Source organism: Nuphar pumila, chromosome 2, assembly GCF_984573655.1.
Source record: "Nuphar pumila chromosome 2, dmNupPumi1.hap1.1, whole genome shotgun sequence".
Classification (NCBI taxonomy): Eukaryota; Viridiplantae; Streptophyta; class Magnoliopsida; order Nymphaeales; family Nymphaeaceae; genus Nuphar; species Nuphar pumila.
The window spans coordinates 29,099,727-29,171,815 of NC_143250.1; the positions used below are offsets into that span (position 1 = coordinate 29,099,727).

At 35.8% G+C, this 72,089-nt stretch overlaps 1 protein-coding gene across 3 annotated transcripts; it reads right to left on the reverse strand.

Moving 5' to 3' along the window:
- Positions 1–15,648: 15,648 nt before the first annotated feature.
- Positions 15,649–53,998, reverse strand: LOC149845121 (signal peptide peptidase-like 1). 3 transcript variants are annotated; one of them, XM_089995525.1, is made up of 6 exons: positions 53,774–53,960; positions 52,751–52,820; positions 51,838–52,659; positions 49,927–50,124; positions 45,598–45,708; positions 44,446–44,656 (listed from the first exon to the last, which is right to left on the reverse strand). In XM_089995525.1, the coding sequence occupies exons 3-6, from the start codon at positions 52,633–52,635 to the stop codon at positions 44,630–44,632; spliced, it is 1,134 nt and encodes a 377-aa protein (XP_089851651.1). In that variant the 5' UTR covers positions 52,636–52,659; positions 52,751–52,820; positions 53,774–53,960; the 3' UTR covers positions 44,446–44,629. The 3 variants fall into 3 exon arrangements, with proteins under 3 accessions (XP_089851653.1, XP_089851651.1, XP_089851652.1); XM_089995527.1 differs by lacking the exon at positions 44,446–44,656 and adding an exon at positions 15,649–15,669 and having other exon boundaries at positions 51,838–52,820; positions 53,774–53,997; XM_089995526.1 differs by lacking the exon at positions 44,446–44,656 and having other exon boundaries at positions 45,477–45,708; positions 51,838–52,820; positions 53,774–53,998.
- Positions 53,999–72,089: the final 18,091 nt, after the last annotated feature.

Here is a 72,089-nt window from a genome sequence, read left to right on the forward strand (position 1 = left end):
ATGCTGAAAATCACACACGACACCCACATCACATACTTGACACATGATATATCTGCAAGAAAAATCACAGTATTTACCTACTTAGACATTTGTAGTCTAATTCCAATTATCTTACTATTTTTTAGGTGAAGAATAAAATGTTATGAGCGACTGCGGAATGGGGTGCTGATCAAGATATTGATTTATTGTATTCCCGAGATATCTTAGATTAAATTTCAATTTATTAAGCATTAATGTTATTTGAAACTCTGATACCATAAATCTAATTGAAATAAAATGGATGTTATTGCTTCGATTACTCCTGTAGTGTGTCTGAATGCTTAACCCAATGAAATGATTGTTTCCGCTGTCATGAAGAAAAAAAATTCCTTAAAATTTGGGTTAAAATTTTAAGGCGTTACATGTGTTTTCCTCGTGAGTTATTGTACCTTTTCTTTTACCTTTGGCACCACAACGCATGTCATATATTGCCTGACATTCTTTCTTTTTTTGAAAAGTTTCACCAACATGAGACAAAACATTATAATAAGAGGAATTAGGGGTTTGTCATATATGGTAGGGATTCACACATTGAAACTCTCTACTATATTAGATGTTAAAAAACTATACCTTTTAACTAGAAAGTGATAGTTACCCAAATGTTTTAGTTGCACATCAATGACAACATAATTATATGTAGCTTCATCTAGCTCTTAAATTTTTTGAAGAAAATAAGTGCATTATTGTATCATGGCTGCTTGAACTACACTCCACTAAAGTGCATTGAGTGCTGAACAAAATTTCTTAGAAAAGTTATGACATGTAGGTCATGTTGGGGGACAACATACTTTAGACCTTTATACTTATCAACGATAACTGTAAGCTCTAATCTCTTTTTATATTCATTATAGCATATGAGTTTTTTATTTAGATGCTTCAAAAATTACTCATGAATCCTTTGACTCCTTATAAATAAATGCAAATTCTACCGAAACATCTTACCACAAGAATCAATGTCATGGGTCGACAACAATATACTGGTATATCTTCCTTTTAAAAAAGTTTCATCTATCATAAGAACTGGAGGGCATCCTTTAAAAAACCCATTGATGCTTGGACAAAAGGATAAGAACATGTACTGAAATCGATCTTTCTAATCTGTCTTAATGTACCCTAGGGATCCTACGTTAGCCTTCATCAAATGATCCAAATATATGAGAATCATCTTGAAGGACTCTTCAAATGAACTATAAAGCACCATCTTAGTCTGTTTCCATCCACACCATGCTTGTTTGTAATTGACCTCCACTACTTCCTCGCGACTGATGTCATTCATGATTTCTTTTGAAGTTATCTTCGGGTTATCGTGCATGCATTTGTGAATAACATCTGAAATTCATTTGAAAGGTACTTCTTCCACTACAAGGTTGCCCAGTGATCTATCACATGTATGTTTGCTTTGATACTTCTTCATTTGAAAGAACCCTTCTTTGAGCACCTTTGTGCAGTGGATCTTCTAGGGGCAAACAACTATAGCTTGTGGGTTCTTTCTCGTGTATATGACAATGACTATGTTATTACAACTCTTCAAGAATTTTATTTTATAGTTATTTTTTATCACATGATCTTTCAAAAACTTGTAATAATGCTGAAGATTATTAAATATTTTGCCGATAGCAAATTCTCGATCATATGAGCTTGTTGTTAACCGCTGGATTTGTTTACAATCATTAAGTGGTTCATTACATAATTGCTCATACAAATGAGATGTCTCTACTTCAATGATTTTTAATTTCTCTTCATTATATGAGAATCCATTGAATGTGAACCGATTTAACATCTCATTAGTGTAAAAATATAAAACAATTCTTATGCCCAAAAAATGTTCATACAACTTCTACAACATATCAAGGCTTCAACTTCTCAAATGTCATTTATGCGTCACTTTCACATGCCATTATTTATCTCATGTCATCATTGTCTTCATTATCTCCCATCGACATGGTATAGTCATCATCATTGATATCATCCAATTCTCTATTGCTACCACTAATTGATTGTTCAGTTGCACAAACTATGTCAAGATTCATCGTATCTATCGCTTCCAACATATCCATGCATTCAATATTTTTGCATTTTCAACATTCAAGATTAACCATATATGCAAAAATACAATAATTACACCTATATCTCAAGCATAAATTAAACTTGTACTTAGCTTTATCATTGTCACTTGATTACCGACATGGTTCTCCATCCTTTGTAGTGATTCTTTGATCATGCACAACATCAATTTTCATTCTTTATTGTCTGCACATTGAAGATGCATGTTCTTCAAGACTGAGTTTGATAGATGGTGCTTGAGATAGATGCATGTTCTCCAAAGGATCTCCATCTTGTTCAACTCCCAAAGCAACAACTTTTTCTTCAATTTCTAGTGCAATTAAGTAAACATTGCTACTAAATAACATGCATTCTACGTCATCATCATCCAAGACGTTTATCTATAAATGTTGGGCATATAATTTGGGATCTCTCTTATACCGAAAGTTAATTGACTCTTTTGCATATCCAGTTTTATGAGTCAAAAAAGTAATAAATTTCTTATAGCTACTGTTTTTAGAAACCAGTATAGATTTTCAAGCAGGGTGATCAATGCTATAGTAGCAAATTTTAACCCTTTCAGAGGCCATCATTAGGTGCCTACACCAACTATACAACATATATCATTATCTTCAGAAACTAGCATGTGAGAAAAGGATATATATATATATATATATATATATATATATATATATATATATATATATATATATATATATATATATATATATATATATATATATATATATATATATATATATATATATGAAAAACCCATAAACATAGTAAACCCTAAATGATAAATATAGGAAAACACAAAAAAAAGATCCACAACAACAAACAAGCATGAATAAATATATACATGTAAACATCGACAACATGGAATATAAGCATACAAATCATGTTTTAGTCTTTAAATTGTGTTTTAAAAAAATTATGTTTCAAAATAAAATTAGTTCGGTTGTTAAATATATGCTTACTGAAAAAAATCACCGTCGATGATTCTGAAATACTTGAGGATGAAGTCTTGCCAAAATAGTTGACATAATGGTTGCCAAAAGTATTGCCGCAAAAGTCATTACAGAGATGCAGGTTGGGGACCACTGGTTGGGGACCACCAAGAACCGTAAAAATTTATGTGAAAAGATTCTAGGGTGCAGTGTTTCAGTTTTTATACTCACAAAGTTTTTATATAATTTTAAGCAAAATTTGTAACATATGTGCGAACTTCATGAACTTCGTCAGGTATATGCGATGTTCTAAAGTTTGAGAGTAAAACGAGGTTCCTATAAAATTATGTGCGAACTTCATGACATATGTGTGATATTCTAAAGTTCGAGATTAACATGAAGTTTACACACAAATTTTATGCAAACTTCAGGATGTCTGCAAGAAAAAACATGCGAACTCCTTTTAAGTGGGAGTTTGTGTTATGAAAGAACATAATCATATACAAACTTTGCCAGTTCTGCACCTGCAAGGGTTAAAAAGGTCACAACAAAGTTGGGTATTTGCAATTTTGGATACATGGAGTAGCAAAAATTTTGGGCATTTTGGAAAACATGTCATATTTTTTATATAGTACAGACAAATTCAAAATCCACTAAAGAAAAGGAAACAAAAGTACCCAAAAACCAAATTAGAAATCTACATATTTTAAAATTTTAAATTTCAAGAAGAAAACAATTATAACTAGCGATGTCAACGGGTCGGGTTTTACTCAGACCTCTCTTAGACCAAACCCTATAGGGTTCGGGCATGCTGACAAATAAGAAGACTCGATTAAGACCCGGGTGTGGACCTGAAGGTCCGATTAATATATAGACCCGGGTATAGTTTGTGAAATTTTATACCAGACTTGGACTTGACCCAAGTTCTGATTAAGACCCATAATATTTTAATGTAGAAATTATAAAAAATATTATTTTATCAAGTGTGGTTCATGTAGTTCTTATCAGATCTGGGTATGGTTTCTCTTATAGTAGACCCGGTTAGACTCGGATCTAGACCCGACACCATACCCAAAAAATCTGGTCCAAATATGGTTCCACCTGAGTCTGAACCAAACCTGACCCATTGACACCCCTAATTATAATCATATTGATCGATGCATGTGTCATATATTATATTACAAAATAGCACCCAATCCGTTTGTATTAGGGGACATCACTCACAAACAAGGAGCTCTAGAACACAGACATCCCTTTCCCCTATCCAAGCCTTCTTTTTTCTCTCTAAACATCCGTAGACATAACACAACACAAAATCATTCCTAGTGCAAAATTTCCCTAAAAAAACCAAACACCAAATAAATCAGTGGTGTAGAAAGAAACCCTAAATCCTAAATACCAACATTGCCTCATTTTTTCAAACCATTACTACAAAAAAATAATGAGAGAGAGAGAGAGAGAGAGAGAGAAAGACTATTGGAATGTTGTCAAGAGCAACTGTCGAAATCAGTCACTAGAGCATAAAGCTACCAGAAGGCAAGAGGGTTTAGGGAGATGGAGGAGGAGCCTAAGTGAAGAACAAGTGTGTTGATCGAGTGGGAGAGAAAGAAACTAGACAAACTAGGTTTATGGAAAAAAGGGCCGACTCATTTTTGCAAAACTGAGTTAACTATTTTTTTTTATAAAAAACTGGGTTTAAGCGATAGACATCCAAATAGGTATTTGCTGTCTTTTGTGATTTTTCTGAGTTTTGGTGGCTTTTGCCTTCAAACTTGATTTTTTTAGGTCTTTTCTATGAAGTATAAAATCCTCCAATGCTGCCACCCCAAAACAAAGATCGAGGATTCGTGGTTTGGCTGATCCCTGCTTGTTGGAGAAGAAAATGCTCTTTACCTTGAAGAATGGTCTCCACACCCTCTTGAAATTTGAATCTATTTTTGATCTATTTAAAATATATATATATATATATATATATATATATTAAGTGAAAAACCTCACTTTTTTGTATTTTTCAAAAATCTATAAGGAAGGTATCCATACTTAAATATTGTTCTCACCTTATATTCATTAAACTTGGTCAATTCTAGATTGTTTAGCCCTTAAGCTAAGTAACTCCAACCAATAGGATTTAACCTAGTAGCAAAAACCAATCAGAAATAGACCTTCAAACTTCTTACCAACAAGGTTGCATCATGTCACTAGAAGTCGAATCTAGATCTTAGATTCATAGAATTATGATTCATAACCATCTTAAAATCTATAAAATCTAGTCCAACATCTAGATCTAGCACTTAAGTAAAAAAACTCTACCAACCTAGCTTCCTTGAGGCCAACACTCAGACTCTGCCCACATGAGTTCAGCCAAATTGAGCCAACCTGAGCCTAGTATAGGTCTAGATTCTCTATCTTACCTAGCCTTCCAAAGCTCGTACTTAGTTGAAGTGCTTCTCGAGATCCACCGCACTTGTCCACACGTCAATTTGGGTTGTTGGCGATGGTTTCTACATAGGATCTTGAGTTAGAGCAGCTTGATGTGAAGACAATGTTCCTTCATAGATATTTGGATGAGGAAATCAACATGCAACGACTTGAGGGTTTCAAGGAAGTAAGCAAGGAGACTCTTGTTTGCAGGTTCAGAAAATCACTTTATGGGTTGAAGCAATTTCACTGACAATGATATAAACACTTTAATTCTTACATGATTAAGGTTGGGTATATCTTAAGTGTATGATAGTTGTATATTTTCTAATTCTTGATAATAATTTATATATTATTTTAATGTCATATGTAGATGATATGCTAATTGTTGCCAAAAGCATGATTGAAGTACAAATAAAAGTCCACCCTAAGTCAAAAGTTTGATATAAAAGATCTTGGTGCTAGAAAAAAAAAATCCTTGGAATGAAGATTCATAGAGACAAAAAGGCTGACAAGTTATGAGTTTCAAAAAAGAAGTATGTTTAAAAGGTACTTGAAAGATTGAACATGGAAAAGGTGAAACCAAGTACTCTTGCTACACATTTCAAGTTATCTAATCATGTATGTCCTAGCACAAAGAAAGAAGAATACATGTCCAAGTTGCCATATGCCAAAGCAATGGGTTGTCTTATGTATGCTATGATGTATAGTAGGCCTGATATTGCATATACTATGAGTGTAGTTAGTAAGTATATGAAGAATCTGGAAAAAAAGTATTGAAATGCAATTAAATGATTTTTTTGATATTTATGGGGCACTATAGATGTTGGCATTACATTTGAGTAGGGTATGTCTTCATGTGATGTTATGGGTTATGTTGATATTGATTTTATATGAGATTTAGATAAAATAAGATTCACATTTACTCTAGTAGGTGGGCCAGTGAGTTGGAAGTCTATGCTTCAATCAGTGAGTGTTGTCCACAACTGAGGCAGAATATGTACAACTTCAAAAGCAACAAAAGAAGGCATATGACTTAAGGACTAGTCAATGAACTGGGAGCAAAGAAATATGCAGTTATATTGTGACAACCAAAATGCGATTCACTTGGCAGAGAATCCAATAAGTCATCACTGGTCAAAACATATTGATGTGTGGCATCATAAGACTCAAAATATGATAGATGGTGAGTTGAACTTAATGAATGCTCACATAAAGGATAATAAAGCTAATATATTGACTAAACCACTTACATGTGATAAGTTAGAAGCATGAGCCCTTGGGAGAGAGGTCATTAAAGAAAAGAGGAAATTTTGACATAGGTGATGGCAAGTCAAACCCAAGGTCGAGATTTTTAGGTGTGTGGCTTTGACTTGCCACATGAGACCCACTTAGTCTTTTTTTTCCTTTGGCTACGAGGAATTCCCAATGTATTGGGGGTTTCTCTTTTGTGCTTTTAGGAAACTACCCATGTAAGGGTACTCTGGAAACCCACTTTAGTGGGTGGTAATTGGAACACATATGAGAGGGTATTTCCAACGTGGGATCAGTTATGACAGGTAAAAAAGACCAAAAAGAAAAAGAGAGGAAATAAGGAAGAGAGAGAGAGAGAGAGAGAGAGAGAGAGAGAGAGAGAGAGAGAGAGATTTTGGCATATAGGGTTTCTCTTGTGCACAAGTGGTGAATAACAAACTTGTTCATATTGAAACAAGGGAGAAGAAAGAAGGTGGTGTAGACTTTGGTTTTAACTTGTCGGGTTAAGATAATCAGTATCGTGTATTTCTTCTTGTTTTTTAAAGCCTTACAACATCTTGTACTTTTCGGTTTCAATAAAAGTTCTTTTGTGCTCTCCTCGTAAATATAAGTTCTTTTGGCTGAACCACTTAAATTAGTGTCTTTGTGTGCTTGATTGCTTTCTCATCTTTTGTTGTGTCTAGTGTTTGCAAGCTTCCTTCCCCACACTAAAGCATAGGAAGCTTCTCTCCCACTTTGTTTATATATGCTAATGTAAAGCTTGCATTGGCTTTGCTCATTTAAGAAGGGTGACTTGTGAATGCACTACAACAAATAGCAAGTGTAGCGACGGACCAAAGAAACCGGCAGCAATCATCGACAAAGGTCATGTCCGATTCAAAGCTAAATAAAAGAAAGTAGAAAGAGAAGCGATGACAAGTAGGGATGGCAGTGGGGCGGGGAGGAGGACAAGGTCTCCGTCCCTGCCCCGCCTCAAGATTAGAACCTCCATCCCCCCACGGGGATGGATCCTCCACCCCCGCCTTCATCCCCGTTTCATGTCCTCCATCCCCGGTTCAAACGGGGATGAGGCGGGGCGGGGCTATTGCGGGGAAAAGTGGCGGGGATCGGGGCGGGGCGGGGAAAAGTGTACGTCCATCCCCGCCTCCATCCCGGAATGGGGATGGATTTTAACCTTCGTCCCCGCCTCCATCCCCGTTTCATACCCTTCATCCCCGGTTCAAACGGGGCGAGGCAGGGCGGGGCCTCGCTTTCCCCCGGTCCACTGCCATCCCTAATGACAAGACTCCCACTTCTTAATTTCTTGAGAAAATTACAAATATTTGGCCAACTTTTTTGCTATATTTTTTTAAAAACGTGCGTCACTTTTGATATTTTACAAATACCAGGTTGAGTTTCTAAAATAATTCTCAAACACCGGCTTCTTTTAACTTCCATAGATTTACCATGATTAAACCCTGGTCAGGCTAACAAGTTTACCAAAATACCCTTATTCTATTTCTTTATCATTAAAAAGTGGTTTTTCAAGACTTGTTTAAAATGAGGCTAGTAAGTTGAATAACTGCTTGGTAGTATGAACAGGCCTTTGGCTTGTTGGGGTTGAGGGGCCTTAATTCTCCCAGCTTTGTTATAAAAAAAAGATGAGGGTTTCTCTTTTCAAATCTACCTGAACCTCATCGCCGGAGCTTGTCCCCGCCCCTGCCAGTCGGTTGCCGGAACCATGGACAATCGTCTCTCTCTCTCTCTCAAATTTGCATCCACCCACTGACATAAAATGGAACACAACCGCGTCCAACTAACGAGAAAACAGGACCTTATCACGAATAACACCAACAAAAACGGAAGCCAAATCCCCAATTAAACCTTCCAACCAAAACCAAACAAATAAAGAAAGAAAGAAAAGAACAAGCAAAAGCCACAAATTTTCTTCTCCACGAGAGAAAGAAGTTTTGGAGAGGAGATAGGGTGTTGGTGTTGGGGTTGGGGACCCTTTCTTGGCTCTGGACTTTGGACCCGGTAAGATTGGTTGTACCATAGTCACGGGAAGCTTCTTAAAACTTGGGCCACTTTTTTGTAAATCTTAACGATTTTATTGTGAGATTTTCAGAAACTGATGTAATAAAAAAATAAAACATTTGTTAAGGTGATATTAATGTCATTTACATTTTTTATATATTTTTAAAACTCTAATGTCTTTAAATGTTTATATATCTTTTTATGATACTTTTAAAACTTCATTATACTTTATATTTCAAGATTTTCTTGAGAAAGACATTCTCTTTTAATTTATTATGAGATTGTCCTTTGCCCCAAAGATCTTGATAACCAGATTTATGACTATGCTTTTTAAACTTGTGAAAATGATGCTTTTCAAGAATAGAAAACTTTTTGCATTGAGAATGCATTTTTCTTGATATTGAAAGGGTCTTTTTAATGTTTTTTGAATTATGCTTTCTGTTTGATTTTTTTTCCTTCTAAAAATCTTTATATATAGTTGAGTATTTTTTATAAAAATTTAAAACTCTAAAAATATTGTAGATTTTCAAAGAATTTTTATGTTGTTTCCTACTTATTTTCACTCTAGTTATTGTTGGATCTTGGTACCATATCTGGATATGGCCATAGGGTCTCACAAGAAGAACCCCAAGAACCACACTCTATCTCATTATGAATTATAATTAAGTCAATTAAGTAGGATTAATATGTATATTAATTCTGACTTATTGCCATGCTTGAATGCATAACCTAATGATGTTTATGGATGAGGTTATAGGGCATTATTTTCAAGTTTAATGGTGAGATTAATCCAGACTTCTAGATTGCCTATATAATGGCTCATGAATATATGATAAATATATAGAGCATAACAAGCCCTCTAATGAAGGACTATGAAAAAGCCCGGAGCTTAGAGAGGGCTGGAATAGATCAACGAAAGAGCGTGTTATTCATGAGGTTGGAGGTTCAATCCCTTCTTCCAGTGCACATGACCCATTTCGGATCATGTGACATCCTACAGTTATTGCTTCCTTCCTTTTGTTTTTCCTGTTTTGATAATTATGGGCTGTACACAATGTCCTATTTTTAACATTCAATTAAAAATCAAGTCTATTTACGTGTTTGGTAAAGGGCAGTCATACTGCTGCTTCTATGGCTGACGAACTCAACAAATGGAAACACGTCAAGTTCGAGAGTGCAGTCATCTAGCAAGCTTGGGTTCTTGCTTTTCAGATATATAGTGATTTGGAAAATCTGCATGTTGAGGAAACAACCAGTGTTTTTGAGAGAAGCATCCAAACAGGAAATCCCAAGAATTTGTTTTTACGCCGCGCAGGAGTAGATGCTGAAATTGGTTTAGCCGATAGCCGAAGCATGGAATCATGCACGCAGATGGGCTCCACCTCAGTAAAATTAACTAAATATTTTCAGCTTCTACCATGGTAATTGGAGGGTAGGCTTCACTCTCAAAAACTTGGAGTGGTTTCTTAAGGAGGGGTGGATGCTACAGATGGGAACTAACAGGTAATGGGGATCTTGACAAACCAATGCATCATTAGTGAGGTTTCTAGAAGGGATGTAGGTACTTCTATTCTCAAAGCTCTAGGAAGATCCAAAGCGCTCGGAAGTCCAATGTTGTGTAAGTTCACTACAAGAAAAACGTGGATTAGCCACTGACGTTATCCATCTTTAATCTGTTGCTAAACAGTTTAGCGACAGATTAACGATGAATAACGTCTGTCGCATAATCCTGGTCGTTAATTAGCGATAAAACTTATCCATCGCTACTTCCGTTGCTAAGTTGCGACAGATTAACGACGGACATGATCTGTCGCGAGCATGCCACTATTTTAAATTAGCGACGGATAATATCCGTCGCGAGTCCGTCACTATTTTAAATTAGCGATGAATATTATCCGTCGCTAAATTAAAAAAAAAAGTTAAAAAAATTAAAAAAAATTGCTCCCTGCCGGGCGGTATTCCGACAGCAATAGACCGGACTTGTACCGCACCACACACGCATTCCACCCGAGCGGCCCGGCTCGCCACTACGGGGTCTTTTGCACAGAACCGATGCGCTCTCCGGCACACTCTCTGACGCGCTCTCCAACGCCCTCCTAACCTGGTTCCCTGCCTTTTCGTCTCGGCCTGCCATTGCGGGGTCTTCTACACAACGCAGGAAAGTGCACCTCCGAACCAGTGCACTCTCATGAGTGCTCTCCGGCGCCCTCTCGACCTTCAGCCCGGCCCGCCACTGCGGGGTGTTCTGCACAACACAGTGATTGCAGCTCTGAACCAACCCGGTGCCCTCCCGACCTGGTTCCCTCGCTTGTCCGTTGACCTGAAACCATAACCCCCAACAGAATCGTTAGGCCAGGAACGGAAAGCCATACTCGGAAAAGAAAATGAAGTACCGGACCGAAGAGGTCGGGCCGACCTAGTCCTCCAGCGCCGGCGGGCGACTCCGTCTCCTCTTCTTCCTCGCGTTCCTCCGCCACGGAGTCATCATCGTTCGAGAAGTCATCGGTTTAAATTTCGAACGGGGAGAGAGGGAAATTTTTGTGCCTTAGATGTGATGGTTTAAATCGAAAATTAGCGAGGGAATTTTTCTGTCGCTAATCTGTCTCTAATTAGAGACAGATTAGCGAGAAAAAAAATTCTCTTGCTAATTAACGACAGATTAACTACGAAATAATTCTCTCGCTAATTCCGTCGCTAATTAACATTTTTCTTGTAGTGTTTGGAGACAGAAAAATTTCGTCGCTAATCCGTAGCTCATTAGCGGCGAAATTACGAGGAAGATATTTCCGTCGCTAATTTTGCAAATATTTCGAATGTTAGCGACAGATAGTTTTCTCTCGCTAATCCGTCGCACATTTGGGACGAAAAAAATTCATCCCTAATCCACGTTTTTCTTGTATTGTTATTTGTTAACCCAATTCACACATACCCAAGTTCATTTTACACGCCATGTAAACTACATGCAACGTACTTTGGCTCGTTTAGCCCTTAGTGATACGGAGTGCCAAATGGCTTTGATGACTATGGGTTATACACAATGTGTAGAATATATTTCTATTTAACATTTGATTAAAAATTAGTGTATTTATCTTTGATCCGATTTATGCTGGAACCTATTAATTCAATAGCTCATATAAGCCTTTGAGGAATAAAAAACCTACAGTTAAGCTCACATCTTATATATTATTATTATCTATTTAAGATCCAAAGTCATTACTTGAATCATATAAAATCTTTTTACAAAAAAAAATGAGGCAAATAATTCTAAAACTTTAATAAAATATTCTAAAAATATTTATCAAACCATGCACCAAGCTTGCTTTTTATATAAAATATACCATTTATAATTCTGAATGTCTTAAATTGGCTTTGGTTTCCTTGTTGAATACTCACTATTAAATGTCTTTGCTTTGTACAACTTCCTGCACTCATTTCCCATCGATTAAAAACATGTGTATTAATATCTTATCCAACTTATACACGGACCTATTAAGTCATAAAGAACTACTAATTTATTCAAACTTTGTTCTAAAACCTAAATTATATTGGTTTCAGTTTGGAGTCTAACTTTTAGAGTTGATTTTAAAAATGTTTAGCAAGATTTGACCTGAATACACCTTGTTGCTATAACTTCGTATGTTTAAGACTTAAGTTATCTAAGGATCTATGGCTACCTTAAGAGAGTGTCTCCCTTCTCTCTGTCACTTCTTATTAGGGGTGTCAACGGATCAGGTTTACCCAGACTCGGCCCGTACCAAACCCTATAGGGTCCGAGTATGGTGATAAACAAGAAGACCCAATTAAGACCTGGGTCTGGACCCAAAGGTTCGATTAATACATGGAGCTGGGTATAGTTTGTGAAATTTTATACAAGACCCAGGCCAGACCCAAGTACCGATTAAGATACTTGATTTTTCAATGTAAAAATGTTAAAAAATATTATTTTACCGGGCATGGCCCGGGTCTGGTTCATGTAGTTCTTATCGAGTTCGGGGTATGGTTTCTCTTATTCTGGGTTCGATTAGACTCGGGTCCGAACCCGATATCGTACTAAAAAATCAGGACCAGGTCTTGTTCTACCTGGGTCCAAACCAAACCGACCCGTTGACAGCCCTACTTCTTATCAAATAGATCTTCCTCAAATATAAAATAGATCAAAAGAATAAAAACTACAAGTTGACCTTTCATTGAAATTGTAAATGGTATAAGATATCCATATTGCAGCTGAACCCTCAAATAAAAAAATAATCTTTGAAAGCTCTTTCTTACATGAATATTTTTAAACAAACTAATTTCAAAAATACAATAGCTTATGTAAGCCTTTGAGGAATAAAAAACTAACTGCCAAACCCACATCTCATTTACTATTACCTATTGAAGATCCAATTATTGAATCTTATAAAATCTTTTTACACAAAAGTTGAGGAAAAAATTATAAAAAATTAATAAAGTATCCTACAAATATTTATCAAATCACCAAGCTTTGTTTTTATCTAAAACTACACTATCTATAGTGTTGAGTGTCTTTTAAATTGGTTTTGGTTCCCTTGTTGAATACTTTCTATTAAATACGACTCTGTGTTATGCCACTTTTTGCACTCATTTCCTGCTTTGATAACTATGGGTTTGTACAATGTGTAGGATATATTCTTATTTAACATTAGATTAAAAACTAGTGTATTTATATCTAATCTAATTTATACTTGAACCTATTAATTCATAAAATTTAATTAGTCATACCTAGACAGACTAGCACCAAAATTATATTGGTCCGAGTTTGGGGTTTAATTTTTAGACTTGATTTCAAAAGTGTCTAGCAAGACTTGACTTGAATTACTTGTTGCTACAACTTCATACATTTAGGTTGCCTCAGGATCTATGGCTATTTTAAGAGTGTACCTCTTATATTTGTCATTTCTTGAAAAATAGAACTTCAAATATAGAATATGACAAAAGGAGAGCTAGAAGTTGACCTTTTCAATGAAATTGTAAATGGTGCAAGATATCCATATTTCAATTGAACCTTCGGATAAAAAGATAATCTTCAAAAGCCCTTTTTATATAAATATTTTTCAACATGACTTTAAGGAATAAAAAAGCCTACTGTAAACACACATCTTATCTACTATTATCTATTGAAGATCCAAAGCCATTAATTGAATCATATATCATTTTCTTGCGAAAAATTTTAGGAAAATTTAATAAAAATTTAATAAAATATTTAACAAATCTCCACGTTTTTATATAGAAATATAGTGTTGGATATCTTTTAAATTGTTTTTGGTTCCCTTGTTGAATACGATCTAAAAGTATAGTGTTGTACTAACGGGGGCTCTGCTTGTCTGGCAGGAGCAGTTAGTGCACGCCATCTTGTGTTGGGACGTTGCAAGTTCGAATCCCAAATGGTAGGGATGTATAACTGGTAGTGGTCTGCCTAACCCCAGCTTTCTCTATAAAAAAAAATATGCCTTTGTGTTATGCATCTTCTTGCACCCATTTTTAGTTCTAATAACTATGGGTTGTACACAATGTGTAGGACATATTCATATTTAACATTTGATTAAAAACTAGTATATTTATATATGATCCAATTTATAATCTGACTTATTAATTCATGAAGGTCTACAAGTTTAGTCATACCTAGACATGGACTAGAACCTAAATCATATTGGTTCGCATTTGGAGTGTAATTTTTAGACTTGATTTAAAGAAAAAAAATGTCTGGCAATGACCGGAGCTCACCTTACTTGTTGATACAATTTCATAAGTTTAGGACCCTTAAGTTATCTAAGGATCTATGGCTACCTTAAGAGAGTGTCTCCCTTCTCTTTGTCACTTCTTAACAAATATAGAATTTCTTCAAATATAGAATACGACAAAAGAAGGATTGCCATAAGATGACCTTTCATTAGAATTGTAAATGGTACAAGATATCCATATTATAGTTGAAGCCTCAAGACCCTCAAATAAAAAGATAATCTTAAAAAGCTATTTCCTATACAAATATTTTTCAACGTACTACTTTCAGAAATACAATAGCTAATATAAGCTTTTGAGGATTAAAAAATCTACTATCAGACCCAAATCTTATTTACTATTATCTGTTGATTATCCAAAATCATTACTTGAATCTTATAAAATCTTTTGATGAAAATTTAATAAAATATTTTATAGATATTTATCATATCACTAAGCTTGCTTTTTATCTTTGTAGTGTTGGATATCTTTTAAATTGGTTTTGATTCCCTTGTTGAATACTCACTATTAAATAAATGTTCTATTATTTATCCAACTTATTAATAAATTTAGCATGACTTAATTAAAGTGTAGCCAAAACAAGTAGTTAGTATGGATTCCTCATGTCTGAACTCTTTTTTGTGTATGAAAAAGCTATTTACTCATGTCTGACATTCTCTTGGCCTTGGAACTACCACGACAATATCCTACTTGAACTCATACCTACAATTTTTGACTTGGCTGGATCAAAATTATGCAGTTCAATGATTAGACCTTGGTCGAGCTAGATCTCACGCATAGCATATCTTGAGATCAAAGGCACAAATTCCACCTATAAGAACTGGAGTTTAGGAAAAGAAAGTACATCTTAGGTAATCTTTCAAAGAAAGACGAAATTTCATTTGTTCATGAGCATAAACAAAGTGTACATGACAAACTAAGACCATAAATAAACTGTACATGACAAACTAACACCACATTAAGACCACATTGACTGTTGATTAACCATTAATATCAACACCTTAGCCTCACCTTCTAAATGATAGATGCCATATATGGGTCGCCTCCAGAACTTCAATGCATGAAGCTCTTTTGCAAACCTCACCATTCACCCTCACACAAGTCATCTTGGTGTAAGCCCATGCCAACGACAAAATTACCTTGATTCAATGATCAGACAAGTTGATGAAATGCGGTCTTCAAAAACCTAACCCTGCACAAAGTTTAACATCATAAGAGGATTTAGTGGCAACTTGAATATTCAGAGAGAAACTAATATTGATGCCTGAGATTAGAAACCCTAGGGGTGGTAAAGAAGTGGCCTTGCCTTGCCTTGGCTCACTTGAGCTCAAACTCAAACCTAAGCTCACCCCCATCATGAGCATGAGTGGAACTCGAGTTGGGGCAGAAATAAATGACATTTTAAGATAGACAAGGGGAAGAATTGAGCTTTCAAGCTCATCATAAGTAAATCTATAGATTTTCTTTTTCAAAGAATATGAGTGAAAAAGAAGCATCACTTGCTCCAGCTCAGATCATTAAATATAGCAAGATGATATCAAACTGAATGTGAGCTTTGTTACGAGCCAGAAACAACCAAGCAGCTTGTTTCATTTAGGAGCCTCTATAGACCGAAATACAAGATAGCAAAAACCATACAAGATTGAAAGGAGAAAATACTAGTGTCTGGACACTTGCTTTGTGTAGTCATACCTTCAAGTATGTGTATTTATTCAGAAAGAACAATGATCACAACCATAATAAAGTCTATTCATACCTCTTAGAATGTCTCAATCTCAAGAAGCATTTGGCACTTATAATGCAGTTGTTCACCCTTGCTCAGAAGCCAAGTTTTTCTTCTTCTTTGATAGGTAAGAGTAAGACTTAAACCCAGGACCTCTTGGCCAAGATGTTTGCAATACTACCATCTAACTATCAAGTTCAGTCCCATTTCAAACGCAACATGGAAAGACCTAAGTGTCCTAAGAAAATTTTAATTTCCTGTCAGTCTAGACCTCTACTTCCAAGAATGATACAATTGACCTGTTCAGGAGTTGGATCCCTCTCAATAAAGTACTTGGGCTAATTTTTGCACTTGGGCGTATCAAGGGAGATGCATTGGAGCAAGTTGGAGGATTGGGTTAGGGAGAAGATCTGGACCTGTGCTGCACGACTGCTACGCTTAAACCTGGTAAGGTTCAATATTTCTCCTATGGTGCTGCACTTTCTGCAAATTTAATTTTAGGTTGCCAAAAAAGTAAAAGAGTGTCTTCTAGCTATTTTTAAGATATTCATTTGGTCAAGCAAATTCGAGGGTACCTCCACTTCATTGGTGAGTGGCTGTAAGGGTTTAGGCATAAATTTAATAAGGGACTTTTTACAAAATAGTTGTGGATGATTTGCATAATGGAGGGCAAGACTGTAGACATATTTACTGAAAAATATGATCTCATGGGATGACCTTGGAACTGGTCTGAAAATCAGAAATGAAAGAGGGGCTCTGGGATTTGAAAGGGATGAGATACGATTCTTGCTGATTTCTGTCAGGGGTGTTCGAGTGGCTGTATGCGATGAAAAGACCACTTTGTTTTTTTGTAGGATTGGTGGTGAGGTGATGAAAGACTTAGACACACATTTCATGATTCTATGAAGCGACAAAAGGGAAATTCTCAAAGGTTGGGGAGGTCAGGTCACCATCCAAAGGCACTTGGGACATAGTGCTGCGAAGAAACCCATCGGATTTGATCTTCCAACAGTGGTCGACCCTTATGAGCCAATTGTCACACCTCTTGCTTGCGCAGCAGGAAGATGAAGCACTGTGGATGTTAATAATAAGCGACAGCACATTTCAAACCTCCTCTCTTTACAAAGCTTTGGGCAGCTCGATGGCACAATGGCTCTCCAAAAAGGAAGTTGTGGGGATGCCTTCCTCTTAGAGGAACACCCATGGGTTGGCAGATTCTACATGGGAAGGTCAAATACAGAATCTAAGTTAAAGAGGAGAGGGCTATCCCTAGCAAGTCGATGTGTGAATCACTCTCCCACTTGTATTAGAAATGTGACTACATGAGACACATATTGAACCAGACTTTAATGTTATTTGACACGGTGTCATCTTCCCAAGGGACATCTTAGTCGCAGGACACCTGAACCAAAAAGGTAAACGCTGGAAATTCATCTCGAGAGTCTGGTTGCTAATTAACGGCTTGGAAGCTAATCTGGACTGAACGAAACCAGTGTGTATTCAGGGGCCTCCACAACAATCATGCTGCCTTCAAAGGCCTGTTAAGATGGAAAGTTATTGACAGAGCCTGTAGAACATGGCCTGGTTGTCCGATTGACTGGATAGGGAGAAATAGTGCGAACATTTAGTGGGTTTGCAGGGTCATTCGGGGACTACAACATCTGGGCATTTCACCCCTGTTAATTGTTCTCTGTTCCTGTTTATATTAACTGTTTCAGCTATTTGCTGGGTCCTGAGGTACCCTGATCTGTTAGGGGCATTTTCTTTTGTAATTCTGTTATAGCGGGCGTGATGCCTCATCACACCCGTCTATACGACTCGCGTGATCTCAACTGCTACATCAATACAAATTTTCTTCTTTAAAAAAAAAAGACATGTTCAAGTGTTGAAACATAGAATGCTTAAGTGCAACAAGTTAACTTTAGCTGAAAAGATTCACAGAGAAACAAGATAAAATATAGCAATCGATCAAAGAACTGTGATCATGAAAGCAATTTGCTGAGTGTGGGAATGGCGAAAAGCCCAGACACCGACTCGATTTTGCAAATTCTCCAGTTGGTTGCTCTGCACAAATTCTTTCCACTTCCCCAGTAGAATATAAGTGCCACAAGACCTCCAAAGCTTGAACTTCATCTTGTACTCTTCCCCTTTATGATCAAAGGTAGAGATTTCAAGTCCATCACTGTCATATTTACTGATTTCTTCTTCAGAAAACATGGGAGGCCTAAAGTTTTTGCGCACGGCAGATTTTGGCACCGCCAATCTACAGAGACTCTTATCAGTGTCGCTATGCGTTAATCGCTTCTCAAAGAGGAAGTAGGGTATGCAATTGTGCAAGTCCGCTATATCTTTCAGTGGACCCTGTTTTGGAAACATGGGCGGTTCACTGTTTTGTTGGGCAAGGGGATCAATTGCAGATTCTTCTGCCCTGACACTACCAATGAGCTCTTTGCATTGGGTCTCAACAAGGATCTCTTGATGGTGTTCTGAAGTTAGACCCTTCTCCCCCAGATTACTCTTGGGTGATCCCAACTGGTGACTTGGCTGATTTCCCTTCTCTTGCACAAGATTAGCACTTGATACACCATGACGAGTTTCCTCTTTATATATGTGGTTCTTGAGTTGAGCCACTGGAGATCCTATGATCTGTACCACCTGAAATTTAACACCATTTTCCCCATACTGCAGGCTCTCTGTCATGTCAAGCCTATTCACAAGTGGCTCATTGTTTTTTATTTCTTCATTCACCTGCACCACAAGTTCCTGAACATGATCAAGACTTGATTCCACGTTTCTTGTTTGCAACTCAAGATTATCCTTGACTTCTTGTAAACTAGTTGGTGTTTCCAGGCTAGTGGCAGGCAAATCATTATGATGGGGATTTACTGGACTCACTTGCATTTCAAGGTTATTCACATCATTAGCATTTGAATCAATGTGAAATTCATCTTTAAGCATCTTTATCAATGACTCAGTAGTATTGTTCATCTGAAACTCAGTATCAGTCCATACATTCGGCGTACTGGATGCTGGTTTTAGGCTGTTAGAAAGTAATTCCCAATGTTCTGCAATCACCAGGCTTGATTGTGCTAGAAGCTTCTCCAAATGATCAGGTCCCAAATTGCTTAGAGATTCTACATGCAGTTGCTTCTCTTGTACATGTAAAGGCAAAGCCACTTCCTTTTTAATATTCAACCCCAGGTTAGTATCCTGACCTTGCCAAAAGGTTGCTGGATTCATTTGCACCTCAAGGTTGTCTATATAGTTAGGGTTTGATTCAATGTTAGTTTCCTCTCTAAGTATCTTCATATCGAGAACATTTGCGTGTGATTCAGTAGTGTTGTTCATCTGCAACTCAAGATCAGTCCCCACATTCAATGGAGTAGCTTGTATGTTGAGGTTATTAGCAACTGATTTACTATGATGGGCGCCCGCAAGGAGTTCCTGCACATAATCACAGCTCAACTCACTTAGATTATATATATATATATATATATATATATATATATATAGAGAGAGAGAGAGAGAGAGAGAGAGAGGCAAGCGATTTTGTATGATATGGACTTACTAGACTGGGTTGCATCACAAGCTTCTCCACAAGATTAGCATTTGAATCAATGTGAATTTCCTCTCTAAGCATCTTTGTATAGAGACTGTTCGTACATGATTCAGTAGTGTTATTTATCTTCAACTCAGCATCAGTTTCCATATTCGGCAGGCTAGCTGGTGGTTTTAGGCTATTAGCAAGTAATTGCCCATGTTGTGCAATCACCAGGCTCGGTTGCAGCACAAGTTCCTCCAAATGATCAGGTCCCAACTGACTTAGATATTCATCTAGATGCAGTTGCTTCTCTTGTACATGTACAGGCAATCCCACTTCCTTTTTCATATTCAACTCGATGTTAGTACCCTGACCTTGTAGAAAGCTTGCTGAATTCATTTGCATCTCAAGGTTGTCTACATTACTAGTATTTGCTTCAATGTGAATCTCCTCCCTAAGTATTTTGTTATCGAGACTGTTCGCACAGAATAATTCACAAGTGTGCTTCGTCTGCAACTCAATATCACTCCCTATATTCAGTTGGACAGATTGAATATTGAGGCTATCAGCAAACGATTTACAATGATGGACGAGTTCCTCCACACTAGGAGAAACCAACTCACTTGGAGATTCATCTACGTGCAGCTGCTTCTCTTGTATATGAACAGGCAATCCTAGTTTCTTTTGCATGTTCAGCTCAGGTATGGTTTCTTTATCTTGTAGAGAGGTTATCGTCTCAAGAAAATTACAGAGAAGAGTTTCACCCTCTGCAGACAAGACTTGAGGACCAAACAGCTCAGGCTCAAAAAAGATAGATTCCAATGCATCGTTATCACTGTTTTGACCCTCCTGATGAGTTCTGGTAGGGCTGCCAGGGGCCCATCGGACCCAGTCCGAGTTGGTCCATTCAAAGGAGGCGTATGATGACACATCAGGCACGTCAGACAGTTGGGCAAACGGATCATCACCTTGTGGTAACCGAGGATGAGGTAACATCATCAAATGAAACCTTCTAATCTTCATTGCCATACAAAAGCGGAGTACAAAATAAAAAAGCAATGGACATTAGGAAAAACACAGAGGAATAGACGATACAGGAAACCAAAAATGTAAACAAACACACAGATATACGTGCACATGCACATGCAAAATATATATATATATATATATATATATATATATATATATATATATATATATATATATATATATATATATATATATATATACACACACAAATGCAGAGAGAGAGAGAGAGAGAGAGAGAGAGAGAGAGAGAGAGAGAGAGAGAGAGTATTAATAGTTACACTGAAAGAATAAGCGATTGAGAAGGATGTGTAAGACCATATCCAGACCAGAACGGAAGCAAAGAAACACAAAAAGGGAGAGAAAAGAGAAGAAGAAGAAAAAGCCTTGAACAAATATGGGAGGAACAATATTTGAATCATTTACCACACAGGATTGACATCCCGGTGCATCCTCCCCTCGAAAACGCGCTTGCTCAACTTTTATGCGGTTCCCTATTCGTATTAGAAAGCTAAAAAAAGCAAGCACAAAAAACGGGTACACGATGAACTCTCGCCCTCTGGGGACTCTTCACACAGTTTCCCGCCACTTCTGATGTTTATCTCTCTCTCTTCTTCCGGCCACTTCTCTCTCTCTCTCTCTCTCTCTCTCTATCTATATATGTAAATATAGTTGACCTAAACCTAATCGCGGGGTTTAAGCAATAAAGCTGAATCCGAATTCAGATATTATGATCCAGTGCAGCAAATTCTGGATCTCATTTATGTGATGATACTAAATGTTAGGGGTGGGTATCGGACCATGCCGGCCCAGCCCGGGCCCATTGAGAGCTCAGCCTGTTGAGCTTTAAGTGTGGCCAAGGAGATGGCTTGGCCTGTTTACTAAGGGACCGGGTTTTGGCCCGGTTCTTAACGGGCTCAGGTTTGAAGAGCAGCCCATGATCCAGCCCATTGGCCCAATGGCCCAATGAGCCAATGTGAAGCAGGCCGGGCTTGGCCAGGCCCAAACCCATTTATAGGTTATTTTTTAATAAAATTAATAAATTAATTATTAATTAGAATACTAAAAAAAATTAAATAAAAAACATAAAATTCAAAATTTCACATTGATAATGTTTTAAGTATCCAAATCAAAAGTTCATAACAATATTTTGTTCATGGCATAGCATTTGAACTAACAATTATCTTCAATCCATTACTCCTATGCAAATCAACATTTATTTTCCAAAATAACATAAAAGCGTCATCTTAAATTCCAGTCCTCCTATGCAACACAACATGTTTCTTCAATCCATTGATATTTTAATCCTTCCAAATAAACTCAGTCCCATAAAATTATCTTTCTCTTTTTCTTAAAATTAGTTCAACTAATTAGGTAAATAGTAAATAATTAATAATATGTTCCCATGTTCCCAACTAATTATCTTTCTAGTTTTCATAATTTTTTTTGCAAATAATTAGGTAAAAAATAATAGTTATCAAGTTACTATTTAATTGATTAAAATTTTAATTTTTAGATTATTAAAAATTTAATAAATGGCTCAGGCCCGTTGAGCCAGGCCGAAAACCCACAAATCCACCTGAACCATGTCCACCTATATAACGAGCCGGGCTTCGACCCAATAGCTAATGGGCTCGGGCCTAAAACCTTGACCCAAACCCGACCCATGGTGGGTCAGGTCGACTTGGCCTATTGGGCCGCCTGGCCCATTGCCCACCCCCTACTAAATGCAGTAGACTGGCCAGTGGTGGATGGAAACAAACAATTTACACGTGAAAATTATAATAAACTAATTTGGATTCAAATATAGATTTGAATAAAATGTTGATCCTTATCAGAATTCAAATCCAAAAAAGGTCTTGACCACACGAGCTTGAACCCAATTTGATTGCATGACCTGATTTTGTTTTAAGGTCTTTATCCAAGAAAATGTGTTGGATCCCAATCAATGGTCTTGCAGAATAAAAAAAAGTGGAAACGTGCTGGATTTGATCTAGTTTTGAACACATATTTGACAGGAAATCTGAAATTGATTTACCGGGTGTGGGGCGGGTCTGTAATTAGTTATTATCGCGTTTTTTTTTTGAAATGTTTTACAAAAGCACACCTAACTTTTATTTTATTTACAAACACATTCTAAACTTTTAAAATATTACAAATACATGCCTAAAACTTTTCTTTTCTTTTTTAATGAAAAATCCGGTCAGACCCCAATACATATATTACTTAGGCGGAATTTGGCAGGGGTCCGACCCGTTGACACCTGGAATCGAGTCACACAACTTTTGGAACTTGGAAAGGTCTGGCCGTCTTGGGGTAAAAGATAGGAGCAGGAATTCAGAGAGCGTCTAAGTGGCATAGCTCAACGCGTTGTCAAACAGGACTCTCATGGCATTGCCAAATCATGGTGGCGTTCATGTGTGGAAGACAAGTGATGGAAGGGTTCGCAGATTCCCCATCACCCATAAGCCGAAAACCCGTTCGCATGCCCATCTTGTGGGATTGGCTCTCAATCCTTGAGGATTTTCAGTCACATAATTAGGGTTTGATTTTGGCGGTGGAGGCTAAACAAGCTTCTGGCTTGACACCTTGCAACTGTTTTTTCCAACTGGTGGATCAGGTGCAATATGATTGCACACTTTTAGTATGATGCTGCATCTGATCCTCCCTCGTTTTTTCCTCCTTATATCAAAGGAATCAAACTATGTCCAATTAGAACTGCTGGATGAACGATGGTAATGGGTGGCCCATTGAGTTAAAGTGATCAGGACACGTAGATTATTGGTTGCTCTTGCTCCTACTGCCGGTGATCTAAAGTTCACCGTCTGTCATCATTGGAAGGGAAGTAGACTGCTCAATACGGCAAGTGATTGTGGTAAAGTGCTGGGTAGTGAAATGAGAGAGAATGAGGAGGAGAGACTTGTAGTGAGATGAAGCTTTTGAAACCAAGATCTAGGGTGGCACAAGATTTTGCAATGAATTAGTTGCAGCCCTGAAAGAGGTAACGAATTCTTGTCATCCTTGTATACTAAATGAGATCACTTAACTGTAATTTCATCAAAATTGGTTAGCTTTCTAGGCATGGGCGTGCTGCATGTGCCAACTGCTTTTAATTTCCCGAAACTTAATTATGATTCTTACCAAATCAATGTGCAGTTGGGCGTTCCACATTTGAAGCACACCATGAGCTTCAGTTGCCTTTCTGTATGTTGCCTTGGGATTGGAACCGGTCAATACCAAATCCTACTAATAGAATATTGGCTAAACAGATTCGGATTCAGATTCAGATTCAGATTCAGATGGTAAAAAGCTCACACCAAATTCAGTTTTTACATGCAATCAGTTTCAGATATCAAAAAATCAAAACCATAGCTACATCCAACTATATTCGAATATGATTTTGGCTTTACCAAATGCAACTAAATGCTGTCGGATATTGGATAAAATCCTATCCATTGACATCCCTCAGGCCAAGATAAAACCCAACCCTATCGATACCTCTAAACAGTATTAATTAACATCCTGATAAAGCTCACACGTCGCACAATGATTTAACGTGGTTTGGCACTTGAATGCTTACGTCCACAGTTGAATAAGACTCTTTGTCTCACACGTTTTGAGAGAATCACTACGCCAAAAATAACTAGTGGTGACGGTTAGTAGGGGCAGTCACCATTTTGCAATAGAGTTCATTGTTGGGAGAAATTCTTTGGCAGTTTCTCCCAACAGAACTGATCTATTTGGCTAGATTCAACGTCCAGGTTTGTAGTTACCAAAATAAAATAAAAAAAAACGTCAAAAAAGGTGGGAATAGTTGGAAGGACATGTAGAGATAAGTCTGTTTGATTTCCCGCCTCATCATATGGTTAATTTGTTGGGGAAAAAAAGGAAAGAGCGAGCAATTCCTTTTCCTTCCCTCTGCCGCTATAATCCTTCTCCTCTATGCAACCCTATCCCTGAGTCTAGCAGACGCCCTTGAAGCAGCTCGACTTTGATCATCGGGTCGTTGCAGACTCTCTCTCTCTCTCTCTCTCTCTCTCTCTCTCCTACAATGTGCAGCATGATCTAAATAGTTTTGGTTAATCGAAGTTATGGATTCGAAACAGTGCTTGGGATTTATCCCATTGAAAACGTTATACAAATTTTTAGCAGTCGTTCAATTCTACTTGGTCCTCTTTTTTTCTTCTTTTTATAATCGTTGGTGGTGTTTGGAGATTCCATTTTGCTTTCTCTTCTATTGGAAGACTTTCACAGAGCTCGAGAGTCTGTGATTTTGTTGTGGATATTCTCCTGTGGGTGTTGTTTTTTCTTGTTCTCTTGGGGTTGTGTAATGATTATAGCACGTTTAATTTGGTATTTTGGCTCAGGAGCGAGTGCGTTTGGTGCAATATTTAGTGGGTAGGCTTTGTGCCTGGTTGAGAGTAATCCTAAAGAACAAAGTCCTTGCTGCCATTGTGGGGTTACAAGTGAGCCACTAATTTTCTATTTTCTTTATCTATTTTAAGGCGGGGACTTTATTAATGTATTTTGTCGTTGGCCTTCCTAATTCTACTTCTAGTACGCTTGAGAGTTGAGGCCCTTGAGGATATGCAGAATGGTTTAATTGTAAATGAAAGGGGCAACAGAAAAAGTTTTCTTTTTGTAAGAGTTTAATCCTGAAAAATGAGATGTTTTCTTGCTCTGTTTTTGTTGTAATTCGTCATTCGTCTTCACCTTTGGAGTTCAGTGCTGGAAAGGAGGAAGTTATATATATATATATATATATATATATATATATATATATATATATATATATATATATATATATATATAGGGAGAGAGAGTAATGGGTTGGTGCTTAATGGGTTTTTCAGATTTTTTTTAGTTTTATTTTTTAATTCTGACCATAAAAATGTGATCTATCTACTTGATTTTATAGGGTTCAGCTCTGAAAGTGTTCGATTCTGATACATGGGTGAGTTTTTATAAGGTTTGAAAAACCAATGGTCCAAAATTTTTGTAAATTTTTGAAGCTCCAAATATCATTTTTTTTATGGAAAACACATGATCCACGTGTGGATTCCTCGTAAATTGACCATGCCCAACACATTTATGGGGTCCAAACTGCGAAAAAATAAGGGAAGAGCAGCAAAACCCATTAAGCATACTTCATTAAGCACCTCTCTCTCTCTCTCTCTCTCTCTCTCTCTCTCTCTATATATATATATATATATATATATATATATATATATATATATACTGATGAAAAACATCGTTTCTGGTCGTTATAGGATTTGACATTTGATGAGTGTTACGATTCATGTCAAACTCTCTGTATAGATAATGATTATAGTAACTCAAGGCAAATTGCAAGCATCTAAAAACCTAATTTGAGGATTCCCTTTGGCAGATCAAAGGACTGCTTGTGTTTTCCTATTAGGCCATTACCTTATCAATCAACAAGGTTAAGTGGTCATACTTATTGTGAATCATGCGGACAAATCCAGATGGTTACTTATTTGTGAATCATGTGGGCATAATTTTGAACGTAAGGATTGTGGTTAATTACCACATTTTTACCTTTAAGTCATTTGGGCGAATGATAAGTTAATAGGATGGCATTAGTGAGGATTACCTTAGTTCCTGTGTCATTCTTCATGAATATAGGAGGTCTCAGCTCCCTTTGTAGACTTTCTGTGATGCTATTTTTATTTAAATAAGATTTCCTTCCCTTTTCATGGAAAAAAGGCCAAATGAAGATACTGTCCGTTTAAAATCAGCTGAGTCCTGGGTAAATATCAGTTAAACAAACTCAATCATGGTCATCAATGACGTTGCATACACGTTTTCTATGTAAAACCTTAGAAATTTGTGTATTTTCTGCATTAAAGATTTTTTAATGGTTTCAGTACCGATTGTATATGAAACGGATAATCGTGCTCTTTTCTTTGGTTGGAACTTTCAAGGGGTCTCTTTGCTTTGTGGGTTTTGTTCTCTTTTCTTAATCTACATGTTGGTCTTGTTAACTAAACACAGAAAATCGCTAGTAGTGATTTGTTTTTTTTTTTATTTAGGGGCATTTTTTTGTCATAAGTCTCAATAAGTTCGCTCCATGCTGATTATATTGTAATTTCATCCTTGTTTTACCTGTGATCGTTAATATTTAATGCACTGGGATTTATTTGCATGCTTGTCTCTGGAAGTTTTAATGCACTGAGATTTATTTGCGTGTGTGCATGTGTTTTTACACGTGTTTGTGTGTATGCATGTCTGTAGTTTTCTTTTGATATTAATGATGCACTGATTACTGAGATAAATTGAAATTTCATATTGTCTATCTAATCTTATTCTGCTATCGATTAGCATAAAAAAGTCACAAACTTTTGGTTGGTAGTCCATATTTTTGGCTGTCATATCCAGCATGTAACCTTGAAAGGCAAAAATGATATTATAAGCTTCATTATTTCATATTAATGTTAGTGTACCTAGGTGCAGTCGTGTTTCCTCAATGGGGTCAGAGATTTTACATTTAGAGATAATTGTTATTTTATTATTAATTACTTTTTTTATTTTGTTAATATATATATAAAAATGTGGGGCATGAAGATCCATTGAGAAAATATTACACATATATAGATGTAAAAATTTTAAAGTACAACTAATGTAGTGTCTCTTTATGGATTGCATCATCTGATTCAAATGCCACTTGCCAATGGAGTGCCCCTCACCTCACCTTTCAACATACGTTAGAGATAAAGCTAATGAGGTGATTAGTGCACTAATTGATCCAGATTTTTAATAAAAAGAACAAGGAAATAAAGATGGCCCATGGGCACAGGCAACACAAGAACCACAATTGTCGGAAGATGATAGACACATATCAGACTCTGAATACAAAGAAGAATTAACTGTCCTGGATACTGAGAACCAAAATAAATTAATTGTCTCATATAGTGAGAATAAAGAGGAAGTAATTGTTGCAAAATGTGAAGAAGAACATGACAAAAAAGGTCTACCGGCGTAGGTAGACTGAAAAGATGATAGGCTCTTGACTATCCTGATTGGAAGAGTATACCACAAACAAATAAGGACGATACGTAGAGTCTCATTAATGTATATAAACTTTATTTTTTGTGCACTAAAATAATTTGAATGTTGGCATGTTATAATAGTTGTTCTTGTTTAGATGAAATTTTATCTTAATGAATGCATAAAGTCATGGTTCATATCAAAATCGAATACTATGTGGAAACATTGGGATTACTCTCTTCCAAAAAAAAATATATATACTTTAGTACACTACAAAAAAAACGTTAATTAGCGACAAAAAAATATGACGGATTATTTCCATTGCAAATTTGCGACGGATTATCTAGAGAAAACTAGTCATCCCTAAAATTGAAATTAGTTGCAGAATTAGTGATGAATTTTTTTTATCTCAAAATCCATCGCTAATTAGTGACGGATTAGCAACGGAAACATACTGTCTCAAACTCTGTCGCAACTTTGCGATGGACGAGCGGCAAAAAATTTTTGTCGCTACTCCATCGCTAATTTGCGGCGGTGTTTGAGATGAAATATTTTCGTCGCTACTTTAAAATATAAAACGGCCAACTAGGGCACAAAATTCTCCCCCTGCGAGCGACGCCGGAACCCTCTGCCTTTCGTCCCCTTTCCCAACTTGCCGCCGTCGACAAGCACGATATTTTTTTAGCCGCATGCGATGCTTAGCACTAAACATCGTGCAATTAGTTCAACTACTGACCTACAATGCACATTTATATAGGCAAAACAATACAATTCTAAAATTTAGATTTCTATCATACAATATGAATAGCATTCTAAAACTTTAGTTTAGGAATCCTACCCTTTCGATGTGACAAAAAGTAAAATGAAGCTCGAAGTCTTGAAAGTCTAATGCAAGCGCTACACGATACAATCTACTCGTCCCTCTCATAAGGAGAGAATGCTACCGCTACACACACAATGACCAACTTATCTAAATACGATCTCGCATATGAGCGATAAAAACAAAAATAAACTTCGGTGACCTGATTTGCAAAAACTTTGAAGCGACACTCTAAAAAGTTCAAAATAAGTTTGGACAACACCCTAAGGTTGCACGTTGCCCGTGCATCAACACAATGATGGCACACACATTTAGGTACCTAATTCTAATGAAATGTATATATATATACTCATTAGAATTGAATCCAGACCAAGAGAACAAAAAAAAGAACCGACAATGTAAAAGGATACCCCTGCTATCCAGCAGGGCAACCCTATATGATTCACGCCCTAGTTGGCCACCCTAGTTGACCATTTTATATAAAAAAGTAGCAACAAATTAGCGACAAAAACAATCCATCTCAAACGCCACCGCAAATTAGCGACAGAGTAGCGAAAGAAAAATTCTATCACTCATCCATCATGAAGTTGTGACGAAGTTTAAGGGCAGCAGAGACAGGGGGTTCTGCACCCTACCTGCCAGGGCAACAAAGGCAGGAGCATAACCCTTGCCTGACACAATGTAGCAGAGGCAAGGAGCTTGTCGAGAACCATGCGACAGGAGAAAACCCCTACTGACATGATGCCAAGGAGAGGCAAGGGTCTGCTCCTGCCTGACAAGCTCTGCGTAGGAAGAAGGCAACCCTCGCAGGATGATAAAAATAGTAGGGGTCAACCCCTATCAAGCTGACAAGGCAATGCAGAAGGCAACCCTTTCGACTGCCGAAAAGAGAAAGGAGAAACAAAGAAAGAAGAGAAAAATGGGTTTTACCTAGGAACCACTAGCTTCGAGGTTCCGTCGAGGGTGTTCCGACAAAAGCGATGAGAACGACTCTGGTTGGCTGGAGGATACAAGGAAGAAGGAACAGAAGGTCGGTGACTGCTTTCGTCGGTTGCGCTAGTCGGTGGTGGTTGGGTTGTTTCAGCCTCAACCACCCACCTACACTTCTCGTGATGAATCAAAGTGGCCACTCTAAAACCAGATGGATGGCAACAACCCATAACCACGTTTTCAGACCCAACCTTCCCTCTCTCAATCAATTGTTTGCTACATCTTCAAACCCTCTCCCCGCTTCACTAGCACCCTACCTAGATGAAAGGGGTTCGTTATAGTTTTCTATCGAAGAGTATGAAATAGATTCAATCAACCACAAGAGCAGGGATTTCATATGAAAATTTGGGCTCTTGCCATCAATACCGAAAATGACTGGAACATAAAATTTGTTATGAATACTTCATCTGAAATAACGTTAGCCTTATCTATAAAGTGGTGCTATTACAAATAGAATTACATGTGCTTGTAGTTCTATATGAATTAGTAAAGCTTGAACAATTTTATTGTTCTGTGAGCACTGGTATGATTTTGTTCTTATGACTCTTGCAGACATTACATATTTAATTTCATCAGAAATCATTTTGAGGTGAATGGCATTATATATATATATATATATATATATATATATATATATATATATATATATATATATATATATATATATATACATATATATAAAATCATTACATACACCATCAATGCATGATAAATTAGATATTTTCTTCATCACAACATTATTATGATTCTCTTTTAACTGGTTAAGATAATATCTGTAACATCATAGAATAAAATGGCTACAAATCGTAAATGGATGTACCATATGATAGTTGATAATGACGTATCGCTTGAATATATGAATGGTGTTGACATTTTATTAAATTTACAACGACAAGTGTCAGTACAATGGATCACACTGATCGGATCAGTTGCCCCTACACGATGTGTAAGAACAATCAATTTATAGAACCTCATGGCGTTAGACATCACCTATATAGGAAGGGTTTTGTCAGTGGTTATCAGAATTAGATGCTTCATTGTGAAGAATTTTGAAACAATTTTGACGCACGGGTAGACGTGGTGCATGATAATCCATATGTGGATTTGATATTTGATGTCGCTGGACCAGAACTGGGTTATGCTATGGGTCCTAGTGATATACCAACTGGGGTAGAGGAAGAAGCACCAAACGATGCAGCTAGTAGATTTTATGACTGACTTAGAGATGTTGATGAGCCATTGTAGAATGGTTGTGAGAGTCACACTGTCTTGTTTGCAGTTCTTTAACTACAATGGGTACACCATAAATGGTTATCAATTTTATGCAAAAGACTACGGTATAAACAAGTCAATGATGAATAGTGGCATGTGTGTCAAGGGTAGTAGTTACAGTAAAAAATAAACTTGACTACTACGGTGTTATTGAAGAAATAATGCAGTTGTCTTACTTAGGCATAAATAACATGATAACTTTATTCAAGTGTCATTGGTTTGATCTCACAACAACAAGAGTCGACAAAGCCTCAGGCATTATAGAGGTGAATCATAAATCAATGTTTGAAATATATGAACCATTCATATTAGCATCGCAAGCTCAACAAGTTTACTATACTTCATATCCGAATATAAGGAACTCAGATAGAAATGAATGGTGGGCGGTTTGCAAGGTGAAGTCTAAACTATACCCCAAGTATGATCAGTTGCAGGAAGACGAGATTGTTAAAGATGGTGATTATTATCAATTACATGATATGTATGACTTCTCTTATATATGGTCACGATGTCACACATGGTTTGCATGTATCTTCATTGTTCGATGGCACACATATGAAATAATGTGATCCAAATGATATACCAAGTGGATGGTCGCCCAATGAAGAAGAAGATGAAAAGGAGGAGAAAGAAGAGGAATATGAAAGTCAAACAAGTGATGAAGAAGCATACTCGAGCTAATGAAATATATCTTGTAATACATACCACATCACTTTCTCATATATACCATCTATTTTAACATTATATCTTGCATATCATGTTACATTCCATGTACATACAGTTCATGCATAGTTATAAAATTGATTCATGTAGGACCTTTAAATCTTTATATTTCATGCACATGTCATGTTCATACATGTCATGCTAAGATCAAGAGTTATGTAATTGATACAAACAACAACAACAACAACTACGCCTTCATCCCAAAACAATTGGGGTCGGCGATATGAACCAACAAAGAAAATCATTATGGGTCTTCCACATGTTATTTGGATCAGTTATGTAACTGATCCAAATAACATTTTTAATTGTTAGAATATGGTTCATGGAGGTCGCAGTGGTTGAGGGCCAAGTGAAGGCCTTCATCTTCACGTACAACCTTCATCTTCACGTACAACTTCGATAGGTATATCATTTAAATAATTATATACTTGATTAGTTTAAATATGTATTGTGTGAATTTCTAATTCATTGTTGTATACATGATGTTTCACCTGCACATGACCCACCTACACCAGCTACTCATACACTTCACGAGTCAACGTTGGTTGGTATGTATAGTTTCATAATGGTTAAAGTTATTTACTCAACATGTAGATAAAATGTGTACATGAATTTTTTTATTTTTGTACAACAGTCCAAGAGAATCGTACGGATGCTGGGACTTCTCAGATTGACACATGACGACTCATTGAAATAATGTATATCGATAGTCGACCGTAAGTATTTCATTGTCACTTGTCCAATACTTATCTTATAAATAGTGTATATCGATAGTCGATTATTAATGTGTACCAATTCATATACAGCGTGAGGTTCGAGCTACAATAAGTAATTCAAGAAATTAGGAAGTTACTAGTTCAGTATCTTCCAAGACCAGTCGCTCAATAGAAAGAGTACCCGAAGGAGGTGTTGGACAGATTATGATCCTCATTCATGGTATACAATCGTTTATCATAGTTAATGTGTTTCATATTTAATTTTTTGTTATAGTCATGTGTACTAACTTTCTAAAATTATTTATAGGCTTTGAATCACTTCGGGACTGTGAAGGAGGAGCAGGATGTGAGTCTAGTCTGGCAGAAGGTGGCTACCAATCCATTTATCGACATGCTTCGCAATATGAAGACTGCAACAATAAAAGCAACTGGTGGGATAGATGATCCACTACAGTGGAAGGACCATATATGACCCTTCTACTATCAGGATAAATTATTGGGATGCAATGTGCCATAAGTGGGCGAGCCTTGAATTTTGAAATCGCTCAACAAAGGCTGCACAGAACCGAGCGAAAATGCCTGATGCCCATCTACACACAGGTAGTTCTAGGACTTTTGAAAGCTACCAAAAGAAAATGGTAACTCATCAATATATATATATTAATATATATATATATATATATTAATATATATAGTCAAGTTTATAAGTATTTCTACATACTTTTAAATTGATTTTTTTATCATTTAACCTTGCAGGAAGCCAAAAAAGGAAACCTTGTGTCTTACAAGGATGTGTTTGTTAAAACACATAAATGTAAGAGCACAAAAGAGTTTGTATCAGAAAGGCGAGAGCGACAACGATATGTATTTATTGTATTAATAAACATTGTAATATACAAGTTACCATGAATTACATTATTATAAATATTGTAATTCTTAATTATTAATTCATACCGTAATCATTACTTTATAGGAGTCATACGAGCAACAGATAGTAGAGCGATATGGCGGTGACTCCACTCAGCATCCGCCTTTTGATCCTGCAGTATGGGTGACTATAATCGGTGAACCCAAAAAAGGTCGTGTGTTCAGGTTTGAGAGTAATATAAATACCACAACAGTCGTTGCCTCCTCCAGCCTAGGCTCTCAGAGTTCTCCTGCAAGCATCAACTCTCAGTGTTCGATTGACACTGCTATTTCTTGGGATGGTGTCCGCCAACTTCTTCATAACATAATGTGTGACTTTTTACATGAAGGCATTCCCAACCTTATCCAAAATGAGTTGTGCAACTTTTTTTGGGACAGAAAAACTTCGTATGTCTTCAACATGAGCTCTAGTGCCCATCAGGTACATATAACGTTTATTTCAATACATATCTAAAGTTTTATGTCATTAGTTTTATATCGTTAGATTTTAATACATATATTCCTATAATATTTCATTAGTTTCATTCAGCCATGTTACTTTGATTGCCTTAGATTAGGTGCATTGCATATAATTTATTTATCAATACTAACATTTTGGTTCTCTTGTAGGATGTTGAAGATGATCGACATAGAAGAGCTGATGGAGGGGCAGATCAAGACAATGAAGAGGATGATGCTCTAAATCTTGGCGAGGAGTAGCTTCATGTGTTAAATTTGTTTCATGTACTTGTTTCAAATGAAACTCTTTGTATATGTTCACTTATAACTAATTAGAACTTGGTGAGGATTATACTGGGTAATTAAATTTGTTTCACCTACTTTTTATATGTATTTTTATGTGTACTTTGTCTTTTATACACAGCTTATATAAATTGTATAACGATAAATTTTTTCTCGATATTTATATTTCAAACAAAATTGTTTTATTTTTTTTATTTTGTGAGAGATATTATCCGTCTCTAATATTCAGCAATGGACTTTTTGAAGAAATTCAGTCACAAAATGGTGACAGTATTTGGTGATGAATAATATCAGTTGCCAATTTAGTGATGGATATTTATCGGTCTCAAAAACTGAATCAACCGATGTTTTATGACAAAATGTAATTCATCGCTAAATTGGTGACAAAATTTAAAGACGGATACGTATTCATCGTTAAATTTTTATGACGGATTAGCGACATATATGTATCTGTAGCAAAACCAAATTAGTGCTTATTTAGCGACAGACTTGTGACAGATCATGACATTCACTAATCGATCGTGAAGTAGCGACAGATTAGTTCTATCGCTAATTAGCGACCAAGGAATTGCGACAGACGCTATCCATCGCTAAGTCATCGCCAATCCGTCGCTAAAGTGTTCAACGATGGATTTGCGATGAATTAGCGTCGGATAGCATTCATCGCTAATCCGCAGAATTCTTGTAGTGGTCTAATGCTGGTGATGATGGTGAGAATGAAGAAACTTATGATGTCAATTTTGTGCCTTCTAGAGTTGTACCTAAATAATAAAAAACTTTTGTGGAATGGTGGAATTCTTCTAAAGGCCAAGCATGTACTTCATTATCAATTATTTATTCATCCTAACTTATTATATGTGTTTTTAAATGTTACTACATGTATTACAAGTGTTTGTTGACCAATCTAGGCTACATGCAATAGAAACAAAGCTAATCGTGCAAATTCAGATGTTCTTCACACTTGTGGAACAAAAAGTTACACTCGTGGTCATGAAATGGTAAGAGTGAGATTGATATGAATAGATGTTTTGACATGCATTATAATTTTTTACTACAAATATTTTAAGAAAAAGCAAAAAAGTGCAAGGATCTTACTCTAGTAGATATTTATATCGTTTCACATGAGAGAAATATGGAGTACCTATAAATAAAAAGCCATAAAAAAATAGTATATGTATCACACTAATTGTAGATCTTTTTAATACTAAGATTTTCATTTATATTTACATGTAAAATGATATAGAGGAATCACCTTCAGCCTAAAATTAGGGAATTGGCATCTCGGATGCATAAGGATACAAAAGATAAAGTTGGGCATAATGACATATTAGCTCAAGCTGTAGGATTAGATCATCGTGGGCGTGTACGTATACATATGGGGTATGTCTCAATTCAAAAGTTATTTTTCAAGAAGCACCAAACTCTATTAAAGCTACATAAGCAATAAATGAGGCACTAAGAAAAGCTACAATAGCTTAAGAAAAATGTGTGCAAATAAAGAATGATATGATAGCAGTGCAACCTTTGAATGAACAATTTGTTGAGCAAGTGAGAGCACTCAGGATTCTAGTGCTTTCCAATGAAAATGGAGTATCTTAATACTTGTTAGGTACATAACATGCTATATTAGTAATTGCTAATAAGAGGACTTTGGTTTGATAACAATGAAGTTATTCGTTATATTATATATTTTTTGCAAGTTTAGAGGAGTTGAGTGTTGTTCAGAATGTATGATATTTATAGATTATTAGTTAGACTGGTTGAAAGACTCTAGTTGTTTTTGTCTTACTTAGATTGACTTTTCATAAGGACTATATTTAATTTGTGAACTTATAAATAAAAAAGTTATGAGATACACTGTTAAACTAATTGGGTTTAGGTTTATTATTTTATAGTTTTTATGGAATTGTCATTGTCTATTCATATATTTTTGTGTACATATATATGTTCTTTCTTATGTGTGATGAAGGTAAATTTGTATGGTGATGGCAATGGTAATTATGTTATTGATGAAATTGAATATGATGATAATATATGTGATTATAAATAATGGGTGAATGGTGATTATGGTATTGGTGTTTTCTAAGGTATATCATGGATGTTGATGGTGATATATTAGGTGTACTTGATATATTAGATCATTTTAATTTTCATATATAGTGATAGTTCTTCTATCTCCTTTGGTTTCATTGTATACAATTAAGTAGGTGTTATGCTTTTTATTTTATTTCCCTTGTTAACATCCATTTATCATGTGCACAAGTACCTCCTAAGTACTGAATGCATATCTTTTTATTTTTTAAAATAATAATGGAGTTCATAGTAATGGCAATGGTGTAGTGTGAGTATGATAATGGTGGCAGAATAAGACAAATAGGTATGGTGGTAGTGTTTTCAAGTAATGAATGACGGATATGATGGTATTGATAGACATAACAATGTTTGCATTCATAATGGTGTTGCTTTTTTTATGTTGTTTTATGTGCAAATTGCTAAAAATAAGTGAATGATTATGTCATGCTTCAATATTGTTGTTATCGTTATGTTCTTTTCAAAGTTATTTATTAAGAATTTCTACTATCAAAATGTTGGATGCATCCTATCAATACAACTCAAAATAGGCCGTCAAACTATTTTTTTAAGGACCAAGTATTAGTGATGGATCAAGTTGTCACCAATGTTATATGAACATGTTAAAAAAGACTTATAGTGATGGTTATGCCCATCACTATAAGTGCCTAATAAAGAATTAGAGACATGAATAGTGATGGCTCAAGCTATCACTAAACATGTATTTGTGACAACGACGAAGCCATCACCAATACTCATGAAGGATATCACTTGTGTGGACCTATAGTGATAGTCATACAAGGGATTAGTGACAGTTCCAAGTAGTCACTATAAGTAATAGTCATGAAACTTATAGTGTCGAACACTAAGCCGTCACTATGACTTATAGTGATGATTTTTGTTGATTATGTGATGGATTGAATCAATCACTTAATGAGTCCTATTATTACATATAGAGAGTTCAATGAAAAGTTTATATAGACATGGTCTCTCATTAGGGAAAAGCATAAAAGTATATTCTAACTTTTCTCTTTAGATAAAAGTTAGTTTCCTAATAAGTGAAAACTTCATTCTAATGAAAGATGAAAACTCTTCACGTGAAAGATGAAAACTTTGAAAAAAAGAAACTTTTGTATTTCTTCATGTCATGCGATAATGAGAAACTCTTCTCAAACTCTTCATGTTAGGGATCTCCATAATAGATGATCTTTACTAATTTGATGGATCTAGATCTAGATTCAACTCCTTAACACGACCCCTCAAGTCAACCTGCATATCATGGAGATTGAGCTTGCTTCTTAATAAGCAAAACCTTGGCTCCATAACATATTTGGTAAAAATATCGGCCAATTGCTCTTCTGATCAAATAAATTTTATATCAATTTCTCTATTGGCAACTTTTTCATGAACAAAATGAAAGTCTATCTTTATGTGCTTTGTGCAAGAATGAAATACTGGATTTGCAACCAAATATATAGCACCCAAATTGTCACACTATAGAGTCAAAACCTGTTTTAACTTGACTCCTAACTCAGCTAACAACATCTTTAACCACATCAACTCAGAAATTTCTCCTGCTAGAGCTTTGTATTTAGCTTCAGTATTGGATTTTTCCATAATATGTTGTTTACTGGAGCTCTAGGATAGAATATTGGGACCCAACATAGTTAGATATCCTCTAGTAAATCTTATGTCAGAAGGGAAACCTACCCAATTTGTATTAGGGTAGACTGAGAGACCAAGTGATTGAGATTTTCTGATATTGAAGCCATAATTGACAGTCTCCTTCAAATATCTTAAAATTCTTTTGACATGAGTCCAATGCTCCTATGTAGGTTGATGCATGAATTGTCACACTTTGTTTACAACAAAAGCAATAGTTGGTCTTGTCAATGTAACATATTGAAGACCTCAGACAAAACCTCGATAGTTGGTAGAATCGTCAAGCAATTCTCCCTCAAAACCTCGATAGTTGGTAGAATCATCAAGCAATTCTCCCTCATATTTCGATAGAACCACATTAGGCGTAGCTGGTGTAACCATGAGTTTGGAATGAACCATTTGTGACTTTGCTAGTAATCATAGATATATTTTCTTTGCAACAAACATATTCTTTTTGAAGTTGACTTTACTTCTATGTCCGGGAAGAAGTGTAATGAGCCTAGATCTTTTATAGAAAATTCCTGACCAAACTCATGAATTATCTTATACACTTATTATGAAGAATTTTCTATAACAATGATATCATATACATACACTGATACATAAACAAGAGAATTTTTATTATTTTTAATGAAAAGCAAAGTGTCAGCTCTTGATTCAACAAAATCACTACAAACAAGATAAATTTTCAATCTTTCAAACCAAGCTCTTGGGGCTTGTTTAAGTTATAGAGAGTTCTATTTAAACGACAAACATATTTAGAAAATTTAGGATCTTTAAAACTAGGAGGTTGTATCATATAAACTTTATCTTTTAAAAATCTATGTAAAAATGCATTATTGACATCTAACTGATGCGTAACCTAATTATGGCTTACAACAATGGAGAGCATTGTTCTAATCATTGTGAGCTTTACCACTAAAAATAATCTATCCCCTCTTGTTGATTGTAACGCTTAGCAACAAGTCTAGATTTCATTTGCATGTCTCTTTATTTTATATATCCATTTGCATCCTACTATATTAACACCTTCTTTAGGAGGCATCAATGGACAAATTTGATTCTTGTGAAGAGCTTGAATTTCATCTCTCATGGCCAATTCTCACTTAGGATCAGATCTGACGTGGCCATATGTATTAGGTTCTTCTTCATCAGGAGTGATTTTACTTAGAAGAGTAATTGGGTACTTATGAGCAATAAAGGTCTTGAGTTGCCTAGTCCCATCTTGGGATCTAGTAACCATATGATGGGTTTGAACATGTTATTGGTTTGACAAGTCTACAACAAGGTTTAGTCTAGACGTCTGATCGGTTCTTATGATATTTTCATAGGATCCAAATTTAGTTTGAGATTACTCAGTTAGTAGGTCACTGTTGGATCGAATTTAGTGGGACTCAACATGACATTCTTCATTTTCAAGTTGTTGACTTGGGTCAGGTTGAATACTAACAACAGGCTCCAAGGGGTTGTTTAAAGGATTTGCAATAAACATATACCCTAGACCAATTGCAGAAGGAACAATTATGGAAATAATGGGATTGATCATACCTGAATTTTTTAGCCATTGAGAAACATCATTGCTAACAGTGGGTACATTGGTGCCCTTTACAAGAAAGTACTCTCATCAAACACATGTCTTGAGATAAAAAAATATTTTTGAGATAAGATCATAATATAAAAATCCATTATGACAAGTCTCATAGCCAATGAAGACACATGCTCTAATCTTTGGAGCAAACTTAGACGCATTATATGGCACAAGATGAGGATAGCATTTGCAACTAAATATTTTCATATAATCATAAGTTGGAAGTCGTTGAAACAAAAGTTCAAACGAAGATTTATTTTCCAAGTTCGTGTTGGGTAAGTGATTTATAATGTGAACAACAATTCTAAAAGCATCAACCCAAAAAGAATATTTCATAAAAGCATGCATGAGCATGGTTAGACCAGTCTCAACCACGTCTATGCTTTCGCTCTATAACCCCATTTTGTTATGGGGTATGTGGGCATGAAAGTCATCTCTTTATTTCATGCTTATTAAAAAAGGTATTAAAAACATGAGTAACAAACTATCCTCCACTATCACCTTGAAATTTTTTAATTTCATGGGCCCAACTATTTTTTAACAATAGCTTTGAAAAATTTAAAACATCTTAATGTGTTAGACTTTCTCAATAAAGGAAAGATCAACAAGAACTTAGAGAAATCATCAACAAGCAGCATATAATACTTAAAACTTTTTCTAGAAGCACATGGAGCTGACCCCCATAAGTCAGCATGCACTAATTCAAGAGAAATAAAAGCTTTGAAATCAGAAATCTCAAATGGCAAATGATGCATTTTACCAACTAAGAAACTGAAACATAAATTTAAACTTTGTTCATCACAATCAATAGATCTGATTTGAATTAACAAATCAAGAGTTTTATTTCCTAAATGTTCCAAACAAAGATGTTATTACCAACTAAGAAATTGAAACATAAATTTAAACTTTGTTCCTCACAATCAATAGATATGGTTTTAATTAACGAATCAAGAGTTTTATTTCCTAAATGTTCCAAACAAAGATGCTATACACTAGCAGTTTCTCCTAACTCTTTGCTAGCCATGTGAGCTTCTCCACTCCTTGATCTGTTATTATCATTGTCAAATGCCCACTAGTAAAGCCCACCTTTACTCGATCATTTTTGAAGAATTTTTTTTTTTGCAAATCCTTAACAACAAATTCCTGAGAATAGAATTCAAACATACAATTGTTGTCTTTGGTAAACTTTGCAACCTAGAGAAGATTTCTTTTGATCATAAGAACATGAAGGACAATTTTTAAAATAAATGAATTTCCATGAACTTTAAGAAGGATATTACCATAATTGGCTATGGGAAGGTTAGATCCATTTGCCCACTAAGACCAACTCGGCTCCTTGATATTCAGTTTTTGCCTGCATTGGCTGATCTTTGGATGTCATATGATGGTTGGCCCCAGTGTCCAGGTACCAACAAGATTATTGAGGTGAATTCATGGTAGCAAAGGCCTTGGGAATATCATAGAACAGACACACTATGATTCTTGCATTTACAATACTGACAAATCACTTGGTTTCCTTCATTTTGACTACCTGAACTTGAACCTTGATCAAAGTTATTTCTTGGGTTATTAAAATCTCTCTCTAACCCTCTACCTCTTTCATGTCTTTTAAAATTATTATTATTACCATATCCCCTATGTCTCTATGCAAAGAATGCAGTGGACACAGATTCCAAGTTCTGAGATTGCTTATTTAATAATTGCAATTTCTTGTCATGATTAATTAACATATCAAAAAGATCAAAGAACGTAAGAAGCTTATCACGAATGAAGATAGTAGTGATAAAAGACTCATACTCAATAGAAAGACCATTAAGAGTATATAAACCTAGATCTTGATCTTGAACTTCATCACTAACAACACAGTGAATCCGATATGAATTTAACATGAATCAAATAATCAATCATAGACTTATCTTAAATTCTGGCACATTGTAAATCCTTCTTAAGTTGATGGATTCAAAGACTAGATTGAGAGGAGTGTTTCTCAAGAGCAACCGTGGCATCTCTTGTTGTGGTGTGATGAATTAGTTGGCCTGAAATCAGCTCAAAAATTATGGCCTTGATCTAGCTAAGAGTGAGCTGGTCGGCTCTCTTCCAAAGGAGATACGATCTGGATTATGGATAGAGGAATTACCTTGCTCGTTGAATTGATGTTGTGGGATTGATATTCCATCTACATATTTCAAGAGATCCTAACAGATTCAATTTGAGAGCTAGTTGGTTTGATCCAACATGATCGAAACCAAACTTGAGAAGGCGTTCCACTGGGTGATTACATTGGACGAGATAATGTTTGGCACAATGGACTGAGTGCTTGTACTCTGGGACGACGTGCTGAATAGATGCAAGCCTAGATCCACCAGCAACGAATAACACCAACTTTTGCAGTGAAGGATCACCAGCTCTTATACCATGTAAATGGTATTAACACCCTGATAAAGCTCACACGTCCCTCAAATCAACCACACACAATCACAATCAATGAATACTGATTTAACGTGGTTCGGCACTTGAATGCCTACGTTCATGGTTGAAGAAGACTCTTTCTCTCACACGTTTTCAGTGTCGTACTATTATTATATAGAGAGTTCAATGAAAAGTTTACAGGTCTCTCATTAAGGAAAAGTATCTTCTAACTTTTCTCTTTAGATAAAAGTTAGGACAAGTGAACTATCTTCTCATGAAAGATGGAAACTCTCTTTACGTTAACGTTAGAAACTTTGAAAATGAGAAACTTTCTTTCTTCATGTCATGTGATAATGGGAAACTCGTCTCAAAGTCTTCTTCACGTTAAGACTCTCCATAATAGATGGTCTTCACTTATTTGATGGATTCAGATCTGGATCCAACTCCTTAACAATACCAATATACAATAGTTAAGTTATCTGAATCTAGAACATGTTTGATAAGCTAATTGGGGCAGAAAAGGGAGAAAGAGCACCTTGCTCGTGGTACTCTTGCAGCTGGACACTCTGGAACCAAAAGAATGCTTAAAATGAGATTCCAACCAACACTCTTTATATTTTGAGAAGAGTTGCTTAATTTTGGGTCCAATTGCTACGTGGCCCTTGGACCTGGACTGCATTTTCTACAAACAAGGATTTTTTTTCCATACGGTACAAACAAGGATTTGAGACGAGTTTCGTTAAGCTCTACTCATTTGAATGCATTTTTCTTTGATCTGTTTGGGCTTATGTTACCCAGCCGTCTCCATGCCACGTCCTGGACTTGATCCAAGTCTGGCCAAACACAGATGCAGCGCATGATTCTAGGGTTAGTAAACAAGCACAACATGATCCATGGTGCCGATCCTGATCCATAACAGTACATGATGCTGGGGTTAGTAAACAAGCACAACCATCCAATCCAAGTATGAGAAGTTCAAGCTTGTGCTTATTTAGGCCAAACCCAATCTTGGACTTGAGTTCATGATTTGAGCCCAAGCTCGTAATGAGCCTGTATCTAATAAATAAAGCACGAGATGGCTCTTAACGACCTGAGCAAAGCTGAGTTCGGAGCCATACTTGCCAAAATACTACCTCACGTGCACTTCACTAAAATTTGACATACATGTTGGAGGAATAGATGATTTCCAATTGGAACCGGTAATGCCATGCTGCTAACTGCACATAGCAAGGCATGAGGTTAAACTGAGTGGCTGGGCTTACTAACCTAAACAAGAGCTCTTTGGTTTGAATCAAACTAAGGCACATCCCTCTCGCTGGCTATTCAAGAAGTAGAAAACGAAGAGGAGGTGAAGGAGAAACTCCACTAGTACCATGGCGATCACATCACAAAAATACAAAGGAGCTCAAAACTTCTAAGTTCCTCCTGAAGTCTTGAGAATGATGTAAGCAGGCCACACTTATGAAGACAAATACTAACACACTTATGACTATCATAAAGGGGCCATTTGCATGCCACAAAGATGGTGCCTGTCTTTTTTATGAGGCACCATTTTCAGGAGGCGTGTTCCCCATAGAGATCAGGAAGAACTTTTTTTTTTGTTTAAAAAACCCCTACTTTCCCGTTGATTTTTTTATTCCACACCCTCCCCAAAACCTCTCTCTCTCTCTCTCTCTCTCTCTCTCTCTCATTTATCACGGAATTAAAATCCAGTGACGTGGAACACTTTGTGTGTGTCCTGTGCGGAGAATGTTACCTTGCAAGGTAGACGCCCCATAAGGGTGCATTTGACACCCTGGACACCACAGTCCAGAACAAATTGTCCTGAACTGTTGGATCCAGAATGCTGCTACAATTGTGTTCATGTTCTATGCAGGATGTGAGTTCACCAATGGGCGGGATCCACTCGTCCACCCATCCAGGATGCTGCCACAATTGTGTGTGTTTGATGCAAGATGTGGGCACACCAATGGAGAGACACACTCGTCCTGATATCCATGATACTGCTACAATTGTGTCTGAATTGGATGCAGGATGTGGGCCCAACAACGGCAAGACACACCCATCCCGCCATTCAAACATACTCTAAAGGTTGATCACAAACCTGAACAGCTGATCAAACTGGCTTAATGTAACTCAAAAGATATACCAATGGGTGTACAAGGGCACGATGATTCCATCGAGATTCTTGGTCAAGTTTGACACATGAGAATGATGTTCCAAGAGGTGTACCGCTCTACATAGTTCAACTTTATTTGTCTCGTGATAATGTCATTTATGTGGTTTTACTTGTTTTTCAATGTGAATTTATTTTACAGATTTAAACTGAACTTTAATTTTCTTGTTCGATGTATACAAGTCCACGCTGCAAGGCTTACTCTTCACTTTAAAATACTCCCACCACCTTACCTTCCCCTTTTTTTTTGAAACCACCCCTAGGATCAGAGACCAAGCCATACTAGCAGCGTAATAAAAGTTTGAGTTATTTTTTAAAGTAAAGCTTTGTTTCAAGTTAAGACCCAATAATCAGCAGCTTGGACAAAATAATCTCCGGAAAGATTTGAACCATGTTACCCAAGTTTCCAGATAAAATTAGACGATCAGAGGTGAGCCAAAAGAATCCAAACAAGATCAAATAGATGCAGTTTCCTAATGAGGATCAGTTTGTCCAGCACAAGCCGATTAAGGAGTTCAATCAATTAAGGGGTGCAACAGGTGCGGAAACCAATAGCAACCATAACTCTCTAGATAAATCAAGAACTAAAATTAAGGAGACTTGCAACAAACTTGTGATTGAAGGAAAAAAGGACGTCCAAATCCAATCCTTGAAAATAGCAGAGACAGTTGCTAATCATGAGAGTTGTAATCTCCACATGAATCTTGCAACCTCTTTGGCTATAACATGACAAATAAAGGGTCTTCTTCTCCTTCCCTTCTCATGTTGAACAAGTGAGTGACGATTCCTGGACATAGGATCTTCATGAGATGAACCACACGTTTGAAAGCAAGAAAAAATCTCATCAAAAAAGAAAAATTTGGCTATGAGAAGTTCTCACATGAGTACTTTTGTTTATCAAAAATATTCTCTTGTTTGTGTGACATGAGAAAATCAGGTTGGAAAGATGTTAAAAGTGTTTTGATTAGGGTAAGGGCTGCCCTCAAAACTGAAATTTTTTTACAGGAAAATTTTCTCCATCTCCAGAGATGGAGAACTTTTTCCTATCAAAATCAGGGAAAAATAGATTTTTTTTTTCAAAAAATTCCTATTGTTTGCAGCGCATGAAAAAATTGCCACTTTTTCTTTCCCACTTGCCATTTTCTCGCTTCCAATTATTTCTGCATGATCTTTGGGTACCCTTGGAAGCGAGAAAATGGTAGGAAAAATGCAAGTAAAAAAAAGGTGGCAACTTTTGCATTCGTTCCAAACAATATAAAATTTTTGAAAAGAAAATGTCTATTTTGCCCAAAAATTTCCTATCAACAATTTTCAGTTTTGAGGGCAGCCCTCACCCTAATCAAAGAGCGTAACATTTCTGCAAACTGATTTTTCTCATGTCACACAAACAAGAGAATATTTTTTCATAAAAACCGTTCTTATATGAGAACTTCTCATAGGCAGAAGTTTTTTTTCCTATGAGATTTTTTTCCGCTTCCAGATTGTATTATGGCAGGTATTGGATTGAACAAGATCCTAGGTCTTGTCTACACATGCAGCAGTAGAACAAAAGCTTCAAGTAAAGGATAGAATTGTAAAGTACAACCATGATGGCAAAATGGCAAAGACAATGGAAATACCAGCTAGTTTTTTAAATTTGAAATAAAAGTGTTACCGTTCATTCTTTTGACAATAATCTCAGAAAATTTACATGTATAGATATTGCTCAGCTAAAGAAATAGGTCAAACCTCTGTTAAACGAGCCTTATCGCTCGCAATAGGCCCAGGCCCTTCCCATAGTTCTACAAGCTCTTTTCTGATCCATGAAATAAATACAATGGGTCCTAATGTCGATGGTACCTGCATTCACGGAAATAATAAGCACTATATCCTTGTGTAAATAAAATCAGAATAATCTTCATCATTCTCATCAAGCACAAAATAGAAGTAAAATAATTCATCATTAAGTCTAAGATGTTCATGACCATGGTTGCCAGTTGAGGAAGCGGGAGCGGGAAGCGAGGCACTTTCAAAATTTTAGGAAGCGGGAAGTGTGGGACCACTTAAGAGCGAGTCGGGAATCATCTCGGAAGCGAACCGGAAGCGACCTAGGAAGCGAGGGGGAAGCGAAAAAAAATAAAAATACAAAAAATTGAAAAAATTGGGGAAGCGTTGGGGAAGCGCAGGGGAAGCGTGATGGGAAGCATGCTTCCCATTTAAAAGTGGCACTTCCCCGCACGCTTCAGAAGCACGACGTTTCGTGCTTCCGAAGCGTGCTTCCGAAGCGTGCTTCCCCTTTTACCTAGGCGCTTCCGGTAACTCTGTTCATGACTACCTAGGCCACCTCATGGGCCATGAAACTCAACTGATTTATTATTTAAAAAAATACTGATTTGGGAAGTTTAAGTTTCCAATCCCAAGTCATACAGAAGCCTACAATTTTTAACATTGAATAGCTGAAGCCTTTTTTTTTTGCAGATCAAGAAGCAAAATTTCTTAAAGTACAAAATTAGAGCAGGAAGTACATGGGTAAAAAAGTAAGCAAACACAATAAAAGAGGGCTTTTTGCAAATTGGTCCCCACCTTACAGCAGATTTGCAAGAATAGCCCCTACCTTATGTCATTTTGCAAATCAGCCCTCGCCTTTCTCACCGTTATTACAAATTGGTCCTTCTGTCAACAGCTGTTAGTTTGACCACAGTTAACTGGTCACCAAAATGCCCTTCATCAAATAGTTGTGTGTGTTAACTTTTTACAAATTAGTACCTACCTTATTCACATTTTGCAAATTGGTCCTCCTACAAGGGCAGAACCATCAATTTATCTACCCTTTAACAGTTACCGTCAGGAAAGCTAACATCTGTTAACCTCAAGGACTGATTTGCAAAGGTTAATGAAAAAGCAGGGACCGATTTGCAAAATGGCATAAGGCAGGGACTATTTTGCAAATCATCTCTAAGGCAGAGACCAATTTGCAAAAAACCTTAAAAGAGGACATCCATGAAAACCAGCTTTCCACATGATATATCCAACCCATTAGTGGTCCAAACACATCCAACTTGATAAGAGATTAAATATAATCTCACTTTGCATAGACCATATACTGTAAGTTCCCCAAATGCATCTCAAGCTACATTCTTCTCTTTCCACATGGCTGCCCAAGAGGCAACTAATGCACTACCCCAAAGGAAATTACACAATTGACTACCAAAGAAATTACAAACATTTCTTCCAGGCCATGTTAAAGTAAACCGGCTATAAAGGAGTTTAACCATGCAAAATCGATAACTTGGTAGGATACAAAGATTACAGTATTCCACTGTACTAAGCTGAAAATATCTGTTTGTTTTATAGCTATTTTCTTCACTTATTAATCATTTGTGAAAGATAAAAATAAGGCTTAGCCTTGCAAAAAAGAATACATACATTACAGAAAAGAAACTATGTTAGCTAGAACTTCCGCAGGCAACACCCATCATGATGACAGGAAGCAAGTGAATAAATACCTAAAGGAGTGAGGCCTTGAAATGTACATCATGAATGAAGTCACCTATTTACATTGATTAAAAAAATTAATTTTTTAGTTCTTGTAAATGTATTTTCTATGTTACCACGACACGGCACTTAGAGTGGCGTACCTGCGTCGACACGTGTCAACATGGATACTGCTATGTCACATAGGTGCGGGTGTGCGTGTGGCGATGCAGCACTTTAAAAAAACTTGGGTGCAGGAGGATATATATATATATATATATATATATATATATAGAGAGAGAGAGAGAGAGAGAGAGAGAGTTTGGGTCTAGATCAAATATGGATCTAGATTCAGACCCAAACCCCTCTTTTCTCTCTCTTATTAACTCCACCTAGGGGTGTCAACGGGTCGGGTTTGGTTCGGACCCAGGTGGAACCAGACTTGGACCAGATTTTTGGGCATGGTATCGGATTTGGATCCAGGTCTAATCCAGTCTACTATAAGAGAAACTATATCCAAACCTGATAAGAACTACATGAACCAAACCCGGACCATACCCAATAAAATAATATTTTTTATCATTTTTACATTGAAAAATTGCGGGTCTTAATCGAAACTCGGGTTGGGTCCGTGTCTAATATAAAATTTCAAAAACTATACCCAGATCCATGTATTAACCAGACCTTCGGATCTGGACCTAGGTCTTTTATTTGTCACCATACCCAAACCGTATAGGGTTTGGTCTGGGTCGGGTCCGAGTAAACCCGACCCGTTGACACCCCTAACTCCTCCCTATCGCCTCTCTCTCTCCCTCTCTCCGTAACCCCCACCCCTACATATCTCTCTTTTGGTAACCCACCCCACCGCCTCTCTCTCCCACTCAGTAAACCCACCCCACTGCCTCTCGCTCCCTCTCTTCGTAACCCCCACACCTCTCTCTCTCTAGGTAACCTCACCCCACCGCCTCTCTCTCTCTCTCTCTCTCTCTCTCTCTCTCTCTCTTCGTAACCCTCACCCACCACCCCTCTCTTCCTCTATTCTTCTCTCTTCGTAACCCTCATCCCACCACCATCTCTCTCCCTCTGTGAATAAGTAAAGAAGAAGCTACCTCTCTTTTTTCGTTTCTCCTCTTTTTCTCTGTCTCTCTCTTCTTCTTCTCCTCTTCCCTGCCTTTCATCGACATAAAAAAAGAAAAAAAGATTGAACAAAAATGACCCGCACCCAGGGTTTTTTTACCGCACCTGGTGCGACACCCGCGTCACGTCCATGAGGGTGCGGCGGCCTATTAGCCGAGTCCCTGTGACATAGGGATACTGGTACCTAGACCCGGCATTTGCCATGTCCTATATTATATTTTCAATATATAGTATATATTTTAGATATATAATATATATTTTTCAGTATATATTTAGCCGTGTCTTTGTACCCACATTTTTTAGAATTGCCATGTCGTACCCTCCGTACCCATACCCGCACCTGTACCCGTACCCAGGTGATAGCGTATTTCGGATACCTATAGAAAACAATAAGCATAACAACAGGAGAAAAAATTAATCAATTTTTGTTGAGTCTAACTCATAATGATCGTTTATTAAGTAATGACTTGGCTAACATATTATTAAGAAACCAGGACTGATCCACTTCTGATAATTAGCTGACATTTAAAGAGTAAGTTAAAGAGCCAAAAATAATCTAAAATGACTATCTGGCTTTGTATCTACTACTACTTTACAGAAAAAGGACAAGAATGATCTTATAAATAATGTGAATACACATGCGTATTACCCAACATACATGATACATTTCTCAACATTGTCCACCAAGTGTTTTTGAATCATATGAGATGCAAGCAAATGTGCCCTTAGTGTTTGAGCCTCAAAATTTTCATGGTTAAAATTGAAATTATTTGAATCTATCCATAAAATCATGCACCCATTGTTGAATTATAGTGGCTGGCTTCAATGTTATGCCTTGCTCCTGGTAGTATTCATATAAAAACAAAACTGCCCTGAAACAAAATATACAACTAAGTGCAGGTCTGCTTGGCCCCAAACTATCTCACAATGGTGAGATTGATTCTCATTTGCATTTTTCACATGCAATCAAGCATGAGAAAATGAAGCAAGTGAGATTTGAAAACACATTTGGGACCATTTTACTTCTCATATAATTTTAAATCACATTGTTCACCTTGTGATTTGGAATTATATGATTTTTAAATCATATGGAATGGAACCACGTGTTATTTGAATCATATGAGATGCAAGCAAACGTACCCTAAGTCTCCTTTTTACCTATAGACCTGAAAAATGCCTTCTGGTTATGCCATACCGTATATGTTTGTAATGCCTACATACTGGGACAGTAAACCAACACTGTCAACAGAAACATGATCAAAATAACCACCTTTCACATGCCTCCTCAGATCATTTTTGGGGAAGACATGTAAATTGTTCAATATGAAGCCAACACAACCAATTATAGCAACATCATTCAGTTTTAAAAAAATCAGAGTTTAGCTCCTCTATCCCTTGGAAGCATAAGCTTCATTTGTTATATGTAATAGTATATTATATACAAAGGAAAAGATAAAGAATCCGTACCAAATACAAAAGTGCAGGCTGAGGAGACCTTGTCAAAATTCCAGCAGCTAAAGCACCGACAAGTCCGATCGCATACCCTGAAAGGGCATACCATATGTATTTGCGTCGTTTGACATAACTGGTTTCTACAAGACTGCCAGAATCCCTTTTCCGATGATCGAAACACAAAACCAATGCTAGAAGCATGCCTGGAATAGCCTGTGAAAGGGATAAACTAAACTACCTCAGGTAAGTATGAAAAAAATGCTGAATCCAAGAACAAATCAGGAAAATTCAAGACCTTCCGATACTAAAATGAATAACACAGACAGGAGACCAACAACAGCTGCTCAAAATGCAAATAACTGAATAACATGAAAGTAATAGAAGAATAATGTCTTGCCAATTTATTCTTCTCAACAATTCACACATTGAGCTCCAATATATTATGCTCAAGGTCTCATCCATGCACCATAATACATAAAAGGCATATCTCACTTATGAGGTTAAGATGAAAAGACAAACAGCCTTTTGTTTACACTAAACACAAGAATAATGGTTAAATTGTTAATCAAGCAAGTTATCAGAAAAACAATTGTGATAGCCTTAGGAGAGAAGAACACACATAAGACAATGAACCCATGCACTCACAAGGTTGAAGACCCATCCGTAGAAAGAAATAGGCAGCAATGAATTAAACCTATTTCTTCTCAAATGTTCGTCTCCTACAATTACCATATAGCACATTTCCAAAGTGTAGACACCAGAATCACTAAAAAATAAGTAAAAATGTCAGGACCAAGGCCACAAAAACAAAAGTTTTGCACAGAAGCAAACACTTGGGGACAGGATCCATAGTACATATGCAAATGTGTATGTCAGAGTTATAGTAAAAAGATCTGTGTCAACATCCAGGACCAGTACCACAGCTTGTCTAATGTGCATGGAACAGGAAAAGCAATTTCACTAGTATTTGTTTAGTAACACCATTTGTGCATGTGTATACACAACATTTGTTTATACAGATACATATGGAGAGCTAGTCACTACATACGCATAGAATTTAGAAACAGAAGAAAAAGAAAACATAGAATTTGAAAGCATTTTGTGTTAAGTAGAAAATATTCTTCTGCTCTTGAAATCTTATCAGAATCAGAAATCATGAAATTATTTCATTGAAATGATATTTCATCTATTTTTTTTTCTAAAATCAGCTTTGTCCTTTCTCATAACTATCTTCTGCAAAAAGACTTTTAAGTTAACCCCAGAAATCCCAAAAAGGGAGGAGAAAATAGAAGAAAAGACAATCGATACACCACAAGGAATAAGAAAGCTGATGTTGCTGGCTATCTAAAAAAGATGAAATTGACTGGAAAGACAGAACTTTAGTGTAAAATCAAGAACTTCCTTTTAGGAGGTTCCAGAAATCATGGTTTCAAGAAACGAGAAAATGCAAGGGGCATTGCACACCATATAATTATAATATTGCATGAGAGAATAATTAGCATGTGAATAATTCTCTGATGGATTGAAGTAGTTAGCTATGAGTTCATGTTACTACGATTTCATGGACATGTGCCCTTCCTACTATGATTAAATATGTTTTACAAAGGAAGAGTGATTTGGAGATCAAGGATACCAAGTTTCAGGCAATATAGAGAAACAATGACATGCTTCCACATTAAATTTTGCAATGCAAATAATTCGCAGCTTATAGGTACTACCAATATCAATGAGAAGCATGTTTGGAAAAACAAAAACGCGGATGAGGCCAAATAGATGGATAAACAAGTCAAACAAATTCCATAATTATGTTAAGATTCAAAAACACAGGCATAGAAGCGACATGCATCTCCCAAGCTTGTGCTGTTATGGAGCAATAAACATTTCAGACATTAAACACCTCACTGAAGTAGCAGGAAAAGAGTGTACCATGTCACCAAGGCCAAGCATCATGAACTCCATAGCATTACTACCAGGAACAACTCCACCCATCAAGTTCCTAGGAAAAACAATCTTGACAGGCATCTCCAGTTTCTTGGCTATCAACTGCAGCCCTGGTAAACTTAAACTATCTGCAACTGTATGAACAGGATTTGAGGCCTGCTGGGTTGCTACAGATACCATGACGTTGGCCCCAAAGAACATCTCAGAAAAGAATACCCAGAATATGTCATAAACGAACAGACATACAAGAAGCAGAGCACAAACTTTAATATTAGGCAGCCTAACATGGCTGACAAAAGCAATGCATATTGAAATGCCCAAGACATTGTTCAGTAGCCAGTGCCCAGAAATGAGCCAAGCAAAAACTATACCCGAGCTTACTAAGACAAGTATCCCTCGTGTTCTTGTAAAAGAACGTGAACAGCAACGAGATATGAAGGGGTCCATCAAACCAAACTGTGCCTTGAGATATAATGCATATGGTGACAAGCAAAAGAAGAGTGAGACAGCAGAAGCAATTGCAGTGAAAGCTGTAACCAAGTGTGAAACAGAAGAGAAGAGGTAGAACATCAACAAGAGGCTGCAGGAACTAGCAAGTGGAATCATCAGCGCTTGTGATTTGTCCAAAGTAACTGATGCCTCCGAAAAATCATGGTTCCTCTCCATTTCTTTACCATGAGTCAGTGCTCGTTGAGCAGAGGCAAATGCAACAAGAACAGCTGTGAACACAAGTGCTATTGAAGCTGGTTCTAATAGATATGCTAGTTTCCATAGAGGCTCCATGGTTGTGCGTACTGACGCCTACAACTTTCCAAAAAAAATATGAACCAAATCAGATCTTTCTTGCTTAGCTTCAGCAGCGCTCCCACTTCACCAAAACACAACTACCCCTTCATACCATATGACCTACAACAATTCCTTCCCAGAATTTTTGCTGCAAAGAAACTCGTTTCTTGACAGCATCTCGCCTATAGAAAGATCAACAAAACCAAAAAGATATATTAAGAACAAAATCTTGAACGACGTGTCTGTGCTTATAAAACAAAATGCAATTCACAAAGATGCAGCATCAAACTCTTGAAAAAAAGTTCAGGGAAATGGAAGGGTAAGTTCCATGGAAGAGTGACAAATTGTTGTTTTCTCCGTGCAGATGGGCATCAATCATAACCACCATCTAGTATTGATGTATCTTGTTGGTTGATAGGACACTGCCGCATGTGAACTAAACATAACATAGTATCATACAACTTCTGCAACTTGTATAGCAAAACTAAAATTTTGCATCCAAATGCAGGCAGGCTCTACCAACTAAAGATTAATTCTGGCCAGAACTGTAAAGATAAAGATGGCTAAGGAAGACCTTGCCAAGCCGTAATCTCCAAATAACAAAGTCATATGTTTGCGGTTTACTCGATCTGGACAAGCGAGAAGTGAACAATTCTAACCCAAAATCATCCATCTAAAAAGCATGACATGAATTTCAAAATCACGGAATTAAATTAGCATGCGAGCACACGATTTTCCACACCGTTTCTTTGCTCTCTAACTAAAAAAAGGAAAAAAAAACCACTAAATAAAGAAAAAAAAGGCTAAGTAGATCAGAAACAAAAGAAGAGCAACACAAATTAAAAAAGACCATTACTTTTACCGTTTCCTAGCCCAAAAAATCTTCAAGAACAAAGATAAAAAAAAAACACTAATATCCAAGAAAAACAGAGCGAAGTCACTGCATCGTAAAATGAAAAAAAATAGTCGCCAATAAACCCTAAAAAATTGTAGTTCAAGAACAATCCTCAAGGAAAATTTCTCCCGCATAGCGAAAACTCTACCGAATTGAAATGAATAAGGAAAAATGACAAAAAGAGAAAGAAATTCATGTAGATAGAGAGAATTGAATGAAGAGAGAAACGACGATTCATACCTCCAGATCGACAAAAGACAAAGGGCGAAGCTGCCGCTTCCATCAATGGGGGTGAAATCCGTCGAGAAAGAACTGTTCTCCGGCGAGCTATGGAGAAGAGGGGGCCCGAATTTTCCGGCGGAGGTTCAGAGAGAGAGAGATTTAGGAGGACTCGTTTGGACTAAGATCTTACAAAGAGTAACCCTCTCTCTTCCGCACCCGCATTGTGACTCACTGACTCCCCCTTTCAAGGAAACGTGAGGCCCAGGGTGAAACTGGGTTGGGTAAGGTCGTGTCGGGTCGGATCGGATCGGACATCCAAAACTCGATTTCGAATCGGGCTTAAAAATTGTACTTAAACCCGGCCCACTCTTATTCGGATACGGATTCGGGTTTGAGTGTATCTGAAAAATGTGGATCCATATGGATTAATGAGTTCGGGTATGTAATGAGTTGGATATAATTGTCCGGGTCTTAAATAAACCCCGTTTTTAATGAATAAGAACCATATTTTGATTCGGCTCCGAGATTGGTTAGGGTATGATTGAAAAATATAGGCTCATATGCATTAACGGGTTTGGGTCTTAACAGGCTAGGGTTTCAGGTCAAGTCTCTGTATGATTGGCATTCTAGACGTAGTTAAATATGTAAATTGATAGCAAGTAATTGATTGAGAAACCGAGCATATAACAGGTTTGGGTTTGGGTTTGGGTTTGGGTCAGTTCAGTTTTACATTATGCGGAACTGTTTGGATCAAGTCTAAGCTGGTTTGGGTCTACATTCATTACACCCAAGTCCCAACACGTTGAATCCCTGGGTCTGTTAAAAACGGGTCGGATCTAGTCGACTTGGGTCATGTATACCCAACCCAAATTATATATGAAGGATTTGGCTTATGTCTGCATGCATGGTTTCTTGGTGGTGAATTTGAAAAAGAAGTCCCAAAGATATCCCTTGCCACCTAAAAAAGAAATATGTAAATGTTATAATTCTCTTAAAAACGATTCTCTTTTTTTGTCCTTTTATCTCCTAATTAATGTCAATTATTCTCCGTGTCTAGTAATACTATGCGGCATAGGACACGCAAATACAGTGCAATTGTCAATAATAATTAATTTTAATTTCAATAGTAAATATATTAATTTGTATATATTAAAGTATCAAATATGTATTTTTTTATCAAAATAAACAATTAAAATTTGCCACAAGACCTAAACCAAACAATAGCAGTGGTTTCTCCATGCTAATAGGAAAAATGTGAGTTTAGATTTGAACTAGACCAGTGTAGCAAATATGGATCTAAATTTTGTATGGCAGTCTTAGATACGGTAAAAGATTGTGTTGAAACAAATTTCTTACCTTTAAATAAAAAACATTGATAGGTGCAAATCAAGGAATGTTTGATTTGAATAGGATTTGTGTTTAGGGGATTTAAATGAATCAGATTTTATCCAATATCTAACCAAAATTTATTCCATTTAGTTACATTTGGTAACCCAAAATGATATCCGATTATAATTGGTTGCAGATGGTTTTGATTTTTTGCAACCGAATCCGACAAATATCCGAATCTCTTTAAATATCCGAATCCGTTTACCCAACATCTGGCCACAACCCTACGGGTGTTGGAAATGTGCATGGTTGCTTAAAATTGCATAAAGTAGTTGGGCAGCGTGGTATGGACAGATCTGGTCAGATATCCAACAAAGGTCATAGGTCAAACCAGGGGCTGGGTGGACAAGTGTCCATCCCGACCTGGAAATCCCCAGTAAAGGGGTTTGGGTCAGGGTGGGCGGTGCCCACCCTAACCCGAACGCTGTGCTCCCCCCAAGCCTACCCACCCACCCTAACGTTTGTGCTTCCCCAAAAACGTTTGTGATTTTAGAGAGAGAGTTGGTCTTTTCGTGGACATAGGTCGAGTTTGACCGAACCAGAACCACGTTACATCTTGTTTGTGAGTGTGTTCATTTTTGTCTTGTGTTTGCACCTTTCACAAAGGTCGCTAGTTGTACGCATCTCAACGTTAGACCCCTATGCTCGAGCTGAGCTTGGACTGGCTCGGCTCGAGCTGAACACATTTATATATATTTTTTTCTTTTACAAAACCCATCACGAGAACTCTAAGAAATTAATCAAGCATGGAGTCCTTAATGAAGATGGTTTATCTCATGTAACTCATGTTATAAAAAAGCAAGGCCAACCCTTCCTCTCACCTGATTTTAGAGAGAGAGTTGGTCTTTTCGTGGACATAGGTCGAGTTTGACCGAACCAGAACCACGTTACATCTTGTTTGTGAGTGTGTTCATTTTTGTCTTGTGTTTGCACCTTTCACAAAGGTCGCTAGTTGTACGCATCTCAACGTTAGACCCCTATGCTCGAGCTGAGCTTGGACTGGCTCGGCTCGAGCTGAACACATTTATATATATTTTTTTCTTTTACAAAACCCATCACGAGAACAGGGCTCAGCTTTTATTTGTATCTTCAGCAAACAAAGCTCCTAACCACCAACAACCACCACTTCTTAAAATTTTAAAAAGTCATAAAAACGAGGGCAACATTCATGATTTACTTGATTAGTTCAGAAAATTGAACACCAACTCAATAAATTTGAGAATTTTGATCTCTTCCTTTGCATCTACATTCCACGGTTAGGATGAGGACAACATTCTTGCAAAAATATGAACAAAAATTCATCGGCTGAAAGAGGGAGAGAGAGAAACTTTAGGTTTCAGAAATCAGCAAGGGTTTGATTGTTCACGGCATTGAGAGAGAGACCTTTGTTTCTGACAATGAGGGTTTTTTTTTTTAAGTTCAATGGTATACCAGAGAAGATGAGGGGTAATCAGGTAAATTTATTAAATCTGATCCAACCAAGCTGATTTAAAAAAGGCGGGTGTTTGACCATTATTTTTCAAAACCAAGCACCTATTTGTAAAAAATTTAAAGGTTCGGCAGGTGCTTGTAAATAAGTTAAAAGTTAGGCAGGTATTTATAATTTTTTCAAAAAAAATCATGTTCTACTTTCCATGCTTTTCATGTGTTGCAAATATTTAAATTTTATAAAAAAAATCCAATATTTTTGACCTAATTCATGCACACTGAAGAGTTTGCAAATGCCCACCAAAGTTTTTACATGGGTTAATCAAATTACTCCAATCATAAACTAACTTAGTATTGATCTTGAATAGGGCCGTCAACCCAATGTTTTGAGTAAAAACTTTATTGTCTACATTATCACATGAACCCTTGACATCCACTACACCATGAAACTCAATATTAATTATTTAAAAATAAAATTATATAAAGTTTAAACTTTTTTAAAAAGAATATATTATAAAACTCATAATTTTTTGATATTTTATGAGAAATAACATTGAATTAAGGTTAAAAATATTATTTGAGATTAAGATGAGAATTAATTTATATTTTGAACATTTATTAAAATTCAGAATAAATTTTTAGTGGAGAATTTATTCTGAATCAAGGTTTCAATTTGTAATCAAGTTTGAATTTGAATTCAGATTTAATAAATATGTCTCAAATATTATAATTAGATTTGAGTTTGATTCAAATCTAAATCAAGACTTAATCGAATGTTAATTTAAGTTTTAAAAATATAATAAATTATATTTTTTGTTAAAACTGAATTTATGATTTTAAATTTAGTTCAGAAGTAATACATGTGATTCTTCAGAATATTTTTAATAAATAAATAATAATTTTTACGAGAAAGATGCATAAAAATATAAATTAACTTAAGAGAAATTATAAGAAATATCGTATGAAAACTTAAAGTTGATTTACATCCAGAATCGAATTTATTAAAAAGACTAGAAATTAATAAATTAATTGATAAATTTCATCGAAATAAAGTTGATTATGATTTCATACGAATTTAGGATAACTCGATACGTATGTAACGTAAATTCAATAAATTTAAATTTAGTTTCATGAGTTTAAAATATAATATACAAAAAAAATACTCAAATTAACACTAGGTCCTGCCGACCCTGGTAGAGATCGTTTGAAGTTCGTTTATGAGAAAATATTATTTTTAGAAAATAAATTAAATAGTCTAGATAATGATAATTTTCGTTGAGTATAGAGTATGTAGGACTTAGACAAAATTTTCTAAGTGTAAGAAACACCCCTATACGCCTAAGGGTCTCATTGACCCTATTTAGTTTCAAATTTTCAAAAACTATTTCTGAAAATTTTGAATTAACCTTTAAGAAATATTTAAAATAAATAATTTAAATACATGAAATTTTATAAATGAAATCTATTTATATTTAAGCCTAATTTAGAGTTATTTAATGTCATTTTATCTAATTTCATATTTGAATTTGTAAAGAATTGGATTTTAATTTAATTAGGCATAAAATTAGAATTTAATCATAAATTAAAAAATTTATATGGATTTAGACCTTAAGTTTGGTAGTAGATTTAACTAATGATATTTGGATGAAACCCAATTAAGTTGAATATAATCCATAACATTTAGATCAATTTAAGGATAGATTAGATTAGATATAACTTAGGATATTTTGAATCATATATCATTGGATTAGACCTATAGGGTCGGATGCTTCAAAAAATGTCAATATTATTTCAATAAAAATTATGGCTGATAAGTGACTTATCTAGTAAATTGGAGTCGACCTTGACATTCCTCATTTCGAGGGCATCAAAATCGAAATTTATACACCCAAATTGGCATTGATTTCAGTATTTTATCATCGATTGAAGTTTATGCCTAATTATAGATTGAAAATTAACGTTCTTCAATATTGACTAAATTTTTTTACTGACCCATGTGCGTATGATTAAATCTAAGACCACCATGATGATCTACGTTTTGAGGGCTATCAAATCGACTATTTAAACATTAAATTTTAATAAGTCTTTAGGTCTGTAGGCCTCCCGAAAGGTTACTATGTCACTAGAGTCCAATTAGGGTAAGAAGTCCCTACTTTTCTTCTCTAAAATAGTTAATTTCAAAATTTAATAAGTTAAGACCTATAATTTATTTAGTTATTTTATTAATAAAATATATTAATAGATATTAACCTCTTATATTAGAGATGAGACTCTTGTTTAAGCTCATCTATAAATAGAGGTCTTCATAAGAAGGATTAACAATGTTAGTTCTTTCTCTCTTTCCTATTCTCATTATAATTATTTATCTTCTTCTTCTTTCTCTTCTTTTTTTCTTCTTTCTTGGATCTTTTCCAGCAGCCATTGAAGCTCCTCTAAGATTTGAAAATGTGAAACGAAGGCCGATCTACATTTAAGAACCCAATTAAGGTAAGAAGTTATATACTCTATACATAATTTGAAATTTGTGGGTATGAATTCCTTTAATTTTTCATAAGTACAGACTCTAAACCATACCTCCCACACATGGGTTTGGGTTAGGATTGTCTATTCATGTGATTAAAAGGGTTTTTTGAAAAAAAACCTCTCTAAAAATCATTTTCTCTTAAAATTTATTTCCTCAAAAAATAAAACCGTGAAAACTATAAAATACGCATGTTACTTGGTTGTTTTTCTAGATATTTTGATTTGGGTTAATAGATTATGCTCATATTGATGTTTTATAAAAAATTGAATGATTTTTATAGTCATTTTTATGAGAAAATACTTGTTTTATAATTCGAGTTTCTCTGAATAATTTTTAGTATCATATTTCTGACATGACACCCAATCGATAAATTGCTCATATCTTCCTCGTCCAGAGGAGTTTTAATAAGTGGTTTATTGCATTGAAAAGCTAACAAAAATTTACATCTACTATAAAATTTTGGGCTCTGTTCATAAACTGAACACATATTGGTGACAGTCAGAACAGAAAGTACATGTTTGCACCAAAACAATCATAACTTCTTCACACATATGAGTTTTTATGAACAGTTTGTTGCATTGGAAAGCTAACACAATGTTATACAAACTGAAAAAATTTCAACTTTGTCCACCAAACATAAAAAGTTTTACAACCTCTCTAACAGTCACACAGAGTTGAGATTTTTAAAAAATTTGGGACTGGTTTAAGAACCGATCCCCGAATATAGGATTTTAGATGTTCTTGCTAAAGAAAGGTGATCTGAGCATCTAGAGAAAATTATTTTAAGTTTAGCTGATTGAATAGCTTGTCATTGCATAAATATTTTATGTTTCATGATTATTTAGGGTTTTGTGTGATTCTTGCATAGATGTAAGCATATATGATATATTTTTTATGGATTTATGATTTTTAAATGGTGTATTCTGTTGTTTTAGCGAATATTAACATGAATATGTTTAAGTATACATTATATAATGATGTTACCATGTTTAGAGCATCAAAATTCTTGATAGTATGGGTTTATACCTTGAATCTTGTTCTTTCTTTATGAATCTTGCATGAGTTTAAATCTTATTTTTTCTATCCTTATTTTTTATTCCTACTTGTTTAAAAAAATGATATCTTAGTGAAAACAAATCTATTAAATTCAAATAAAAATACTATAGTGTTCTACGCATCTAGGGCTTGAATTTAAAGTCTTAATTTGCTTTGTTTAGATCGGTATTGAGCCCAAAATGTCCCTTGAAACAGAGCACATATTTTCTGCTTTGCTTGCAAGACTGTTCCAACTTACTGGTTTGATGGCTGTAAAGATCCAACCAAGACCGATCAAATTAAATTAAGAAAAAATTGGGTGAATGATAACATATATAAGATGATAATATAAAAAGGGTTTTATGAAAAGATTTATTTGTTGGTCTAGAGAAATTCCTCAAACCGAGAAAATTTTTGCAGGTAAAAGGGTTTGTCTTATATTTTCCTGAATAGGGCTTAGTCCTAAAATTTTTCTGATTTTACTATAACGATTTTTTTAGTTCTGTTTCTTAGATTATTTTCCTTAGACATATGTGCATTCATAGTAAAATTGATAGAGTGCAATCCAATTTCTGTAATTTCCAATAGATTTTTCAAAATCAGGTTAGCAGAATTTTGAATCTGCACAATATGATATGTATGATTGCTCAACTTTAATTGATGATATGTATGTAAAGTTATGAAAGTTTATCATGCTGATTATATACATGTGCACATGTTTGTCAAGTAAGAAGTATGAGTAGGTGATTAAATGCAATATTCTAAACTTGTATCCATTGGGTCTGAAGTGGTCAAATCATCTTTCATGAATCATGTTATGGTGTTGCATGTAAGACAGTAATACAAATAAGTAAAACTATAACACTAAAGCAAGGACTTTCAAAGATGGAGCAAGCAATACTCATGGCTTCATAGAAATATATTTTGAGTACGGAAGGTTGCTCCTTCCCACCCACGAAGATAGGAAAAACCTCTGCAATAGACTGTAGAGGGTAAAAAACTCATGAGTGAAAGCCTGATGCATCAGGTTGGTAGTGTTGGGAGTCTCTCTTGCTCTTGTCATCCCGTACCTAGACTGATGAAAGGTATCCGACTAGGCTAAAGTCATCCTTGTATGAAATTATTCTTATGTCATGTCCCTGATCTAGGTATATGTTTGTGTTTGTACCCACAAGGTTAAGAAGTAGAACATAAATATATGTGCATTAGATAGCATATTATGCCTCATATAAGAAAGAAAAAATAATCAAAGATAAAAATTGATTCATACATATGAAGGGCTTCTGCATTGGTAAGTACATATATTTTTAACTCTTCATGCATTTGTTTTTGTTTAAGTTGAATGAATGATGGATAAATATTGACTTTTACAATCATGTGCTTAATTGAGATATTTGCAATACTTGTTGAACCTTGTTATATTTGAATTGTTAAATATATGAAAGTCTGAAGAAATTTTTGCTTATGAATTTTAGATTTCTTGTTCAGTATAGCTCAACCCTACTTAGACATATTTTGTTTGACCCTATGAATTATTAATATTTTTCAAGAAGTGAGTGGGTTCACGTGCGATGGTGGGAGGTTGCGACGAGGACCGAGTCATACCTTTCTCAAACCTCTGAAGTTATGGAATAAGAGCATATTAGCTGCTCAAAACTTTGATATATTAATGAATTTTATTATTAATGATGGACATGTATGATTATTTATTTCATCTATAGATGTTTAAAATTTTAAGTTCAAATGCCTGTTTGAATGTAAATGTAAATGTAAATGAAAAACAACGCGCCAAGTTTTATTTTTGTTTGATTTTTCTCTGTAATTTTTTAAAAGAATTTAAAAGCATTTAAAAAAAATTATGATTTTTGGGACTTAAAATTTGGGGTGTTACATATATAAAGCTTAAATTAAAATAACCTATTTGTAAAATTTTTAAAGGTTAGGCAGGTGTTTGTAAAGAAGTTAAAAGTTAGGCAGGTATTTATAATTTTTTCAAAAAAATTTGTGTTCTACTTTTCATGTTTTTCATGTGTTGCAAATATTTAGATTTTCTAAAAAATTAAAAAAAAATTCAAATACCCCCAAATATTTCAACCTAATTCATTCCTGCACCAAACTTTTCAGAGTTTTCAAATGCCCCACCAAAGTTTTTACCTGGGTTAATCAAATGACCCCAATCATAAACTAACTTAGGATTGATCTTGGATAGGGCCATCAACCCAATGTTTTGAGTAAAAAGTTTATTGACTACAATTGCACTTGAACCCTTAGACATCATGCTAATCAACCCAAGAATCACTTGACCTACCAATAGCACAACCGGGTCCGTTTGGTTTCTCAATAGCTGACATGATAAATATTCAATCTTAAACTAAATGCATTTTCATTTAAGCCAAACATCAATCTAGTTATTGTTGACAAAAGTTTTACCATTTCAAGAATCAAAATTAATTAGTTATTATCATGATGGTGACTATGCGTGCTCTAAGCAAGCACAACTAGGTCTGTTTGGTTCCATAATAGCTGATGTGATAAATATCCAAACCAAAACTAAATGCATTTTCATTTGACTCAAAAGTCAATCTAGTTATAGTTGACAAAAGTTCTATTATTTCAAGAATCAAGATCAATTAGCTATTACCATGATGGTGACTATGCGAGCTCTAAGTGCAACTAAGTCCGTTTGGTTCTTCAAGAGAGAGAGAGAGAGAGCAAGTCGAGTTTTTGTAGGTGAGAGAGATAGAGAGTCACAAGTTGTGATAAGTGAAAAAAAAAATCCTAAAAAAAAAGTTTCCTAAAAACTATGCTTTCTCATGTGGCAAGACATATGAGTAGCATGGTCATTTAAAAAAAATTATAACCGAATGAATTAAAAGTAATTAAATTGAGGTCATTTGATTAGCCTAGGTAAAAACTTTGGTGGGCATTTGCAAACCTTGAAAGGTTTGGTGTGTGAGTGAATTAGGCCAAAATATTTGAGGGTATTAGAAAATTTCCCAAAAAAATTGCCACTTCCAAATGGCCCTAAGCTTGGACATGCCTTCCCCTGTCTGATAAGGGTCTTGCAATGTATGGCAAAAATCCTTGGATATAGATTGACATCTTTCATTACCTCTTATAAAAAGCCAAATGAAACTTAATTCCAATGAAGAAAATGATTTGGTAGGTGACCTGTTTGGAAAAGCTTTTTCTAAAACTACAACAGTTAACGACCACCTGAATCCAGTTGCATCTGAAAAATAAGTTCTGTGAACTCTCTATTACCACCTGTAAAATTACCTTCTTTTTCTGAAGATCTTCACCAGCTTTTTCTATTAACCCCAGATATACCCCAAAGTTTGGTACTGAAGGCAAGAAATGATGGGAACTTTGAGTTTTAGGCTGATTGCTTACCTATACTTTTTCAGTTTTCCTTAAGTTGGAGTGGAATTACCACTTAGAAGCCTACCTTTTATTTGAAACTTAAAAAAAAAAGGATATCTCATGGCTAAATGTTTCCTAGAAATTGGAAACCATACTGGCTTCCTTTGGTCTTGAACACAGGAGATCCTAACTTAATTGTTCATCTTTAAAAATTAATAGATAAACAGATTATAGCTATCTGTCACGAAATCTTGTGATAATAATTAATCAGTAAACTTCAAATAAAAAGTAATTACATGATGCCATTAAAAAAACATATCAAAAATTAAAATTAAATTAATTTAAAATTAATAATTCCAGAACACATGCAATAAGTTGTTTTAAATAAATATAGAATTTACTTAATTAAATAAACAAATTTTATAAATGCTTGACATTACTAACAGAATGGCTAGACATATAGCTCTCATTTTTATCTAAAACCATGGGTGAATACAAGTCCTGGATCACCCAATATCACAGGAAATTAGAGTGTTATCATTAAACATATATTTATACTACTCAGACAAGTGCTATATAAAATGTTATGCGTTAAACAAATGATGAGTTCATTTTGCATTCACAAATTTAGTAGTAATACATTCAATATACATCATGCATGGTTACAATATTTTATTGAAATTTTGAATTTAATAAAAATTATTAAGTCAAGGCATGCAAAGCCACATAAATTAACAAGGACTGGAATGGCTATGTGGACCATGGGTAATGTTAGGTAATGGAACATGCCCAAGTTTTAACTCTTACCCAAGTAAGTTTTAACTCTTACCCAAGTGACAGACTTATTGAGTGATTACAAATGCATGATAATTGTAAAACATTCGCATACAATTATACATTCATCTTAGGCATTGAATATGAATAGCATGCATCTACACATAGTCATATGCCACATGCTTTAATGCACATGCATTTGTAATTCAATATTAGTGTACCCATGCACGTTAACATGTCAACACATTCATAAAAACAATATAAAAAACCCTACTTCAAATAATTAACTGGCCCATGCTCGGTTAGGGTCTGATTAGGTAAAATTTACTACAAGAATTTATTCAGTGGCATGCAATGATAATTCTCTTGATATCATACTTATTTAAAACTTAAAACCAGTGGCGGAGCCAGGGGTGGGCATGGGTGGGCGGTCGCCCACCCCAGAATTAGAAACCGAAGCAAGGGCGGTGGGCATGGGTGAGCGAGTCAAGCATTTCTTCAATTCCTTGTTTACCATGACATCCTAGACTTGATTCTCGTCCTCATTATAATTTGCCTAATTTACAATGACAATCTTCTCATTTGCATAAACCAACATTGAGAAAGGTCAATATCTTAAGAAAGGCTTTGTGTGTGTGCTCGCACGCAGACACACGTGTTCTAACTTGTCAGTCACCATTCACCAATATTGCTTTCAGCAACATTCTTAGTTGAAAAAAAGTCACTCTTTTCCAAAGATCCTGTAAAAATTTTGGCAAAGAAAATTTAAAGAGAAATGCCTTTTGCCTAGCTGAAGTACAATGCATCAACAACGCAAAACATTTTTTAAAAATAAGTAAAAACCACACACAAAATAGATACATGATACAAACTACTAAATATGCAATTTGGGTACAAACTGGATATTTCCTATACTACTTTCACAAATCTGACAGCACATATGTGTTCCACATAACACATTTGCTAGGAACCAACACATTCCAGACAAAAAAATATAACTTTTTGAGGCTTGAATATTAATGAAAGTTCTAGGCCATTTATTTTTCAAACGCTAAAAAAACTTGTTCGCATGTTGTAATTATACGATCCAAGAGCCGATTCCCCCCCCCCCCCCTCCCCCTGTCCCTCGATTGTTGCCCGGGACTCTGCTTCCCCTTCCTCCTTTGATTGCCGGCCCTGTCCCTCGAATAAATGAATCATCCTTCAAGACCATAGCATTGTCCCTGAGACCCAAAGTCTGCCCACCCAACAAAAAACTTCTGGCTCCGCCACTGCTTAAAACATGCTTTTATGTGATACCATAGAGTATATCCACATTCACAACCAAGCATCACCATCAAAACTTTATACTATACATTACTTAACTGGCCTGTATTCGGAAGGTTTCATTTCATATAAGACGATAGTTGAATCACAAAAATATGGCTTGCTTAAACCGGTAACATGACTACCTATCTTAGGTACACGTAGAAGGTCATTGACAATGCCCACCACTTGATTATGCTTTATTCAGTACAAAAAAACTCAAAAAAAAGTTGCCAAATATTTATAAACCATTTTTTTGTTATTAAAACAAGGCGAAACAAATAAACCTGTTCAAACCCAGTGCCAATGAGGATTGGACTGTTAGTGGAATAGACCAGGTAATCTATTTTCAATCAATCCAGGAATCTGCCCAACCGATTCTTTATGCATCACAAAAAATATTTATTATTTACATATATATTTTTATCGCTGAACGTTTGTCATAAGACTGGACAGACCCAGTCCCATATAGGGACTGGTCTGATCCATTTTTAGGATCTGAGCTCAAGTCTAATTTGTAACTGTATCAGACCCCAAAGGTCCAGTCATTTTGTTTTCAAACAGAACAAGCTCAAGTATGTCTAGACAAATTCAAGTTTCTCCCCTATTTGAAAATATCAATCATCTTTATGCGATAAAGGATGGCACAAAACAAACCTTACACCTAAATGTAATGTGATGCTACTAGTAAACAACAACTATAAGGATGAATAAATTATTGAGTCACCTATAACATGGGACTTGATATAACAAATTCACATTAACATGATTAAATTTCCTCTTTTTTTTGGTAGACTGGCTGGGGTAAGGTAGCACCTTAACAATTTATTAAATATAAAGACACCTAGTGCCCATCCTGCATACAGGAATCTACCTGATGGCTATGTGGTCTTTAGCTTAAATATGCATGTCGTATGTAATATATATATATATATATATATATATATATATATATATATATATATATATATATATATATATATATATTCAATCCTTCCTTTTTTTATCAAAATATATTTGCTTCATTGTTCCAATGTCAAGCAATGAAGTTGTGGCCCATTTAGTGGATACATAGTTAGATTCCCACAGACACTGTATCAACTCTAAATAGATACACCTACTGAAAGGACAATCGCATGTCTGATAGAGTTAAACTCATTTTCCAAAGTATCCACAACTGTGTGCTATGCCAACAATGCCCAGTGCAAAGACAACGAGAATATGTTAAAATATATATACATATAATATGTATATATACAATCTATATCTATATGTTAATTTAAGGGAAGCTGATTATAAATCTTCCTGTATTTTTTTTTTCATCGTTGAACTGGACTCTTGAAACTGGATAAACCCAGTATCAAATAGGGACTAGTCCTCCGGATCCATATGCATAACACTTTCTTTATGATAGTAAATGAGACCATGCTCATTTCCATCGCATACATTAACGAACCACTCAACCTGTAATATATGGTGTATAACAAACAAAGATTCACAGTAGGTTCATGAGAAAGCCCAAAGGAGAGAAAAACAACGCATACAACAATATAGAAGATATCAAAACTACAGGCTATACACAAAAAAATAAGACATTTATCATAGGCAAAACATGTTGATTCAGCAAAATAAACATCTACACATCTCACCATAACACACACACACACACACACACACACACACACATATATATATATATATTTGCAACTGACGTTTGATAATGGACATACCAAGTTTAAAAAGAACCAATGAACAAATTAAATAAATGAATAACGTAATAATATGATGCTTGTTTGTCTAGACAATTAAATATTTTCTGAGTGGGGTGACAATACCACTAAAGCATCATATAATTGGCACACAAATAAAATTAATAAAGACATAATCAAAACATGCGCAACAATGAGATACAACTCCAGAGTGCTTGAAGAATCACTGATGGAGAATTATTTTCCCTAGCCAGTGGTTTAAAAAAAATGAAAGAGATTAAACAAATGACATGAACAATGGCAACTAGATTGCAAATTGTTGGAGATAAGGATTCACGCCTTGCTGTGTGAGATATCTAGCTGGATACTTACCTTTCATATGGCTTGATTTCCTACCTTATGAATTATACTCCAGATTTGCTAAGATTTGATTCTACAGATTTGGCGGTTAGGTAGTTCCATCTAGTGCTGTGTTGAAAGTCTATATATGCAGCTTGTATTTCATTGTATGAGGATAGATATGAAAGACATGTCCTCTTTATTGTGGATGTAGGTCGAACCTGACCGAACCACATATATTGTTCTTGTATCCTCCATCTCTTCTACCTTCTTCTATCTCTTTTGCAACATGATATCAGAGCCAGGTTGCCTTCATTGATTCCTCACAGTTTAGTGATGGCTAACGAAGGGGTTCAACACAGATTCAGCACGACAGATAACTCGATGCAAACATCTCATCCAATGGTGCTTCAGGAGCAGGTAAACCCATCCTTAAAGATAACCATTGTTCCTCTGAATGGTTTTAATTACCTCACTTGGTCGAAATCTGCCACGTTGTTCCTTAGTGGCAAATCTCGGCTCGGTCTTGTGACGGGAAAAAAGCCACAACCACCTATCGAAGATCCCAAATTTAAATAATGGGAATCAAACGATCATATGGTTATGGTCTGGCTCCTAAATTCGATGACACCAAAGATTGCAAATGGTTTTATTTTCTTAGACACTTTTAAAGCTATTTGGGATGCTGCCAAAGAATTGTACAATGTACAATTTAATGTTGCCAGGCGATATCAATTGTCGCAAGAACTACAAGGATTAAAAAAGGAAGAAAGATCATCCTTTCAGTGAACATCTTAGCAGAATGCGTGCTCTTTGGGATGAGTGGGATTCCTATACACCAAAATTCACCGATCCCGCTACTCTTCTCAAATGGTGCGAACAAGAAAAAAATTTCAAGTCCTTGCCAGTCTTGGAGCCGATTATGAATAACTAAAGCACCAACTACTTGTGACACCAGATCTACCTTCTCTTAGCACTGTATGTGCTACAGTCATGAGAGAGGAAAGTCATCGTAAGGTAATGAATCCTACCTCCTTCTCTTCATCCCAAAAGGATGAAAACTTATTAGGTTAGGCACTCTACATAAATAAAGAAGTTCCAAAAGATCATGAATCTGAGCAATTAAAGGAAAGAAAAAAGCTTTTTTGTACGTATTGCAAAAAAGAGAATCACGCGAGAGAAAGATGTTGGAAACTCAATAAAAGACAACAACCTCAAAATCGATCCAAGATGGCCAATGTCGCCAGTGAAGGCCAAACTGAGACACCAATTACTTCTGAGAAGATTACTCAGGTGATTCAGGATTTCTCGAAACAAAATGTTGCAGTCACCGCTTTCAAGACAGGCGACATTGATCCAAGCACACACGCTGGTATGAAATCTTCTAATTCCACTTCTTCTATATGCACGCCTGAATGGATTATTGACTCCGGAGCGTCTGACCATATGGCTGGATACTATGGGTTACAAAATATCAAGGAAACTCATGATAAAAAACCAGTTACCATTGCCAACGAGAGTACGCTGAATATTAAGGGAGAAGAGAATGCTTAATTTTTTGGAAAAAATAATAAAGTCCTTTATATGCCATAAATAGCTTCAAATTTATTGTTCGTGAGCAAGATAACAAGCTCTCATAATTGTTATGCCATCTTCTCTCCTACTAATGTGATTTTTCAGGATCGGATGATGGGCCAGAAGATTGGTGAAGGGTTTGAAAGGCGTGGAATTTATATTTTAGATGAAGATAATAAGGTTGCACTATCCTCAGTTTTGGACAATAAAGGGAGCAGACTACATGCTAGACTCAGACATCCTTCCACTCAAGTCATGAAACATTTAGACACTCATATTTCTTTTGATTCAGATAGCTGTGAAATATGTAAGTATGCCAAACTTACTCATGCACCATTTTCGGAATCTGAAAACTCTTCAAAGCATTCGTTTGAGCTTGTTCACTCTGATCTATGGGGACCATCACCAGTAAGCTCGCATTTGGGATACAAGTATTATATCTCTTTTATTGATGATTTTCGAAAGCTACGTGGGTCTACTTCATAAAATCAAAAGAAGAAGTCTTCTCAAAATTCCAATTTTTTTACAACATGGTCCACACACAACATGGAGTCAAAATTAAAACCCTTAGAACTGATAGTGGTACTGAATATGTGAATCAAAAATTTGAAAATTTTAGAAATGAGCACGACCTTGATCATCAAACCACATGTGTGGGATCTTCGCAACAGAATGGGGTTTCAGAAATAAAAAACTGACACTTACTCGAAATCACTCTGGCTCTTTTTTTTCAAGGAAATGTTCCTAAAATTTTTTGGAGTTAAGCAGTTGCTATTGCTAGCTATATTATCAATAGACTACCTAGCAAACAATTGGGTGGGTTTTAAAACTCCAACTGAAATTTTAAAGGCCAGACGTTATTCCATTAAACACTTTCACATATTTGGATGCGTAGTGTATGCTTGGAACCCTCCCAATTCCAGAAACAAATTTGGTCAAACAACCACTAAATGCATGTTCCTTGGTTACTCTCCATCACAAAAGGGATACAGATGCTTTGATGTCCAAAACAATAAAACTTATATTTCTAGAGATGTCAAGTTTGATGAAAACCGCATGTATTATGAGGGATATACAACTCAAGGGGAGTTAAAAAGGTTCACATCAGAAGTTGCACTTCCAAATCTGCCTCATGATGAACCCTTGATGGTTCAAGATAGTGAACCTCAGCCCGAAACCAGTTCTAATCTACCAAGAGAAGAGATAGAACAACCCATGGCTCCAAACTTGAGAAGATCCATTCGTGAGATAAGAGCACCTAGCAAACTTAGGGATTTTGTTACTTATCAAGCGGTAATGTATCCTATAGAATCTCATATTTCCTACAACCATATATCTAAGGAGTTTTTTGCTTATCTGACCAAGATAGATGAGTTAAAGGAACCAAAATCGTTTGATGAAGCTAATTTCATTCCTGAATGGCGTCAGGCCATGAGAGATGAAATCCAAGCCTTAGAAAGAAACAAGAGTTGGACCCTTACTACTATTCCTATGGGAAAAAAGGTCATTGGATGTAAGTGGGTCTATCGACTAAAATATAAGAGCGATGGCACTTTAGAAAAGTATAAAGCTAGACTTGTTGCAAGGGGATTCACTCAAACTCAAGGTATTGACTATACTGAAACTTTTGCCCCAGTCGCGAAGATAAACATCTTGAGAATTCTTCTCTCTGTCGCATGTAACTTCAATTAAAAATTATACCAATTGGACGTTAAGAATGTTTTTCTTCAAGGTGACCTTGAAAAAGAGGTTTATATGGAAGTCCCTTCTGGCATTCACACCGAAGGAAAGCAAGTCTATAAACTCCAAAAAGAAATATACGGACTAAAATAGTCTCCTCGGACATGGTATTCAAAGCTTAGTAGTGCTCTCAAAAGAGTTGGTTTTAAGAAATGTGCCTATGACAATTCACTATTTGTAAATCAACTATCAAAAGTTTTCATTCTTATTTATGTTGACGATATTATCGTCGTTGGTGACAATTCTCAAGAAATTGAAAAGCTCAAGAACTATCTCCATAAGATGTTTGATATAAAAGATTTGGGTAAACTCCGCTATTTTTTGGGAATTGAAGTTGGGCACTCAAAGAAAGGCTTATTTCTCTCACAAAGAAAATATGCCATTGATTTGCTAAAAGAAACAGGCAAGTTGGGGGCAAAATCGATTGAAACTTCCATTGAAGTTAATCATCACCTTGACGTGGTTCAAGATGAACCTCTTACAAATATCAAGCAATATCAAAAGTTAGTTGGTAAATTGATTTACCTAACTGTTATCAGACCAAATATATCATATGCGGTCAGTGAGGTGAGAAAATACATGCATTCACCATGAAATTCTCATCTAAAGGCCATAAACCGCATACTCAGATATATAAAGAGTACTCCTGGACAGGGACTATGGATGAAGCGCTCAGAACACGTTGAAGTGGGAGGATATTCAGACTCTGATTGGGCAGGAAGTGCTTCAGACAAAAAATCCACCAGTGGATATTGCGTATTCGTTGGCGGTAATCTTGTTGCTTGGAAGAGTAAAAAACAACAGGTTATATCAAGATCCAGCGCTGAAGCCGAGTATCGATCCATGGCTTTCACAACTTGTGAACTGGTCTGGACGAAGACTCTTCTAACTAAAATGGGATTTCAAGTGATGACTCCCATGAAGTTATTCTGTGACAACATTGCAGCAATTCATATAGTCGCAAATTCAGTATTTCATGAAAGAACCAAGCATATTTAAATTGATTGTCACTACATCCAAGAGAAAGTTCAAAGTAGGCACATATCTACTCCATTCGTAAGAAGTGAAGAACAACTTGCTGATATTTTCACTAAAGCTGTAACTAAAGAAAAGCTTAAGGCGATCACGAGCAAGTTAGGAGCTTTAAACCTTC

Coding starts and splice junctions, on each gene's coding strand:
- LOC149845121 (XM_089995525.1), bottom strand. CDS start 52,635: ATGGAGCCTCTATGGAAACTAGCATATCTATTAGAACCAGCTTCAATA. Junction 50,125..51,837: donor TGCTTGGCCTTGGTGACATG/GTACACTCTTTT, acceptor TCCCTTTCACAG/GCTATTCCAGGCATGCTTCT. Junction 44,657..45,597: donor ATAAGGCTCGTTTAACAGAG/GTTTGACCTATT, acceptor TCCTATGTCCAG/GAATCGTCACTCACTTGTTC.